This window comes from Xenopus tropicalis, chromosome 1 (genome assembly GCF_000004195.4).
Source record: "Xenopus tropicalis strain Nigerian chromosome 1, UCB_Xtro_10.0, whole genome shotgun sequence".
Classification (NCBI taxonomy): Eukaryota; Metazoa; Chordata; class Amphibia; order Anura; family Pipidae; genus Xenopus; species Xenopus tropicalis.
In genome coordinates this window covers 51,612,249-51,684,337 of record NC_030677.2, presented here as the reverse complement: position 1 = coordinate 51,684,337, position 72,089 = coordinate 51,612,249, and the positions used below count along the sequence as shown (strand labels likewise).

Below are 72,089 nucleotides of genomic sequence, written 5' to 3'. Positions count from 1 at the left end.
CACCATTTGGATTGATATATATATATATATATAGATCATTAGCTAGATGTTTTGGTATATTGCAGCTGTATGTTTTGAAATACTACTAACTTTATATTGGATATATATTCCAATACATACTATACACATAGGTTTTTGACAAAGGCTTGAGTTAATTAGCCAAATCGTTATTGCACCTTTATTTAATCTATTCACCTTAGCCAAAAGTGGACTAGCTGAAACACTGGCCCCCATGTTGAATGTATTGTTACTTCCCCTTAGCCAAAGGCTAGTGAGTGGATTAGCCAAAATATTTTATCACCTGTCCCACCACACTATGTTGAAGGTATTGTATTCTGACCCTAGCCAAAGGCTAGTAAGTGGATTAGCCAAAAATCTTTAGTATCTGTCCCACCACACTATGTTGAGTGAATTGTATCTTGCCTTTTGACAAAGACTAGTAAATGGTAATCCATTTAAAAAAATGTTAGTGTGCGTCGAATAAATACCCTAATATTTTTGGTCAAATGCACATAAATGTTTATGTAATTATACTGTATGTTTACAACTACAGGATAAAGTAACAAATCACAAAAAACTTTTATCAAAAACAATTAAAAAATACAACAGTGCACAAAACATGTATGAAGTGCAACTAGAGCGAACTCGAGGTTGGGTTTGTTTTCTCTGGAAAAGAAGCGCTTGCGAGGGGACATGATTACTCTGTACAAGTATATTAGAGGGGATTATAGGCAGATAGGGGGTGTTCTTTTTTTCCCATAAAAACAATCAGTGCACCAGAGGTCACCCCTTTAGATTAGAGGAACAGATCTTCCATGAAGCTGCGTAGGTGGTTTTTCACGGTGAGGGCAGTGAGGTTGTGGAATGCCCTTCCTAGAGATGTGGTAATGGCAGATTCTGTTAATGCCTTTAAGAGGGGCCTGGATGAGTTCTTGAACAAGCAGAATATCCAAGGCTATTGTGATACTAATATCTACAGTTAGTATTACTGGTTGTATATATATAGTTTATGTATGTGAGTCTATAGATTGGTAGGTATAGGTTGTGTGTGCTGGGTTTACTTGGAAGGGTTGAACTTGATGGATTCTGGTTTTTTTCAACCCTATGTAACTCACAAATTACAATATCCAAAAAGTGCATCAAGTCCAGCATGTTTGAGAAACCACTTACAGTTCTGTAAATGACAAAATCAGAGAATGTTCCCACCCACGTGAAGTGGAAGGCATGGGTGGATGGTATGGATCCCAGGACTGAGGTGGTGTTATGGGAAATGCAGATACATCTGGCTGTTGTACCTGAGTACGTGACCAGTATTTTATTACCACCTGCATCAATTCTAGTTGCAGGGCAGGCCTCTGATCTGGCGGGATCATCATTAAACTGGGGACAAGTCCTGCACAGAAATAAAATTCTGGAGTATTTTCATTTGGCAGCTTAATGGCTTGGGTTGTATTTGGGGCTGAAACTGTATGGAGCAGAGAATGAAACATTTCTTTCAAGGCCCCTGAAGAATTCTCTGAATCCTTTCTTTTTTTTCTTGGGGGGGGTGGCAGAGGATGAACTGCTTTGCTCTGAACTTGGCGTGCTTGAGTTTGGTGATGGAGTATTGGAAAAGGGTGATGAATGTTGATCCAGTTCCCTTGATCCAGTTTTATCTCCCTGGATGGTGTCCTCTCCAGAGCTTTCTTGTAAATTCCCAGATATTCTTTAAAGGAAAAATATGTTAATTTAAATGTCAATGGCACAGTTACACATTTTACAGTCTGTCACTGTCAGTGACTACCCCACTGGGTCCCACTAACCCCCTCTATAATTAGGGCCCTAGGTGTGTTTAAATACTGAAATAAAAGAACAAGTACTGTTATAAAAAAAAAAATAATACTTACGGTCATTTTGAAAAGCAGGGTTTGAGGAAGGATAGCCTGTTTGGTTAAGCACCACTTCGGTTTTCATTTTTCTGAGCTGCCCTCTACCTTCGGAAGCAGTCTTTAATGTGCTTCCATCGTACCTGTAGTTCTTTAATTGAATGACATAGAGAATATAAAAAAATATATTAATAATAATGTTCACACATTGGCAAATTGTCAATTAGAGGCACACAGGAACAGGGCATGAATGCCTGGTTCATATGCAAAAGAAATTGTTAAACAATATAAAACAATGAATAACAACATATACTGTAGGAGTTTGCCTTCCATTCCTACAAATTATACGTTTTTTGTTTTTTTTAGATACAAGGAAACCTCATTAATGTACAAAATGTCCCACAAACACATAATACAGTATTGATCATACAGTATTTGATCTTACCTCTTTTATTATTTTCTTCTTCATGTTGTGAAAAGATTCATAGCCACTTCTTCCCAATTTTGCCTTCTGCTATTTTTATTATGGTATGATGATAAGTCTGTCAAGTATAATCCTGGGTGCTTTTGTACAAGGTCAATGAACACATCTGTTGTAAAGTCTTGTTTAGTAGGAGACATTTTCACAGAACAGGAAGGATGATGTTCGAATTGTCGCCAGCGCCTTTTATAAATGTGAAGGTCTACATATAGTTACATTTCTCTCCGCCCACTGTTCCCGCCAGAGTTGGACTTGTCGCGGTGACAAGTCGCCGCAAATGGTTTAGTCATAGCGATTCCAATGTTATCCTATTGCTATAGATATTTAAGCTACCAAATACAATAGAAATAATTGTGATCAGTGTGGCAGCATCTCCACAATAGCATTGTGTATTTTATAGATAGCGATTTGTAAATTTGTGAAGGGAAAGGGAATTGTTGCGATTAGTTGCCGCGACTAAGAAGTTGCAGCGAACAATCACCCCGTGTGTCTTCGCCCTTAGTAGCCGTGACAAGTAGCTGCTACTAAGTAGCTCTGTGTGTCTTCACCCTTAAACAGTATCGAGGTCAGAATCAAACCAGGTCCAGGGGCCACATAAGGGAAATCAGAATGGCCCATGCCAGATTGGTAGCCATACTAAAGCCCCATGTTTTGTTTTGTTTTAAATTTGCCTTTGTCTGTCTACTTAGGTGCTTTTTTTTTATTACTATATATATCAATTTATATACTGTTTCAGAACCGTTTTACACTGTGGGCATAAACATAATATAAAGTACTGAGCCCTCCTCACAAACCCTGAAACATAATGGGCTACCACTATTGTGTATTTGTGTTATCTTAAAGGGACTAAATACCAGTGAAACAGATTTTTATACCTGGGCTCCAATAAGAAAATATTGTTTGATGGATGGGCTACCTATTTCCATATTAACAACTATTCCCTTTTCTCAGATGGGTGACCCATGTCTCCACTGTTTCATATAGGAAAGTACGGATGGGAATGGGGAAGTATGGGTCAAGGGTATATTAGTATGGAATCCCTTATCCAGAAAGCTTCGAATTACGGAAAGCCCGTCTCCCATAGACTGCATTTTAATCAAATAATTCAGAATTTTAAAAATGATTACCTTTTTATCTGTAGTAATAAAACAGTACCTTATAATTGATTCCAACTAAGATATAAATAATCCTTATTGGATGCAAAACAATCCTATTGGGTTTAATTAATGTTTTATTGATTTTTTAGTAGACTTAAGGTATGGAGATCCAAGTTACGCAAAGACCGCTTATCCGGAATACCCTTGGTCCCAAGCATTCTGGATAACAGGTTCTACCCTGTACAGGTGTGAAAGTCTATATTTCTGTGTTTCTCTTGGTGCGTCTAAAGCAAAGAAGGCTAGGGGTTTCCCTCTCTTCGTTATTCTCCAGGGTATTTGCATTACATCAGTATTTTTGGCTTGCATTTTAATTTCATACATTACTGTGTTGAAAAAAACCTTTTATAACATCTTGCTACACCAGAAAAGAACAAATGTATTTCTTTTCAGCATACCGAATAAATGACAAAGATGCTTTTAAAGGAACAGTAAAACCAAAAAATTAAAGTGTCTATAGCCCTTCTGTAAAATGTACACCTTGCTTATTGGCTCTTTTTGTGCCTGTCACCACTTTATGTGACACATACTGAGTATATATGTCAGTGCTAACTGCATAGTTTGCTTTTCTGTGTCTTAACTCTATTTACCTATACGAATATGTGTTATAATTTGCATTTTAACTACCTGTGTCTACATAAAAGGACTTGTGATATCCACATGTAATTTAATTCCTTCTGCTTCAGTTTTCATAGTCTTTCGATTCACAGTTCTGCGGATTTCTCTGTAATAAAGTACAAAATTTCAGTTGAACATTGTTGACAATTACTGATCCAATTTAAATCAAACTGATAGTGTTAATCCCAGGTGGCATATGTGTATAAGAAACCCTGTCAAAACATATTGAATTTGCTGCATAGTTACAGTTCCTAAATCACTAAATATGTTCCTTAATTAGAATAGGCATTTTTCTCCTAATTGTAATGCAAGGTATGCATTTTCTAACAAAGACAAATGGGATGAAAAGCAAAACCACTTATAAGCATATTTAAAACTGATACTCCGCATTAGCAATTTATGATATTGTAAAAAAAACACTTGCACAGAAGGAAATCTAAACTACAATTTAAAGATACACAAACATTAAAACATCTTTTGTTTTCTTTAATTCAGAATGTTCCAGTGCATTATTATGAAGTGTTTTTTAGTTATGCTATATGTCTCCTTTAGAGAAATGGTGGTGCTATGCTGGCAGGACTATATGCCAGGCCAGTACATTTAGTATTAATCGGTCCTACTACCATTTAGAAAATGAAAGCAAAGATCTGAGTAAGGGAGCTCCAGTGGACTAATGGTATTGTAGAGCCCTGTCCTTACTGCCTGCCTATGGCAATTTAGTTCTTTAGCACTTGCAACAGGGGGTTTTAAAAATGATGCCTTATGTGTTACCACTGATAAATTATATCTGAAAGTGTAAAGGTGGGCTTAAAGGAACAGTAACATCAAAAAATGAAAGTGTATAAAAGTAACTAAAATATAATGTGCTGCTGCCCTGCACTGGTAAAAGTTGTGTGTTTATTTCAGAAAGTCTACTATAATTTATATAAATAAGCTGCTATGTAGCCATGGAGGCAGCCATTCAAAGAAGAAAAGGCACAGGCACATAGCAGATAAAACACTATTGTATTCTACAGAGCTTATCTGTTATCTGCTATGTAACCTGTGCCTTTTCTCCTTTTTTCCAGCTTGAATGGCTGCCCCCATGGCTACACAGCAGCTTATTGTATAAATTATAGTAGTGTTACTGTAGCAAACACACCAGTTTTACCAGTGCAGGGCAACAGTGAATAATATTTTTATTACTTTAAAGCTCTTTCATTTTTTAGTGTTACTGTTCCTTTAAAGCTATTGTTTGTGGAGGTAATTGCAGTCTCTGTGAATAACCTGTCAAAGGTCAAATTACTACATTTATAATAAATGTATTCATAAGATTGTGTCAATTGAATCATGTAATTGGCCGTTTTACTAAGAATCCAACTGTATAAATAAAGGGCAGCTTTTAGAAGAGGTCACAGCAGGACAGAGCAGGATAAAAAGGTGCAATGTTGTGGGGACTTGAACCCATTCTCTAGCATACAGCCCCCATCTAGCACAGTGATTTAAAAGTTCATTAGTTCTCAATATCCCACAGATTTAAACCATGCCTTAGCTATTCATTGAAAACACTTTTAACAATACATGCAAAAAAACTGTTGGAAAGCAGTGATCTTTTGAGCAATATTTCATCACAAATGTGTTTAATCCCCTCTAATGTACTTGTACAGAGTAATCATGTCCCCTCGCAAGCGCCTCTTTTCTAGAGAAAACAACCCCAACCTTGACAGTCTCACCTCATAGTTTTAATCTTCCATCCCCTTTACCAGTTTAGTTGCAGTCTCTGCACTCTCTCCAGCTCATTAATATCCTTCTTAAGGACTGGAGCCTAAAAAACTCTAATGTTTTAATAACTTGAAAAATAAATAAAAAAAGTTCTTAGAGACAATTCTCATTGACTTCTATTGAACTTCACCAGCTTTTGCTTGCCAAGTTTTTCTGCCAAATTTTCAAGGATTTTTTTCTTTAATAAATACTGACTATTTGTGGTTTTTAAGAATATTCTAAAGCAGTCCAACTTCTGCGGTGCCGAGGGCCGGAATTTCTCTCACATACATGGTGGAGGGCCGCTAATGGAAGCCAGTTTGCCCACTCCCCCATTTTAATTCACACCCACTTCAAACCACACCCATTTTATCACAATGGTCGCCGCAGGGATATCCCCCTTCATTCAAATGTTAAAGAATAATATTATGTCATATTAAGACACACCCTTAAATCCATATGCCTCCACCTCCCTTGTGGATAGCACAGCAACCCCCAGCATATAATTACACACCTTAGGGACCATTTAATGGCTATTTCCAACTGCTAACAAACTCCCAGAACAAACCCCTGCCACGTTCACCTTCCACAAGCAGCATGTGGCACACACAGGCAGCATAGGACAGGCAGAGTATGGCACACACAGGCAGCATAGGACAGGCAGAGTATGGCACACACAGGCAGCATAGGGTAGGCAGAGTATGGCACACACAGGCAGCACTCTGCCTATGCTGCCTGTGTGCCATAATATGCCTACCCTATGCTGCCTGTGGGTGCCATACCCTCCCTGCCCTATGCTACCTGTGGGTGCCATACCCTCCCTGCCCTATGCTGCCTATGTGCCATACTCTGCCTACCCTATGCTGCCTATACACAGGCAGCATAAGCCAGGCAGTACATAAAATGTCTGAGGTGTGAAGAGGTGAACAATGTGGGTGATTACAGCCTGAGCCTGAGGTGTGAACACTGCAGGGGGTGAACAATGCAGATATTAAAAGGTGTGAACAACACAGGGGATTACATTTTTAAACAATACAGAAGGATTAAAGCCTGAATCTGACGTAAGAACCATGCAGGGGGCCAGTTAATCTCAGTACTGATACCATTTAAAATTTACACAAAATTAAGCCATCAAAGCAGCCAGACAGGTGGGGGGCCACACAGAGGGGGGTCGAGGGCCGCATGCAGCCCGCGGGCTGCCAGTTGGACAGCACTGTTCTAAAGTATAGTCACGTTTGGATTTTTTTGCTGTGTTTTTTCTCGAATCGTAAAAAAAAAAACTGAATCTGGTCCATTATATACAAATAAAAGGAGGGAGGGCACGTAGGTGGAAACTGTCATACATCTTATATCTAGGGTTGCCACCTTTTTCTGGAATTGCCATCAAGCATCATTTACTGGCCAGGCTGGTAAAATACCATTCAGGTGCTAACCCTACTAAAATGTTTTTATGTAAACATGGACACTATAGCCATATTACAAATTGAATGGCTGCCCCCTGGCAATACAACAGCATATTTTAGCCCCGCCATAGTTTATTAAAACAATGGAGCATGGGAGCACCTACATCACACCTGATGCCTACACACACAAAGCCTGTGAGAGCAGTAGCAGAGCAGGATATTTTCTTAGATAATAGAGTAACAGACATTAATGGCCCTTACAAAAGATGTAAAATTAAAGAGTGAACCGTGGCTCTCATTTTCAGCTGGATAAATTAATTATTTTGAAGCACAAAGTCAAATACACTGTATACAAATTGCTTGAAGTAACATATTAAAAGATAATATAGAAATCCATGAGCACTATACAGTAATACCCACCAGACACAATCAGGGTCATGAAATATGTCACAGGAAATTATAACATGGAAGACATGATATCAAAGCACATGTGTTTTTATAAATGTGTGTTTATACATATGTGTTTTTAAAATGTTTGATTAACTTTAAAAAAGGAAAGGCTTATAATTACAAAAAACATGCAAATACAATATTTGCTTTTGACACACTCAGCTTATTTTTTTTAGATACACAAAAAGGCTTGTGTGTGGGAGCCCTTAGACCTATGGGAGCCCACAGAAACCACCTTTTACCTATGTTTTCTGACAACACAATACCAAAAATCACGCACCTTCTAATACAAGGGAGAATAGGAGAATTGAGACAGGGAAACTGATCCAACCCCAATATTAAACCATCAACCCTCTCCAATATTTACTGCAGACCATGGCATGTTGAAATGTAAAATGAACACCTAGAGATGCCATCACACATGCTGGTAAGGTGTTTCACGGTGAGGGCAGTGAAGTTGGGGAATGCCCTTCCTAGTGATGATGTAATGGCAGATTCTGTTAATGCCTATAAGAGGGGCCTGGATGAGTTCTTGAACAAGCATAGCATCCAAGGCTATTGTGATACTAAAATCTACAGTTAATATTATTGGTTGTATATATAGTTTGTATATGTGATAGTATAGATTGGTAAGTATATAGGTTGTGTGTGCTAGGTTTACTTGGAAAGGTTGAACTTGATGGAATCTGGTCTTTTTTCAACTCTATGTAACTATGCTGTGTGACTTAAGGTGGCCATACACGTGGCGATCTGACGATGTTTCGTACGACCATCGGTCGCACGAAACATCGTAAGATCCGCCACACACCATTCAGGGCTGAATCGGCAGGTAAGGAGGTAGAAACAATAGGATTTCTACCTCCTTCTGCAGATTCAGATCTGAAGGGAGAATTTTGGTCAGGCTCCTTCTATGGCGCCCGATCAAAATTTTCCAACTGGTCCGATCGGCGAGTCATCCGATATCAGCAGGTTCCTGCGATATTGGTCGACTCGCCGACATACCATACACGCACCGATTATCGTACGAAACGAGGTTTCGTACGATAATATCGATGCGTGTATGGCCACCTTTAGAAATCTACAGTGCAGCCTGAGGGTTACATTGCTGCTGATTATCTATTACCAATATATTTATTCTAAACAAATGCACTCTGGAATGGCACTTGTAATGTATTTGAGTGTTATTTCACATACGTGCCACTAGGTGGCAATACCGTGGTGTGATGTATGTCTCATGCGCCCCGGAAGTAATAAACCAGAAGGGAAATACCCTGTTCACTCTCCATGCTCTGACTGTTTTCATGCTAGTTATTGTGCACCTAAAAACAAGTATATAGTAACATAACTGTGCATATTGATGCCGACATAACAGCACTAGCTAACTTTATGAATTAAGTTGAATTGTCTAGCTGTCCCTCAGTCATATACTACACACACTCCCATCTGCACACCATCATACACAGAACAGTTTATTCTATGTGTATAATGAATTACACATAAGTTATCCATGAAAATAGTACATAGTAATAATGAATATATTATAATAACCCAACCTTACACTTATATGGTAAACAAATAATGCATATTCATTATATGGATCTCATAATCATCATGCCACCAATCTACTAATATACAAATAAACTAGGATGTGACTAAACTGAAACAATATTATCTGATGGGAGGTCTCCTGGAACTGTTAACTATACTGAACTAGTTCTTTCAGTACTCCTTATTAGATTTATTTATTCTAAACTGTTTATGACAGATAGAACAATTCTCATCATGGCCAAAATGTCAATATGTACATACCTACCTACAGATTCCAGGCCATTTTACTTCTGATAACGTAAAGTGCCTGAAATAAAAATGGACTCATCACTAAATGGAACCATTATAGGCATATTAAAATTAATGTTAAGGCATTCTGAAACCGTTAACAGCCCAATATCAGCTGGGATAATTACCTATTTGTAGCAAATTTTTTTTATCAACAAATGTTTTGCTGCTGCTGAACATATACATAGTTTTTAAGTTTCTGGAAAATGATCATCTTCTGTACTCCTTGTTAATCATAGAAATCACAGAATTGTTTGAACATAGCAAGAAAACTATCTACTCCCCTAGTTCTTATCTGTATGAAAAAACTCAGTTATTGCTTGTTCGTGTTGTTTTATAGAACGCACTTTGGTTATCTTGAACATATTTACTTTCCATTTTAGCCTCTAATATTTCTGCTGGAATTGAGGTCTGGATAATCACTATTCTTTCATAAAGTAGTCCTTCCTGATACTTAAGAGCTTCAGGGTATGGCCTCTTGTTCTGTTTTTCTGCTTTCTCTGAAATAGACATTCTAAACTTTGTTAAGCCCTTTGATGCATTTACTGGATTTACTTTAATCTTACCTCTTTCTTCTTTCTTTCATGTGGTACATATTAACATTTATTATGATCACTTACCATTTAGGTAGCTCCCAAACAAACATGAAAACCTGCTGAATATTTTTCCAAAAAGAAGGATGGGCTTAAATACTAATACATATCTCTGCACTTAATTTCTGTTGTTTGTTATTCTTCCTTGCTAAATAAAAATACTACAGGGGTCATTACTAGATGTTGGGGCACTGCACCTTGCACCAGATTATTAATCCGGTCCAATCTGCAGAGTTTACCGAACACAGGCATACATATTTATACATAATTATTGTATTTCCCCAAGTGTCTCTTCTCCAGTGTAAATTATAATTTTTTTTAATTCCTGTTATTTATATAGCACATAAATCATCTTTATATGAATATTCTCCTCCATACGGAAGAGTGCACATACAGTTTCTATGGTGTGCATTCCATGTGTCTAAATGCTCACTGCTATCTTTTTTATATAATTAGAAATTGTACAGCTAGAGAAGCACACAGTGGGAATATACAATCATTTCTTTACACATATACACTGACATTAAATTGTTCCCAATTAAATCTGATCCGCACCCACACCCATAACACAACATTGCTGTACAACAGAAGAATGTACGCCAAAACACAAAATGGCATACAGTACAGAAGATAAAGAGGACCCTGCTCAAAACAGCTTACAATCTAGCAACAATAGAGAAACAGTAATAGTTAAAAAAATAAAATATGTAGTTCTACAAATGTGTATATACAGCTTCTAGAACATGTTTCCCACAAATCAAAGCATGAACAAAATAATATGCTTTCAGAGATTTGGCAGTTTATTTTTAGCACTGCACTTATTTGCCTGCATTTATGGGTCAATACTTTTTCTTGTTTCTCTTTGTTTTTGTCTCTAAAGTTATTATTTTCTCTTGAGCAACTTTATTCAGACCACTACTGGTAGCGGAATAATATTAATAAAACATTTTTACTTTCATGTAGATCATGGGAAACTTTTAGCAGCTATAAAGAAAACCTCTAGAAATGATTTCTTATTTTGTATTACACGCTTGTTTCAGTTTTCTGGTTTAATAAGTCAAATAAAAATGCATGAAGTACAAAGTGTGATCATTAAGTGCATTATCCTAGGCAGCTACAATCACAATACATAACCATAAGATTATAGTAGCAAGTTGCATTTCTTACATGCCGCAACACTCTGAACATATATTTCTTGTCTTTACTCTGAATCGAATAACCTTCTGCATTAATAGCACATAAATCAATGCAATGTATAATACTGGTACAATAGCCAAGTGGTAAACAGAATACAAATAGAGCTATACATTAGTAAGGCTGTGTTTAAAGTATCACAATCTTTTAGCTTAATGTACTTTATAGTTTACAACCTATAAAGTAAAGGGCCCCTATGATTATGCCAGGTTCTTACCAACACATTATTTGTTGCAAATGGAATTAGATATGAATCATTATAGGAGCATTGTCTGTTAAAAGAGCAAACTGAAAGAGAAAATTTGAATTTAGAGCTACATCTGAAGCATTGCATGAACAGGCCACTAGGCAAAATACAATTTAATTGGCAAAATGATTTACAAGGTGACCTTTTTTAGTACTGAAACAAGCCACAGAAATATATGTTGCTGCTCCATGCAATAACAATAAAATTGATGGCCAATAAGCAAGATTTCACACTCCCCACCACCCAAAGTGATACTCCATTCAGATTTTCAAATGCAAACCCTATGCCACCCTATGTCATAATCACACAATTTTGTCATAATTAACATTATAGTTTCTATGCTGTGCATCCAACTTTTAAAAAACAGCTTGTAACATGTGCACAGGAGGTTGAGTTATCACTAAGTTACTAAATAAAGCATATGCAGTTCCAGGCAGCACACAAAGGCTTCCTGGTGGACCCCAAGCCAGAAGACATAGCGGAGCTACAGCACAGCAGAGACACATGCAAGCGAAAAGCAACCTGTTGGTGACACTGCACTATACAAGGTCACATCACAGCCCAGACACTGCTGCATTTTTATTATTTTCCCCTTTAAATCCAATCTAAAATGTAATGTAGTAATAATAATAATAATACTCACTAATTATGAGGCTATATCTTTGATATTATTATAATTGGTTTTATATCTTTCACTCTTTTTTTTATAAAGTCAATCAACTTACACATTTTACAAAGACAATCACCTTACACATTTCATGTTCAAAGGCACTTTATCATTAGAAACTTAGCGACCACAATACCAGGTGAGTGGCCAAACTTGGATCTGTAGCTACAGAAAGGGATGTGTCGAGGCACACTTTTTGAGTTTGGTGTACAGTGAAAAAAACTAGATCCTCCCAACAAATCTCTAAAACTGTAATTGACAAATTCTTGGAAAACAGTCAGGGCACTAAATAGAGCCCACCTCATATTAAAGGTTGTCTTTTATGACCCGGAAGTCAGGATTTCCATGAAGAAACTGACTTTTGAGCCAGCTTCAGCTTCAGTCAGAAAATGTCCAAAGTCCAGTGGCAAAGTATACAAGGGGTTAAACAAGCCCATCAGAATTCAAGAAAGCAATATAGCTTATCATGCTAAAGGAGCAACTTTACAGATAAAGACCTGTAAGTTGGCATTGAACCCATGTCCAGGAATAGCTTTTATTTTTAATATGGCACAGAAGCACCACGCCATTCTGACAGCACAAAATGGAGGGGCACATGGAACAAAAACATCATGTGGTCAAAACTTTTAAGGGTTTATTTTTGTTTTTTCTAAAATAACTTTATGAACCTCTTATTAGAAATAATGTAATTTCAGGGAGTTAGCACTCAAATTCTCAGTTATTATTCTTATTTCTTTACAAAAGTACTTTATTACAAAGGTTGTTAGGCAGTTTCTGACAAAGTAAGATGTTGCAGCAATAAAGGAAATGGAGCCATTTCAACAACTTTCACAAAAATTATCATTAGTCAGTACAATATTGATGACTTTTTCATTTGGTCCAAAAGAAGTTCTTTATCCTTGCACACAAAATTGTTAGAAAACATATGTAGGGACCAATAGGGTTAATGTTCCCCTATGACTTTAAACCCTACCTTTCCTTTCTCCTTGTCACTGGTCAAGGATTGCTGTAACTATTTGGTATTAACATATATCTTGTTATTGGCCCAAGGCTAGACCACATCCTACCACACTTTACTATAGTGTTAGGGAAGGGGTGGTTCTTCCTTCATGGCCTGCAGCATCTGACCCAATTGGATGTCTCCAGGAAGCCTGGGATCCACAAGGCACAGAAGGTTATGTCCTAAGAGGACAAATACCCTTAGAGAAGTCGGGGAGCAGGGACCCTGTGAATGAGGGAATAGCAAGGATAGAATATCTCTTGTCATAGCACATGTAGCCATGTGAGATAGACAGCTTATGTAGTAACAGCAATTTCTGGCTCCATCTAGGAGAGTAGAACTAATGTTCTCCTTTACAGGCTCTGCTACCTTATCGTAGGGACCACAGTTAAGACACAGGTTGTAGGATAGTGTTCATCCCTGAACCACCGTTGGACATGAGGGATCCAATCCAATAAGGTTGATAACCTAAGGATACAGAACAACATCCCAATGCCCTCCACAATCTGCTTTGCTCTAATACCTCATGGTTAGTGAGTATATTGCTAAACCCTGCCTCATTGAGTTTGTATGCACAAATAAATCAGTTGTTAATTGGTTCATCAAGAGCTTCTGGTGTCCATTTGCTTAATTACAGCATTTTTACACTTACACGTTGCAGTGGGAGGTGTAAGTATACAACATACTTCATTGAGAAACTTCCCCTTAGCGAAGGCCCATCCTGTGGAAGAGAAGTCCAATGTACCCGATGCTCTACCCATAGCTGGAATTTGTCTATTTTAGCCAAAAAGGGGTTACACATACATATGGCCAGCAATGCAAAACCAATATGTACCATTTAAGATGGAGTTAAACAGATACTGATGCCAGCAATGAAACCTTTTTACACCTGTCATAACATTGTCTTTGCATGCTATTTATAATTCTGCCTTAGAAATATTTGCCTGTTGCTGTTATATAACCTGTCTAATCCCCTATGTTCCTCTATGAGGGGGCTGCCATATTTGTGCAGCAGGAGTCCATTACCAGTAGAAGCTATAACTGACAAGCTGAGAAGGCACAGTCAGGTTGGCAAAACTTCAAGTAACAATTACTTTACTTACAAAATCAGCCCTATTAGAGAAAAACAATTAACATGACCTAATGGAAAATGTTAACGTATATTCATATTTTAAAGAGTATACTTATTGTCAGTATCACTTTAATGTCATTCCCTGTAATAATACAGCAAGAAGTGCACTTATTATCAGTTCTGTTTGATTATTTCAGTGTATGTATTGTTTTTTTTTGAATAGCACAATATGCAACATGCAGTAGATATAGATAGGAGAAGTCATAACATAAGACAGGGGTCTAGGCGCACATGCCCCAGACCTTCAGCTTAAGCGAGTTGCGGATACTTCACTTTATAATTTAACAGGCTGGCACAAAACTAGAACATCATAGACACAAATGATGCAGTTAAAAATATGTTTTATTTATGAAAAAAACATCTCAAGAAGGTCAAGCCTTGCACATTTAATGCCTAAGAGGGCACTTTTTTTCAGGAAATTGTATAATGTTATTACATTCAATATAGCTATCAAAGTTACTGTCCATTTTGTCTAAATTTATGATTTGTTTTCTATCTCTGTACTTATAAAAATTTCCCCACAAACAAAAAAAGACACTAAGTTTGCCCAGGAGCAGTAACCAAAGTACAAAGGTAACCAGTAAGTGCTACAGTACCTGCTGACTGGTTTCAATGGGTTACTGCTCCTGGAGAAACTTAGCACCATATATAACATAACCACATGAATTTTATCTTATCAGTATACAAGATCAAAAGTCTGAGAACATTGCCATAATCAATATATCTGATTTCTCAGGCAAACTGTAAACATCGTTGAAGAATAAATATATACATTTCTATCAGCAGATAGCTTACCTACAACAATAAATAAAGTAGCAATACTTTACTTACATTTTTAGTCTAATATTCTTACCCCCATATGTAATAAGGAGCATTAAGTGTGCCCAGAATCAGTAACCAAAAACAACCAATGAGATGTTTGATTTTATACAGGTGGCCAGTAATGATGAAGACACACAGAGCTACTTAGTAGCAGCTACTTGTCACGGCTACTAAAAGCGAAAAAATACACTGCCATAGACAATACTGAGAATTGCCTCTGCTAAAAAACATGTAGAGACAATTATCAGTAAAAGATCAGCACTGTCTATTTTAGTAGCCGTGAAAAGTGTTACTAGTAGCTCCATGTCTTCACCCTTAATTGTACCTGCTGATTGGTTGCTGTGGGTTACTGATCCTGGGCAAACATAGTGCCTTTTATTACATGTCAACCCCAAAAATAATTAGTTGCCTAATAAAATAAAACATGATACTAAGCAACTTTCCAATATGTATTTGCTGAAAATTCAGGGCACATTTACTAATCCATGAACAGACCGAAAGCGTCCGAATGCGTTTTTTTCGTAATGATCGGTATTTTTGCGACTTTTTCGTTGCCGTCGTGATTTTTCGTATCTTGCGCGACTTTTTCGTCGCCGTTATGAATTTATCGTATATTTTCCGCAACTTTTCCGTCACCGTCGCGAAAAAATCAGATTGGTTTTTCCGCCGTTTTCAATTGCTCAATACAAAAAATTTGTGACGGCGACGAAAAAATCGCACAAAATACGAAACAAACGCGACGGCGATGAAAAAGTCGCAAAATTTTTGTTTCCAATCTGATTTTTTCCCATTCGGGATTCGGATTAGTGGATTAGTAAATGTGCCCCTAAGGGTGATGGCCTTCCCATAATACAGAGCTTTCTGGATATCGGGTTTCCGGATAACGGATCCACCTGAATAAGACTGTATGATATTTAACAAATATCAACTACGGTTTAACAGATTTTTTCCAGTTCCCCATTAATTGAATAAATATTGTCATTGATCAATATTTAACAGCTTTACATTTTTCTGGTACAGGTATAGGACCTGTTATGCAGAATGCTCGGGACCGAGGGTATTCCGGATAAGGGTTCTTTCCATAATTTGGATCTTCATACCTTAAGTCTACTAAAAAAATCAATAAAACATTAATTAAACCAATAGGGTTATTTTGTATCCAGTAAGGATTAATTATATCTAAGTTGGGATCAAGTACAGGTACTGTTTTATTTTTACAGAGAAAAAGGAAATCAATTTTAAAAATCTGAATTATTTGATTAAAATTAAGTCTATGGGAGACTGGCTTTCCGTAATTCGGAGCTTTCTGGATATCAGGTTTCCGGATAAGGAATCCCATACCTGTACTCAGATCAGAATTAGAACATTTACCAACAAATTGTTCTGAGGCAGTTTAATGCAGTCCAATTCATTATTTGGGATTAGTACCAAAATTGTTCTCAAATGATCCATAACGATTTTTGATAATTCAGCGCCTTAAAAGGGAACTGTTCTTTAGATGTGCCAGAATGCACAACAAATAAATATTGTTATTGTTTAAAATTACAGTGAGGATGTATTTCCAACACAAACCCTATGCTGCAAGCAAGAGTATACTTTAACCCTATTTTACACATTATGTAATTGGCATTTTTCATGACGCATTTTTTTCCCTATTAAATAACTCTCATGAAAAACCCAGCACATACCCATTTGTTACTCTTTACCAGTAAGATCTAGCAACTTTTACTTTAAATGTAATTGGACCATTTTCTAGAAAAATACAGTATGGAAGAACCTTGAGAGAACATTTATTTTCACCTTGATAAATTTACCATAAAAAAATGTCATTGATTTGAAATATGTTGTATTGCTTACCCAAAGATTCTCTGCATACATCGTTTGACAGTGTTGCCAAGCAACATTAAGCTAAGTGCTGCAACTAAAGCATATAAATATAGTTAAAAAATGGAATAAAAGCGATATTGACAAAAATGGATTTCCAGGCATATGCTTAAAGTAAATAGTTTTAGAGGCACGTTTATCAACGTGTGAAATTAGAGCTCACCACAGAAAGATTCACCCACTCTCTTTGCATTCCTATGGGATTTTTAGAGGCATAATGATCAGAAGTCTGGGTCAAGGAGAATTGGATGTTCAATACACAGTATTTGACGCCAGGTGCAACATGATGACATCACAAATAAGTGTGCCGAAGTCCAAAGTACCTCAACTAACGAGTTTTTTTTTCCCGGAAAGCCCACGTGAGTTCCCTGAAAGCTTGAAGGCCCACGTGAGTTCCTCACTTATGATTGTTTGAGCCAAAAGGCTTGAGGAATCATAAATCTGCTCTTAAATTTTGCAGAGCAACATTAGAAGACATTCCTCTTCTTTTTAGAAAATATTCTTCGACTGTTAAGCTGTTTGAAAGAACTTAACATTTATTGATACAGTTCAACCCAGGAACTCCCTGGACACAGGCCAAGATAAATCACATTACAGTATCTCACCTCAAAATCATTACTAAAGGGTCATGTGACCTCTATTGTCCTATCTGCAATTTAAAATACACTTTGGAGCCGATTCACTAAAGGTCGATAAAACGAGCGATATTTATAGCATGCGTTAAAAATGTTAGCACATATTTTGTGCGACTTAACACTGGATTCACTAAAAGCACACTTGTCATAATTAAGCAACGATGTTCTTTGCGTTATCTCACAATGACATATTTTCAAGCGTTATATAACACAGCGAGCAATATATTACGCACGTAACCATTACTTTCTGAAAACTACCGTTCTGAAAATCATAATTTCCCTGAAAACTGGAGGATGCATCACTCTAGGGCCAAAAATACGACTGGAAACTCCATGTTGTGTTGCCAAAAGCTCTGCAATGTTCTTTAAGTACCGCCTACCCCAAGAAGTGTTAATATTCGCACAGATTAACGTGATATTTTGTGTGTTTAATGCTTCATATGTGTTTGTGAATCATGTGTTAGCACTATTTCTATTTGCTAATTAACGCAATGCGTTAGAAAAAAACGCTTTGCAATGATGCGTTTTTTTGCGCATGCGATATGCGGATTAACGCATGCAAAATGACTTTGATGAATCGTTACTTATTTATCGCATGCTTTTTAATGCAAAAAAGCATGCAATAAGCGTTATCGACCTTTAGACCTTTAGCAAAACTATAAGTTCCATGCAGGATGCTGCCGCTTTGCAGAGCGATTTGACAAAATTGGAAAACTGGGCAGCAAACTGGAAAATGAGGTTCAATGTTGATAAGTGCAAAGTTATGCACTTTGGTAGAAATAATATAAACGCAAACTATCTACTGAATGGTAGTGTGTTGGGGGCATCCTTAATGGAGAAGGATCTAGGGGTTTTTGTTGATAACAAGTTGTCTAATTCCAGGCAGTGTCATTCTGTGGCTACTAAAGCAAATAAAGTGCTGTCTTGTATAAAAAAGGGCATTGACTCAAGGGATGAGAACATAATTTTGCCCCTTTATTGGTCCCTGGTAAGGCCTCACCTTGAGTATGCAGTGCAGTTTTGGGCTCCAGTCCTTAAGAGGGATATTAATGAGCTGGAGAAAGTGCAGCGACGTGCAACTAAACTGGTTAAGGGGATGGAAGATTTAAACTATGAGGTGAGACCCCTTTAGATTAGAGGAACGGAGCTTCCATTTGAAGCAGCGTAGGTGGTTTTTCACGGTGAGGGCAGTGAGGTTGTGGAATGCCCTTCCTAGAGATGTGGTAATGGCAGATTCTGTTAATGCCTTTAAGAGGGGCCTGGATGAGTTCTAGATCAATCAGAATATCCAAGGCTATTGTGATACTAATATCTACAGTTAGTACTAGTGGTTGTATTTATAGTTTATGTATGTGAGTGTATAGATTGGTAGGTGTGGGTTAGGTGTGCTGGGTTTACTTGGATGGGTTGAACTTGATGGACACTGGTCTTTTTTCAACCCTATGTAACTATGTAACTATGTGAATTGGCCCCTTTGTTTCTAAATAGCCAAATCCACGGAGGCCAAAGAAATAAGGGTTGCTATTCTATCAGTCCAAACGAAGCCTACCTACATCATTCTCATCAGTCAAACTCACCTAGATCAGATAAAGCTCTTAATTTGGGACTTATATTACCAAATCAGACAAAACATCCCATTCACTATCAAAATCAAGTAGAAACAAAAGATTCCGACCTTCTGGATACATTCAAATCTCTGTTACTTTCAGGGTTGAAAATCACCTGGTTTTTAACAATTTAACAATAGAGCTTAAAAATTGAGCCAGAGGACTCACACTCTTGAAAATAAAATGCATGATTCAACAACAGAACTACATTGTCATGAATAAAAAAACAACAGGTCTCTGAACTTGAGGATAAATTATGAATAGGTTCCGCAGGTCCAACATTTATATTCGTTGACTTCTGGAGCCATATAAAACCTGTGAGATACATGGATAAGTCCAGTGGCAGTTAAATGATGTGAAAAATGATAGATTGTAAAGCCAAAAGGAATACTTTATAAGTATTACATGGAGAATGAAGATATGTCCCAAGAAAGATTTCTGGTACTGGAATAATTTATTTTGAACACTCAGACCAGTAACTTTGTCCTGTTTCTCAGAATGAAAACCCATAAATTGCATTTCATGCTTTTTATATATAGAAAATTGGCTATGATCCTTCAATATACATACCGGTAAGTGTTTATCAAGCTGTAAGATCAAACTAACATTGCCTTGCCACCAGACATGACAGTAGCTACTACGCCCACTACACAGTAGTACTGTGACATCAATGAAAATATTAATATGATACATTTTGCACAGTCTGCCAGTTTACACAGAGATAAGGATCAGTGCTGAAAAGTTTTCAAGTTTACTCAAAAAGTGGGTGGATTGATTCAAGGAAAATAATGATTTGGCAGCAACTGATTCTTGATTGGAATATCATTTTTTTTTCTAATGGCTTTCAAGCACACCTCAAATCAACCATTTCTGTGTGCACCTGAAAAAAAATGTTGGTTGAATTTACTAACCTGAATAGGGTCACTGCTCATCCCTTTTGTATAATTTTGCCTAGAAAAGATTTACCACAGAATAAAATCCCTTTATAAACTCCTAAGCACACAAGAACCTGCAGAAAGCTCTAGACAGTGCAGATCTAGTTTAAATATTCACCCTTAAAAATTCTTGATAACAATGTCAATAGTTTACAAAACCTCAGAAAGTGGAAAATAAGCAGCATGTGGAACCAGATCTCATGCTTCATCAAAGAAAATATGTCTCAGAGGAAATGCCAGAATTAGAGGCATACTGGAGTCAACCAGACACACAAAACAAAAAGGAACCTTACTTCAAGTTTTCTACAGGATACGACAAAGAGAAGCCGAGCACAGCTAAAGCTTCATAGAGTTGCTACACTAAATAATGCTGATGTACTGTACTACTCCATTGCACAAATGCTTACATATAATAGTAACTTAGGGTGGCCACACACGTGGCGATTTGCGGTGGTCGCACGAAAGATCGTTAAATCCACCACTAACTTTTAGGGGTGAAACGGCAGATAAGGAGGTAGAAACAATAGGAATTTCTACCTCCTTCTGCCAATTTAGCAAAAAAAGATTTTGCTCAGGCGCCTTCTATGGTGCCCGATCAAAATCTTTTAACCTGCCCGATCGGCGAGTCGACCGATATCAGCAGCCTCCTGCGATATCGGTTGACTCGCCGACTTTCCATACACGCACCAAATATTGTACGAAACGAGGTTTCGTACAATATTAGCGATGCGTGTATGGCAGCTTTACACTCTTTTACCAGAAGATAAATTCAATATTTGCAGTTGTATGGCTATCATTCAGGCTATATTAATGCAACACTATTACAAGGGGTGTCCCACTCTATCTCCCAGTAACCATAAAGAGGTACTGACACCATAAATAAACCTTTTTTCATATCTATCAGAACATTGTGTTTGCATGAGCTTTATAGTTTTGCCATAAAAGTATTTACTTGATATTTTACATTACCTATCTGATCCCCCATGTTCCTCTATGATGGGGCTGCCATATTTCTGCAGCAGGAGTCAGTTACAGGGTCGGACTGGGCTGCCGGGACACCGGGAAAAATCCTGGTGGGCTCCAGCTGCCCAGACCCGACCCTTGCTGGCGCTCCCCCTGCCCAACTGTTCCTCCCCTGACGCGTTAAATTTATGTGCGCTCAGCGGGGACATCGGGTGGGGGACCCTGCGGAGGGTTAGGGGATGTGGCCGGCAGGGGCACCTGCAGGGCCCCTGGGGCAGGAGCCACGGTGGGCCCTGCACCCCCCAGTCCGACCCTGGTCAGTTTACAATATATGCTATAACTGACAGGTTAAGTAGGGACAGTCAAATTGGCAAAACAATCAGGTTCAAGAACTGCAAGTAACAATTACTTACAAAAGCAGCCCTATTAGCAAGAAATGATTACAATGCCTTATATGGAACTTTGATTGTACATTAATATTTTGAAGAGTAGATTTTTAGTGACAGTATCACCCCCAAGTGACTTTGCCTTTCCATGTCCTTTAAACCATTAAGCAAAAAATAGCTGAGTGGCTTAGTTTTCACCCATTCAGAGTTTTGCAATATTGCTTAGGGTGACATTTTATTCAATATACAAAAGTAGATAGAGTTCCCTTTACCGTAATTGATGTGAACTACAGAAATCAGTAGGTAAGTGCAAAAACTGTGTTTTGCCATGATATCACTAAAGCAAATAAAACAGGCAATAAAAAAATACATAGTTAATTGTGGTTAGTGACCGTTTCTATAGGTCATTAATTTTCTTGATAAAAACTATTCTCTTTCAGTGTTTAAAAGAAGCCAAAGATGAGCATTCAACTATATTTGTGACCACTTCCACAAACAGCAAATATCACTGATTTAAAATGATCCCGACACAGGAGAGAGAAAACTTCTATGTAAAACTTGGTCTTTTCATAGTCTGGTTTTACTTCTATCCCTTTTACATACCCTAGTCCATACTTGGTCCACATGATTGATCAAGTTTATTATGCATTACATTTTATATAACCATATAAATATGTCTCCATGTTGCAGGATCTTGTTAATTGTCATTTGGGTAAATGTGTGGATAATTTTTGAACTGCCTAAAAATTATATGCTTATTTGCAGTGGGCACAATTACACTGGGAAAAGATGTGGCACAGTGAGGAAAAATCATGACAATTTTTTTACCTAGTCTTGTAAATAAACAAAATACTGTGTATCATATCTTTAAAAACAAGCTTTTCCAAATGAACGAGGGAATTTGGTTTATAATACAGCTATTACACATTTATTTTAATGGTCACTGTTTACTAAAATATGCAATGTTATTTTTAAAAAATAACATTGTTAAGTTTTCAGTTATACAAGAGAAGAGTTCCAGTAAGTGCTTTTTGTGTTTTTTTTTAATCTTTCTGCATACAAACCGATTCATATTTCCCATTCATCTTCCAGACCTATTTTAGGAGCTGAGCTGAAGCACACAAAAATGTTCAGAGCTTTAGGAACCATTTTAACTTCAAAAGTTATATTTTGTGACAGTTTTGATGTGTATTTATGTCTACAGGCGAAAATTGTAATACAGCAGTATAATTTCAAATTGAAGTATATAGAACACTGCTACAAATATTTTATTGATGGTTTTGCTTTTCTCCCTCCTCTTCATGCACAATTTTTCAAAAATAGTCCAAGCTAATATGTTATTTCAACAGAAAATGGTATAATATAGTACCATTTGAAGCAGCACAACAGGTTGCAGCTGTAGGCAGGTTTACTTGTCAGCTATTTGAATACACACATCTGATTGGATGTTATGGGTTACTGAGCCTGGGTAAACTTTTTGCCTTTTGTTACATTAATTTAGTGATATTGTTTACATAGATCTATGTTGGCATAGCTGTCTTCTTGTATTAAGTATTACAGTACGTATGTACAGTATTAACACTGCTGGTCACATCTCCTCCACCCAAATCGCATCATTTGTTCCCTCCATTTGCCAGCACCATCACATCTTCATAAAACAAATAGCAGCTTTCATCTGGTGCCCATTTTTCCTCTGAGACATCATCAGTGACAATTACATCTGCAAACAGTGTAAAGTTCATCAAGAATGCAAGGTTACACAGGCAGAACTTACTTTGATAAATAAAAGTCCTGCTTGGACTGAGACTATAATGGTTAAGCTGAGCTCAGGAGAGGAGGTTAGGAAAAATAAACAGGAGGAGACAGCTAGAGCAGAGTTTCTATGGAAACCAGCAATGCCATCCCCTTATTGGCTGCTAGACTGGAGGGCATGTTTAGTAATCTGCATTCAAAAGAACTGAGCATGCTCATTAGCCAACATATAAATCAAATTTGTGAGGGAGGGGGCTGAGTGGGTTAGAGGAGGAGAAGAAACCCCAATTAATTCAGGGGATGCTGCAGCCTTACTAGTAACCTTTGAACAACCAGAGTGGCAGGTATTTAGAGATTCAAAGAGGCTGTGCAGTGATTACATTTTTTTGTGGTGGATTTACATGTCCTTTAAGTCTTTTCAATTTTATTATGTTTTATGGTTTTCAAGTAGTAGATTTTTACAGAATATACCATTTGTTAAAAAAATATAATAAAATATACTGTAAATAACTTTTTTGTTTTTGAACTTAACAAGTAACATGAATTGGACTTATATAAATGGAAATATGTAGTAAATAGTTATATCCAGCTATACACGTATATAAAAGCAATACTAAGCTGTGTGTGCGAGTGGGGGAAGGGGATTGGTATAACAGCAAGGATTTGATTAAAAACTCTTTTTTTAACCTTAACTACCACCTGTCACCAAACAACTAAGATTATCCTAATAGTGACATTTGCAAAACCTTGTTTGTAGCAAAAGATTTAATTAGCAACTCTCAGGTCACGGATATCCTGGATTTACATTCATACATTTTCCCTTTAGCAGTAACATATGGATTTTTCCCTTTCCAATTAAGGGGATAACATCAAATGAAATAATGATTTACAAGGAGTAACCCATAAAACTGTCATGGATATATTAGAATGCCGGCCTGCCACACTCAATGCCTATACATTATGTGGCTTGAATGATTTAAAGCACTAATGTTTAACCAGACAAAATAAATCAGCCTCATTTTAGTATCAGCATCATTAGTAATAGCAGCAGTAAACTTTGTGCAGATTAACATGTCACAAGTTTGCACATTTAACATCAGGGTGAACTAACAACTTGCAAACTGCATACTTACACAACATGGGAATGGCTATGGAAAGAATGCCTCAATATGCAAAGTTATGTTCAAATGCTGTACTAGGTCTTTGACCTAATTCTGGTACATTGATGACATTATATACTGTATATATATATATAGCAATAAAAAAGACTCGCGAGGCTTTTTCGGCGATTTCCCGAAATCGCCCCGCCGCGTCTGCCATCCCGCCGGCGACTTACATGTTCGCGGTAGGATGGCAGGGGGAAGGCAACTCGGGGAGATTAGTCGCCCGCGAGCAGGGAGTTTTGCCGCGGGCGACTAATCTCCCCGTGTACCAGAGCCCTAAATGTTTCAATCTGTTCAATTACTGTTACACTGACATTAAACTATTGTACTATTGTTTTAGATTAATTTCTTGGGAAACAGATGTAAGGAAAAAGCAATACAAATATTCTCATACCAGAAGGCAAAATACCACTGAATATATGCCACATTGGACAGTTTTTATTGGAAACATATCAGAAATGAAATTTTCTACATTCAGTCCATACAATATATATACCCGAATAAGAGAGCCAAAGATCCAAAAAACAAAATCTTTACCAAAAGAGTTACCTTAGATACTAGAAAGACTAAGCAAAGGACCTGCAGCCATTGTTACATATAGACAATCTAATGTTGGCTACAAGCTGCTACATTACAAGCTGTTAATGTATATTGAGTGCTATTGTAAAAATGCACTGAAGTGCAAATAATTCCTAGTATAAATATGGTTCCACAGTGCAAATGTAAAGATTAATTCTGCACTAATTCTGCAATAAAAAAATAATTACAAAAATCTTTATTATAGCATAATTTAAAACATACAAATCTCACAGGCCTTACATTTTAAGAAAATATTTTTGCCTCAATGGCACGTAGTTATAGGCAGTAAGGAACTTCCAATATAAACCATTTTTAAAAGCACAATCCCCTCCCAACAATTACAATGCTTGAAATATGGCAAGCGATATGTTGGCTGTACAATGAGAACACTAGAGAGTGAGAGACATCTTAGTCAGATCAGAAGCCCAAAATACAATTGTAATATAACTAGACAATTTAGTAAATGTAAGAATATGGATATAAACCAATTCTTAGTACAGGGTATAGAGAATGTTAGATTTGTCCAGTTTATTGTTCATCAGAGGTGTTTTTGAGATTTTATTTGCATACATGTATAGCACCTGGTGTAAATTGTGTTTCGATGTAACTTGCTTTTAGGTTATTTAATATGTTAATCCAGAAGTTTTATTATACCGGTAGTTAGCCACATTGGGATATATAATAGTGGATACTTTTTGCACCTAACCATGAACCATTTAAAAACAAGTTAAGATAATATTTTTGTATTTATGTACTGGTTAAGAAAGAGTTAAGAGAAATAACCTTGCAATATCATTACTGATGTAATAAGCACTGACAGGTTGATTTTCAATTATTGAAAGGGGATTTTGCTATTGAAGAAATATATGTGGCGTTCTTTATGGCCTACAAATCTTTCATGCCATTCAGGCATGAAACATGTAAGGCCATAGACTGTGGGGTTTGTATGCTTTAAGTTATGCCACAATAAAGATTTTTGTATTTTTTCTTAATTTTGAAGTAAAAAATGATTCCTTTCATTTACATGGTACGGTGGACTAAATGTCCTGCAGGTAAACTCTAATTAGGGGAAACGACACAAAACTGAGGAAATTATGAATCTATACTGACACACAAGAAAACACAGTCTGCAATGTTATTAAGAATTACCATAGCTAAATACCAACCATAATCCAAGCAGCTTTTTTTTTTTTCAACTAGCTTAATCCTCAAACATGTACACGCAGAGAAAAATTGAAAACACTCAGTCTAATCCAAGATTGGCAAACTGCTATATTATTAATGCTTGGACTAAGCTACAGTACATATTGAAGTTGATCAAATGCTATAAAAGATAAAATGCCATTATTTGCACACACAGAGAAAACATTGCTTGTGTAAATTCCTATAAATACATAGTGTAGTAAATCTCCAGGTGCATTTAAATTCATAAATCCCACCCCCTTGCATTAATGTATAATTTAGCAGTAAGACCATGTTAATTTACCCTTTACTCAGAAGTTCAGGTGAGACCAGCAAGGAACCTGATTAACATAAACCTGTAAGAGAATACTTACACTAGGGGGCACATTTACAAAAGCACGAACGCTCGATCGGTCATGCGAATGCTCCGAGTGTATTTTCGCCGATTTTTTCGGGCGTCCGCACGACTTTTTCGTACGCCGCACGACTTTTTCGGACGTTTGCACGAAATAATCGGAAAGGTTTTACCGCTGTTTACAATTGTTTGGTACAAAAATTTAGTGACTTTCGGATCGCCAATACGATATTATCGTGACTAATACGATTTTTTTCGTTAGGATTTTCGTGATATTTGCGATCTTACGAAATTTTCGTTCCCAATACGATTTTTTCCCATTCGTGATTCGGATTCGTGGATTAGTAAATGTGCCCCTATGGGTTGAATGACTACGAAAGGCAATATTATGCTGGAATATCCTTTAATGTGGTTGGGAGAAGAAGAGCGTAACAGGTCATGAAATTAATAGAAATGATGCTACTTTTTGCAACGTTTTGCCCTTTCTAAATATTTGCTTACATTTGTTATTTAAATTTTTGAAACTATGCAAAGTATTGAAACATTAGGAGAACTAAATTTTAAACAAAAATTGGGGGTAACTAACATTTTTCACCCCCCCCCAGTGATTATAACTACTTACCTGATACTACAAGCCAGTGCCCTCTTTAGTAGAAAACTGCACCTGACCAGAGTATATCTGTAGAAGATCATCTATCTCTATCTTCTTACTGTTCTGTCTTCTTTTCACCGAGCCTGGGCAGACACATGCACAGCAGAGTGAAAAGGCTGTCTTTTTGCTAAGTTTAGCTTTAACTCTACAGGTATAGGACCCCTTATCCAGAATTCTCAGGACCAAGAGTATTCCGGATAAGGGGTCTTCCCATAATTTAGATCTCCATACCTAAAGTCTACTAAAAAATCAATAAAACATTAATTAAACCCAAGAGGATTGTTTTGCCTCCAATAAGGATTAATTATATTTTTGGGATCAATCGCAAGGTACTGTTTCATTATTACAGAGAAAAAAAGAAAATCAGGTTAAAAATTCTGAATTATTCAATTAAAATGGAATCTATGGGAGATGGGCTTTCCGAAATTCGGAGCTTTCTGGATAATGGGTTTCCGGATAAGGGATCCCATACCTGTACTACGCATGCTCCTGCCTGGTTTGGAATGAAGGGGAAAAAGATGAAGAAGAGAGCGACAATGGACTTCTACAGAAATACCTAACACAAGTGGTGTAAGCCATTAATGGCTTAAGTGGTGTAAACTAATGTGTAAAATATGTCAATCAAACAGAATAAATGCACACCCTTATAAGCATGTCATTTATTTTAAATCACCTTTCCACTGTTTTATTCCAGTGTAAATTCATTTATATAGGCTCGAGAGAGTGAACTTTTATATCTGTAAATCTCAAACGATTAAGGTTCTCTTTGCAGAACTAGTTTGTCATCCCTGTATAATACATTTTGCCGAAAATGCATTAATTAGAGATTATCTGAGAAAGGAAAAACAATTACTTAAGTGTCAGTTTACCGAAAAATCAAACAGACAACAACAAAAGAAGCACTATACGTCAGGTTATTCAATACAAATGTCACACTGGAAAACAAACAGCATTTTCTTCATGTATTTTAATAAAGAGTAACAGTGCAGGTGTTACTTTGCATGTCTCATTATGACACATTTATACTGACGTAGTAAGGGAAATTGTTTCAATTCTGCATAAACACCAAATGTATATTCTTAGTGACTACATTTGTAGATAATGCAAGATTACATATCATAAATAATAATTCTATACATTTGCACACATTTGCTAGGAGCCATGACTGACTGGGCCGAAAAGTTAAAAAGGCCATGTCTTGCTGAAGGGCCTTCTATGTGCTGGAGTATGTGCCCTGAAAGCACTAAATATGTGACATCACTTTGCTTGCTCATGTGGAAGTTTAATAAGTACTGTATGCCTCAAAACAGACCAGGACTGATATGTTTTCTTTTAGAAGATTAAATGCACACTGGTGTTCCTATTGAAGCTGAACAAATTGATTTGTACAGATTATGCTCTTTAACTGGGAATGGGGGGGGGGGGCAATTATTTTACCTAAGAAATCTATACATAGTTTTTTTTAGACAACCAATTAAAGTGAGGAGAGTGATGCCCAGCTACTATTACAAATGGAAGAGACTTCACAACTGGGTCAAGTTCTTCAATTATTTAGAGATTGACTGGAGTAATGGGGCGGCAAAGTCAGTTACAGCTAGCTGGATTGTAAATATGACAAATGGCAACTTTTATTTCAGGTAGTTCAAGAACCTACTATGAAAGACAGTATTTAGTAGAATTAAGTCTAAAACAACTGGATTTTTCTGAGCTTTTCTTGAAAACGTTTCACCACTCATCCGAGTTGCTTCTTCAGGTCAAATGACTGGTAGAGAATTCCCAGTCATTTAAACCCTTGAGGGTAGTATAGTCACAGACATCCAATCACAATGGTTCCATTGAACTATTTCAGTTAGGTGTTGGCTGAAACTGACAGGTGTAAGAAGGTATGATCCAGTCACAATGGTACCATGATTCTCATTGATGCAGTTGTTAATCAAAGTACATGACCGGGAGTGTTAACTGTTGTGAAACCGTCGGAGTAAGGATGTCAAAGCAGCATTGTATGTTGACGACAAGTGGTGTCGCAGACCCCCTCCTCTGTTCAGGGATGGTTTTTCCGGGCTGGCATAAATGTCCTTTTTCACACCTCTTTCAAACCATCTTTCCTCTCAGTCCAAAATATGCATGTTACTGTCCCCAAAAGTGTGTCCTTTTTCCTTGAGGTGTAGATAGATTGCCGAGTCTTGTCCTGAGGGCCATTCCCTTACAGAGAGATTGTTTTGTCTCCCCAAAGTCTAAGTCAGAGCACTCTTCACTACACTGGACAGCATATACCACATTACTTTTCATGTGCTTTGGTGTAGGGTCTTTAGGGTGCACCAGTTTTTGTCTCAGAGTGTTGCTGGGTTTAAAAAACACAGGAATGTGGTGTTTGTTGAAAATTCTCCTAAGTTTTTCTGATGTTCCAGCAACATATGGGATGACTATGTTGCTTCACCTGCTGTGTTCCTTACTTCTGTTTGTTGGTCTGGTCTTTTTGCTTGTCTTTGATTTAGTTTTGATAAAGGCCCAGTCTGGGTACCTACAAGTTTTCAGAGCTCCTTTTAGATGTTTGTATTCCTTTTCTTTAGCCTCTGCATCGGATATCACAGTTTCAGCCCAATGATGTAGAGTCCTAAAGACACCCAGTTTATGTTCCAAAGGGTGATGGGAATCAAACAGCAAGAACTGATCTGTGTGGGTGGGTTTCCTGTATACTTCAATATCCAGGTCCCCCCCCACTCTTTGATAACTATTGTACAGTCCAAAAAAAACAGTTTGCTGTCTTTCACTGGCTTTTTTGGACTGTGCAATAGTTATTAAAGTGGTGGGGGACTGTCAATGTTGGGGTTGTTTTCTCTGGTGAAAAGGTGCTTGCAAGGCGAAATACTACTCTTAGCAAGTACATTAGTGGACAGAGCATTTTATGTGGGTTAAAGCCAAACACAAAAAAAGTATTTTCCCCCCAAAAGCATATAAGGGATCTTTTCCGAAAAAAGATGCAGTGGGCAACTTGTGCTTTTCTTTGTAACGAGTTGCGCGTAACACCACTTGCATCAAAATGTAATCTTTGCACTTACGTATTTTTGTGATCGATGCTGCTCAGTCTTTCCTACCTTCTGTTCCAAATCAAAAACTGCTGGAACTATTGATGCAGAGGAACCCTGGCCTACTGCCATCTCCTGACCAGGTGGTATTTCCAGAGTTACCTTTGCATCCTGTGTCAATAGGTGCAGCACACTTGCGCTCTGACCACCAGAAATGACTCCAGATTGACTTTCATACAATTGCATCCAATATGCGGCGATATGCACAAGCAGTTGTGTTAATTTTGCCAGATTGGATGGAATTGAGCCAGATGCAGCACAACTGCATCAGCTGCAATGCTCACTTGCGGCTGCAATGACATTTGCATTCTGGGAAAAAACACAGCATTGTGGGAAAAAAAACATGGCAATTGCACTCAAAATTGCACTTTGCTCACTGCCTCTGCAGATGTAAATGAGCCCTATAGTTTTGCATAATACACATTCAGCCAAATCCAAAATGGGTAAACATAATTTTCTAGAAATACTCGTCGCAACTGTTTTTGATGAAATATCTAAAAATTGCCTCATAGCTTGCATTGCAAAACTTTGTCAAGCCAACAAATCATCAGATAAAACATATATTTCTACTGCTGCAAAAATATTCTGATTTGTGTGTGTTAAAAGCTGCAAAATAGTAAGTAGATCCCAGAGGTTCAGTAAACATAATATGAATTTGAGTGAAATTACCATGTTTTTTTTTCCTACAATGCAATTTCATGCAGAATTCTAGTGTCATTGTAAATGCAAGGAGCATTTCATTTGCACAATGTAGCAAAATGAATGCAAATTCACACGCACTTCATTGGAAATCGGACACAACTGCACTGATTTTCAGTTGGTTGGTAAGGCTACAATTTATTTGTAATTGTTGCTTTTTACTGCTTATCTTTCTGTTCAGGCCCTAGCAATCAGATAGCTGCTGACATACTAAACTAAAAAATGCAGAACAAAAAGCTAAATAACTGAAAAACAAAAAAATTAAGACCATTTGAAAATTGTACCAGAATATCACTGACGTAATACAAAAAGTTAATTGAAAGAGCAACTTATGGCATTCTGCTAAATCCAAAATAGTTAAATATGTCTTTCTACTCCAAAATACAATAAACTTTTCAGAAAATCTTTTTTTTTTTTTTCGCCGAGGTTTTACATAAATGGAAAGTTCACATTTGGCCACATGCAAAATATATCTTTCTATCCCTAAGTACTCCGCTACAAAGCTTTGCCAAACAACATCGAATCAGCATCGTAAACAGCATCGTATCTTACGCTGGCCATACACGGGCACCTACGGGTGGCGATATCGGGGAGGCATGTAGGCAAATTCGATCGTTTGGCCCTGGGGCCAAACGATCGAATTCTGCACACGGCAATGGGGAAGTCGGTTCGGGGACCGCATCAACGAGCCAATGTGGTCCCCGATCCGACTGGATTTTCTAACCTGGCCGATCGATATCTGGCCAATTTCAGGCCAGATATCGGTCGGCCAGGCCCCTCGTTTCTGCCCCTACACAGGCCGATAAGCTGCCGAGTCGGTCCAAGGGACCGATATCGGCAGCTTCTATCGGCCCGTGTATAGGGGCCTTAAGACATATTTTTTTTTTTTCCTTCACAGACATACATGATTCCTAAGTTTAAGAGGAAACCATGCTAGTCCACCCACATGGTGTAGCAGTGATTTAACCCTTACCACTTCTTTTTCCATGTTTAAGTGATGGATTCTGGGACAGAAAGTGAGGGAGGGCTTGAAATATCATGATTTATTCCATGTATGTCGGAATCACATAAGAATCATGTATATCAGTGTAAAAGTAAATAAACACATTATTTTAGGCAGAACATGGTGTTTTTGCACCTTTTTTCACATAAATCCTACTGAAAGAGTTTATTGGGGTCACATACCGTAAGCATTGCATTACTATATGTATGCACGCTGTATTCTCTTTGCACACATTTATATGCTTAAACACTGCAATAGTGTTCTTTGCTCTTTTCGCAAATTATTTGTAAATATATAATTGCCTTCCTGCCATCTGTGAAAAAAAATTATACGCTGAACAGGGGATAATCAAGCAAACCTACTTTAATGCTCTGACATCATTCTATTGACCTTACACCACAGTGCTACCAGAACTCATTTATGAAGGAAATCAGATACAGATATCCTGTGGTCAGCTGGTGTATTCTTTATAGCAGCTAACTGCCTTCTTGTAAAAGGATATGGATTTGAATCATGCTAATCAAGCTTTTTTTTTAAAATAGCAAAGAATAATCTTAACTAATTTCCATACTTAAAGGCTTTACTGCCTGAACTAATACTTGAACAGCAGGTTATCTTGCATGGATTATAACAGTATTTTATGTAAAATGTTAATATATAAGGTAGTGTAATGATTTTTTTAACTATAAATTAGAATTAAAGGAACAGTATACCAATAGATAAACTTTTTTCAAAACATATATTTTGCCTATAGTTTAAAGGGCACCTGTCACCCTGAAATTGTTTGCCCCACCAGAGAAGGGGCTAACAGAGCCTGCACTTCGGTTCGGGGAACAATAGTTTTTTTGTGTTTTATTTTAAAATTTCTCCATTTGCTGCTTAGCTTAAGAAGTTATTGAAAAAAAACAGAGATTTTTCTCATAACTATAACAACAAGCTAAACAGCAAAAGCCCTATACACTGAAGTCATGTTGAACAAGTGGGTATAGTGCCCATTTGAAGAGTAATGGCATTTAAAGAGTAAGCATTTCTTCTTAATGCCCTTTATTAAAAGCCTTCGTTTTTATGGCACTAACACTACAGTATCTTATAATAGGACATTAGGACATGTAATCAACTAATATGTTTCTGGTATTTTTTTATAAAAAGATGTAAAGGATTTATTATCCAAAATACTCTGGACCTTGGGTTTTCAGTATAAGGGATCTTTCTGTAGTTCGGAGCACCATACAAATTGTTTTTGTTTTCCACAAGCAAATTTTTGACTAAAACTTAAGAGCCTGCCACCTAAAACCTGTTGAAGTCTGTATTGAAAGACATGCATACTTTCCAAAACTAAATGGTTTTCAGGGTCCCTTTACTGTTTGGGGACCTTTTTAAAACAGGCAGTATGTTGTGTTTGTAAGGGCTGAAATGTCAGCTATTAAATTTTATATGAATCATTTGCAATGCATAACTGGGTCATGAATATGATGTTTGATAAATATGCTAATTTGTGAGAAAAGAAGACTCATTTCCTTACCACTCCACCTCATGTACACCTAAAGTATTATAAATGCTTTTCAGTGTAACAAATGGAAGAAGCAGAAAAGGAATAAAGAAAGAACAGGTTGATAACCATGGCACTGCAGAAACCAAGAAAATAACATACTCAAATATAGCACCACTCAAGCCTCGGGTTATGTGCAAGGGGCAAAGTAGCCTTGCAGGTAGTATAGCAAATCTTTTCTGATATGCCCACCATATTGCTGCCCAATTGGCACCTTGCCCATGGATATTCCCACCAGATTGACATCTGGCCAATTTTTTGCCACATATATGATGGGGATGCCTGTCAGAGGGCCCCATACACAGGCAGTAAAGCTGCTGCCATTGATCTGAAGGACTGGAATCAGCAGCTTAAAATCTGCCCGTGTATGGCCGTCTTAACAGCAATGGCCCACGGGGAAATAAGTCACCCATGGTTCATTTCAGCTACCGCGGGTGACTAGTCTCACTGAAAAGTCTTTCTACCTGTAATAAAGTGAATCACAGGTGGAAAGGCATATGTGTTGCTTTGTTTTCCAAAGTTGTGCAAAGTTCGGTTCTGTATTTGGCTGAATCCCTTACCATGGATTCGGCCGAATCTGAAAAACTGGGTTTGGTGCCTCCCTAGTTTGTATGTTTCACCTGTTTATCCCCTCTTATCCCTGGCACAATTAGAACCTGTAAGCACAAATCCGTGACTAAGGAAATAATAGGAGCAAGGTTTCTACTTGCAGCTACTGCCAGCAACAGGAAAAAACAGCGGTCTTGCTTTTTAGCACTAGTATAGTCACCAGGAAAACATTAGTCCTTCAAATAATTGGGAACTGAGGCTCTTGTCTCTGTAGGTATAGCTAGAAACCACCATGAAAATCCATGTGTTTGTTTTTGTTGATGCCTGTAAAGCAAAAGAATATTAGCGAACACCGCAACCTATTGTGCCCATCACAGACTAACACGTCCTGTCCTATCCGCAGCTTATATTTCTTTTTATTCCTCTTTGCTTTGCTTTTTTTAACACCGTAATTCAAACCTTCCGCTCACCTAACCCTGCAAAGTTAGGCAGCTCCGCGTCTGTTGCCCTGCCCTTATATAGGCGTGGTTGTGACGCCACAGTCTCGCGAGATGAGACTTGTGCCGCCGGGATTAGCAGTCTGTATTTAGCCCACATTTACAGAGTTGCTGGACGTTCAAGCAGTGGGGTTGTTTTAACTGCAGTGGAACAGAAAACGCCACAATGGTTGGTGCATTTATATAATAGTGTGTGCTCTTTGGAAATATTATGTTTAGTGGATAAGCGGCTGGGGAGATGCGAGTGTGAGTGCGCTGTTGCAGTGAGTGCATGCCACACGTGTATGGGAGAGTTAGCACTTGCTACAGAGTATTAGGGGAGGCGCTGGTGTGGGGATGAGCCCATGGACCTTTGCTTACAGCAATAAACATATTCATTGGCATTTCAGCCCTTTATCCCTTCCAGAAATAGTCATGCTGTAGGCAGCTGCTTCATCTTTCTTCCCTCCTCATGACCATGTTTAAGATTTTTCACGTTTCCCTAAAGTTATGTGGTTTCCTAGTATTGTAAAATTCTGAAGATCAGGCAAAGTTTGAACTTACAGTCTATACGTACTACTCCTAGGGATATACAGCTCCTAACCCTCACCCAGCCCACCGCGCTGCCTTATATACCCATGGCTGTCCCGCCCCTGCTCTGACATCGGAGGGGGCGGGGTGAGTATGTATGTATGTATATCTTTATTTATAAAGCGCTACTTATGTACGCAGCGCTGTACAGTAGAATGCATTAATACAAACAGGGTGTTAATAAGATAATAGATAAATACAAAGTATAACAATAAATACAATTAAATACAAGACAATAAGTTAAGAGTCAAAGGCATAAGAGGATGGAGGTCCCTGCCCCGTAGAGCTTACACTCTATATGGGAGGGTAACTAACAGACACAAATAGGCAAATATAAGTGCTGTAGGTCACAGTGAGTGACAGTATATAAACAAACACAGCACAGTTATTAGCGGGGCATGGAGCAGCATAACTTGGGCAATGGAAGTTCCATGACTGACAGCTATATGCTTAGAAAAATAAAGATGCTAGTGCACACTATTATTCTGGGGTTTGTTTAGAGTCATTTTAGAGATTTCAAAAAAAAAAAAAAAAAAAAAAAAAAAAAGGTTTACTTATTCCTTAACAACTTTATTTCTTTATTAGAACACAGTTTCTTAGCCTTATTGAAAGTGAATGGAACAGTGCCATTCTCACCAGCTAGTGACTTTTTTTCTGAGGCAAAACATGTGGGAATATTCTGTTATGTATATTTATCGTTTATTGAATAAGTTATTGTTCAAGAAGAAAAGTCGCAAAAATTTTGTCAAATGAGTAATCTGCCCCTTAGCGTGACATAGACATTCATATTCTGAGACAGTTTGCAGTTGGTTTTCTTTTTCTATTTTTTGTGTGTTTTGCTTGTTCAACAGTTCTCCAGTTTGGAATTTCAACTGCTTTCTGGTTGCTATGGTCTTGTTTACCTTAGCAACCGGGCAGAGGTTTCAGTGAAAGTCAGGAATATGAATAGAGGAGAAACTGAATGTAAAGATAAAATGTTACAGTTGTAACAAAGTAACATTGTAAGCTCACAAAGCAAAAGTTTTCTGGCTGCTGGGGTCAGTGACCCCCATTTGAAAGCTGGAAACATGTACAGACGGGCTTTTCGTAATTCGGAGCTTTCTGGATAACGGGTTTCCGGATAAGGGGTCCGATACCTGTACAAAAAAAGGCAAATCTTTCAAAAACTAAAAAACAATAAGACCAATTGCAAAGTTGTTAGAAATAACATACTAAAAGTTAAGTTAAACTTTACATTTTTTTTTAAAGTTCTCAAAGATTATAAGGACAGGAGTCAGTTTTTCTTTGATGAATATGGCAAGCAATTAAACATAAGTGTTACACTATGGGGCCCATTTATCAAAGTCCGAATTTAGGACATTTAAAAGTACGATAGAAAAAATTCAGATTAAATCCAAACGAAATTCGTATGAAAATATTGTGGTATGATCCGAAAGTTCCATAATTTTCATATCCAAACGATAGTAAATGACGCGAAAAACTTTCTGACTTTGATCCTTCAGTGCATGATTTTGGAAGCCTCCCATAGGACTCAATGGCACTCTGCAGCTCCACCCTGGCCCAAGGAAAGTCACGATAACGAAGCTTGAATGAATTCCGAAACATCCGTACTCATTGCAACAAATACGATTTTGTCGCACAAATTGTGGCAAAGTACAAAAAAGTTGCGGAAATTAATGAAAAAATCGCAGAAAATATGCAGGTCTAAAACTAAATGTGCCTTAATGAGACAGCATTTGCTAAAAGCCAAATATAGAGCCTATCACAATAAATGATTTGTGGATGGTATTTTAATTATTTATTCAAGATGTACATATAGATAGTATTTTAAACAACTGGAAATAACATTAACAGAGGACAACAGGCATTTTTAGGAAACCTGTTAGTGGATGCTGCTCTCACAGGACTTACATATTTCACAGTTATTTTATAGAGGAGGGACTAATGTTCTAGATTCACAGCCTTTATATTTATGTGCTATGCTGCTAATATCATGCTTTCATCAGTACAGCTCTGCGCAGGTGAGATACCAGATGGGTACAGGGCCGGATTTCTGTTTTGGGCGCCCCGAGGCCACCCCTGTCGGTCCCGACTGCTCCGTATGGGAGCCAAATTTAATTTTTTTTTTTGCGGCGGGGCGGCATGCCGCCCCTAAACTTCTGCCGCCCTAGGCAGAAGGTAAATTACTATGCAAGCAGCATCTGCAATAGACACCAGTTCTGTCCCTGCTCTATACTAATCTGTTAAGGAATGTCATACATATTATCTATAAAGAGACCCCTTATACTCTTTCTTTTTTTTGTAACACTACAAAAAGTTATGATCATTGGACAAAAACTAAATCCTTATTAAAGAAAATCTTAAAGTTGTCATCTTGGGTAATGTGAAGAGCAGTTTTGATGTTGTCTGTAGTTAAAACATACAGGTTTAGAATCTGTTATTTGGAATGCTTGGGACTTTTGGGTTTTCCAGATAAGAGATTTGTCTTAAATTTGGATTACCATACCTTAGGTCTGCTAAATAAATAATAAACCCAGTAGGATTGTTTGGTCGCTTGTGATAAAACAACTTTCTAAGCAGGAAATATTGTAAAACTGATTCTGTATTATTTATTTTTTATTACAATATTACACTGTTCACATTGCAAATAATTGATTCTACCATTTAAAAAATTTTTAAAAATTTTATTCTTGAACCAATTAATGTATTTTTTTAGTTGTAATATTGGTGTGCAGGCAGCCATCTTAGGAGCCAAAGCTACACAATAGAACTGCTTTCAAATAACCTATTGTTTCTTCTACTGAGTGTAACTGAAAGGAGGCATGAGTCAGACTTATATTTTTTTAAGGGGGGGGAGGGAATTAGTGATATCACTCCAATTTACAGTGCAGCAGTAAAGTGTATTTAAAGTTTATCAAAGCACAAGTCACATGACTAAAGGCACCTGGGAAATTAAGAATATGTCTAGCCCCACGTCAGATTTCAAAATTAAGTATAAAAAAATATGTTTGCTATTTTGAATAACTGATTTCAATGCAAGATGCTGTTGGAGAAGCTCTATTAACTGATGTGTTTCGTAAAAAACATGTTTCTTCATGACAGTATTCATTTAAATGTACCCCCTGCCCCCCAGAACTGTTGTACTAAATGGTATGTTAGTAATAACGTTTGCTCATTGGGTTTAATGTTGTGTAACCAGCCTGAATTCCTATTCACCCCAGATAGGCGTTATTGACCCCTACTGTAAGGGCAAACACAAGCCACATAATTGGCCCTAAGTCCCCGCGTAAGAGCTGTGCACTTCTTGATTCTGCAAGCAGACTAGACGAGGTATGCTTACCAAAAGAGCTTCATTCTTTAAAGGAATTGTGTGTGAGATCTATCTTATGCCCACTTTATCATTTGGCAATATAATTTCATGCAGTTTAGTTAGGATCAAGTACAAAGTACTGTTTTATTATTACAGAGAAATCATTTTTAAAAGTTTGAATTATTTGCTTAAAATGGACTCTGTGAACTCTGACCTTCTTGTCGACTCGCTCCCAGCCCTAACACGCCCCTCCTCCTCTGGAACCAGCCCACAGCTTTGCGTCTATTTATAGACCCGAACCCTGCTCCGCCTATGACATCACAGATGGGGTGGAGCAGGGCAGGCACACGCCTATAAATCGAAGCCGCCAGACCCGGAACCGGGGCTCAGTTAGGTCACACCCCTTCATCGCTACTACACTGTTGATGTTATATGTTATCAGCCCTGACCCCAGGCTTGTGGGCCGGCTCACACATCACTAGTTTTCATACCTGTATTGAGTAAATGTAGATATGTTTTAATTTCAAAGGAGAAGAAAAGGTATTTTGACATTTTATTACAAACAGATTAGTCACAATAAGTGACAAGCTAAGTGCAAGCTAGAACACTACATTTAATCTGTAGAAAGCTTAGCATACTTGAGTAAACAGCCCCAGAAGCTCCCTCTGTTTGTTTAACATAGCAGCTGCCATTTTGGTCTCAGTAGCTTCCCTGCTGCAGCTCTAGCTGCTGGTAGCTCAGATTACACAGCACAGTTGGGAGGGGAAGTGAGAGATGATGGAAGGGGGAGACAGAGAGAGGAGCAAACTGAGCAGACTCGTGCTGTGCCCTGAAGGATTTTTCTGAGAGTAGGAAGTCTGACACAGAAAAACATGTGTACACAAAAAAAGACAAGAAATCCTGTGTTTCTTTTCTGTTTCTGATAAAACTTACTTAGTTTTTACCTTTCCTTCTCCTTTAAATATAAGATTTGCTATCATACAGTGTTGCTGTGTGTGTCTTTGTTAAATTGGCCGCTGTCACTTGTCTATGAATTTGCATAATTAAAGAGAAGAAATGTAAATATATGCTTCTGTGGCAACATTTGTTTCTTCTGTATTAAAACTAGTTTAGCATTATCTTCATTGCGTGAAAACAAATTGGGTTTAGTAGGATTTCTGCTTAACAACATATTATCATTTGTTTCCAGAGTGCAACGATAATCCAACAGACATGCAGGCTTATTCATGTAAATCTTTCTTACGACTTTAGTTATTTAGAAAGTATATAGATGAACATTATTTAAGGCATGCTTTCAATTACACAAACATTGTTAATAGTCTTATATGAAAACAAATGAAAGCATGCTTTCATGCTACAGGGTCTAGTTGTCAAAAATAATATTAATCTGCCTAATTTCCTTTGGCGTTTCCTCAAGGCAAAACTGTTACAAAAAGACTGACAGCCGTATTGTAATTTTACTTTTGGTTATCCTTAATCTGCTAGCTAATTTTTAACTTAATCTTTGTATCTAGTTGACCTCCCTATTAGTTCCATGTGTGTTTTGTCCATATTTTGTGGTTTAAGCCCAACATTTGGTCATGGTCCCTGCTTAACACATAACAAAGTAACAGGTGATGTACATTGTATGATGCTAATTAAGTCTTAACACCAAAGCTCACTGTTATTGAATTAAGATGGGCCTCCAGCAGTATCTAGGATATCAATTATGAATTTATCTCAAATTTGCACAAACTATGCACATATGATGGGCTTAGTGCTCCCTTAGAGATCACCTGACCGGAAATAATGCAGCTCTAACTGTAACAGGAAGTAGTGTGGGAGCAAAAGGCAGAACTCTGCCCATTAATTGGCTGATATGGCCTAGCATGTATGTATGCTTTCATTTGTTTGTATGCACCGTAATTTGTATGATCCCAGGGGGCAGCTCTATTTAGGATTACTAAATGTCACATTCTGCTTTTTATGAAAAATGGTTTATTTAGATGAAGCAGGGTTTTAGATATCAGCTAATTTATGCAATATATCTTTATAGAGACCTACATTGTTCAGGGGGTATCATTTTCCTTTAAAGGAGAAAGAAAGGTAAAACGTAAGTAAGCTTTATCAGAGAGGTCTATGTAAATACAACTGTAAACACTCACAGAAACTCTGCACTGACTTCTCTTTCAAAAGAAACAGGATTTGTTGTCTCTTTGTTTTCCTGTTCCACAGACACGCAGCTTTCTCCCCTCTCCTGCTCCCCCCTCCCTCAAGAATGCTAAGAACTCACTCCCCCCTTAGGAACGTGGATCTGAGCCAATCGGCAGGAAGCTGACTCATAGTCTAACTAACTGAGCATGTACACGGTCTTGGTCTCGGTGCAGGAGTGAGGCGTTATGGGAACTTTCTTTACACAGCTCAGCATTTTTTCTTCCTGTTTGTGTTCTGATCATCAGAACGGGAGAAATATGGGAAGACTTAAGGGCACTATTGAGAGAACTGATGGTATGCCTGCAGCTTGAGATTAATTAGCCTTTCCTTTAAAACCCTCCCCCCACCCCCATAGCCTATTTTAATCTGGGATTTGACTTGGCCATTCTAAAATTCAAGCCATTCCTTGTTTTGTTTACTGGAATGTTTAGGGTCAAAATCATGTTGCAGTGTCCACTATCGGCACTATTTTTAATACAATTTCAAATTTAAATGTTTTGCAAATCATTGCGTTCTATTTTAATGTGTCTTTAACGCAGTGTCCCAACTTTTTCAGATACATGGTTGTGTGTATATATGTATAATTCTATTAGATATTTTATGTGGACAAGCATTCTGGTTACTTCAGTCATTGTAATTTATTGCATAATATGCTCTATCCAAATTTTTGGTCCCCCTTGGGCTTTTAATTTGGGATGTTTTTGATGATGATGAATAGGTCCATGTGTGGGGAGGATCTGTTTCAAACAAAAAGGCACTATTTAATGTACCATACTTGTATCTACTTGTGAACTGGTAAATTGTACATATATATATATATGTGTGTGTGTGTGCATTATGTAAAAGTGTAAATGGTATCTCGCAAAGACTATTCATAAGTACAATTTAAGGGTTTATTACAGTAATATTTGTCACAAGAAGCAAGTGCTGCTACCATGGAAACAAATGTAATAAGAACAAATGGGTGAAATAAATATATAATTGTATTATTACATTAAATTTGATCTTTATAGCTAAGAACATATTTTTATCTCCGCAGTAAATTTAAGATTTGTTTGTTAGTGATTATATTTTAGCAGAGGGGTATGGAGCAAATAACTTGCCCTCCTGTTGAATAATATCTCTGTGGTAGGGGAAGCTATAAGTTCAAAAAGCAGCTAAAAGCCTGCAATGTGGACATTGAACTTTTAATACATTTAAATATGTTGTTTTTTTGCATAAGTATACAGCCCCTCTTCAGTCATGGCTTCTATAGAAGTGAAATTTGGGTTCTGAGTATAGAACCAAATGGGTTTTGCACCAAATCATAGTCCACTGTTGCAGCAGCCACCTAGATATGTCAGGGAACGCCCATACAAGCTGCCAACTTGGTCTAAAGGGGTCATATTGGTATTTTAAATCTGCCCTTCTATGGCCAACTTTAGCTTTAGTTAAAGTAGGGCCAAGAAGAGTATATGATCATCAAAGAATTGTGAGTTATTTTTGGATTATACATTGCACAGGGGGGGTAGACCTTACATGTATCTAGGGTAAGTAAACCAGTCATTGGTACTGAAATGGCAAATATATGTGTGTACATTTTGATTTCTGAGGAAGAAATGTTTTTTAATTCGGTAGTAATTCCTTTTTTTAAGGCAGCAAAGCCATATCAGCTTTTTTTGCGTAGCTTATCATTTCTTGCATTAATAAATGTCTGTACCATTATGAGGAGAGAATTGAAATTACACGTTTATCTAGATACAAAATAGTCCATAGGGTGCACACCATTTGCAGCAACAAAACCTGGGTGCTAGTACAAACAAAAGCACTGGAACAAGGACAGCACTCCTAGGATTTAAAGAATTGGGAGTTTTCACTCCAGATGACGGTTTCTGTATGAGACCGAAACGTTGAGTAATAAACCTTTTTATTTTTGCATTTACTGTACATTTTGCTCACAATTCTTTAAATCCTAGGAGTGCTGTCCTTGTTCCAGTTTATCTAGATACAGAAAAGTACTGTTCATTAAAGTGTTCATTGTTGGAGTACATAGGTTTTCCAGTGTTACACATACTTATTAATGTATAGCTATAATACTCAGACATATTCTTTCCCAATTTTTTTTTTTTGCCAAAGCTGTATTTTTTTTAATTAGCCACGCAATATGAACTTTTTTTTATAATAGAACTGAGACCTGTGTGTTTTCAGATAAAGAATTGCACTGATAAATGCGTGGCCAAATGTTCTTTTAAATAGTCAAAATAAAAACAGGCAGTTGTATTAAAGGAGAGAAGGAAAGGTAAAAAAAAAAACTAAGTAAGCTTTATCAGAGTCCTCTATCAAAAGAAATACAGGATTTCTTGTCTCCTTTTTTGCAAACATGTTCTGCCTCATAAGGTTTAATAACTTATATAAATACAGCATGCAGAGTATAAAAACAGCCACCAATTACCATGACTTTTAAACAAATGTTGTTGTTTTTTCCCCCAAATTGTAGTGTAAGTGTCTGCTAAATGTTGTGCACTACAACTAATGTTCACTTTAATAATATGTAAACTATATTTGTATCTTGGGAAATTTCTAATATGTTGCTGGTATCAGTGTGGGTGGAAAATGTTTTCTTCTGTTACAATATATGTCAAAAATAGTAATTTTTATAATATAGGTATATAAACACATTTTCAAGGTTTTTTTTTTTTAATTTTGAAAGCAAACAGACAAACAAATCTTCTTTTCTTTATATCAAAGATAATAAGTGAATATAGTGTAGAACTGTGTGTGTGTATCTGCACATGTGTCTAGATAGATAGATATACAGACAGACCCCAAGAGTGGTGGGATTTTTATTTTTTTTTGCCTGCTTTTGGTCTTTTGCAGACTCTGTTGTCTCTTACAGATGTGTAGGTTCCACCAGGATCTCTTTTTCAAAGTAGGTATAAGGAGGCAGGTGATAATGAACATAAGTCTTCCATTACAATTTCACTGCAGAGAAAGATGAATATTCTTCTAATTGGTTTAAAAAATATAACAATAGTATTTGATGTTCAGACAAAATATATTCTGCTTGAATTCTTTAGAATAGGAGCAGCTCAAGCTTTATACAATGAAAAGTAAACCTATGATGTAAAGGTAAGATTAAAAAAAACGCAGATAAAAATATTTTTGGCTGCATACTGGTAGTGAGCTATACAAAACCTAATTAAAAATTGCTGAAATGTCCTTTTTTCCATCTCAGTTTATATAGATTTCAGTTTCCGTGTCCATTGATGATCATATCTGTACATTAGAAAGTCTTTTTAAGTCGTTTTAATTTAACATTTGATAAAGGATATAGAATATGAAACTTGGCTTTTACCTTTTTTTTTCTCATCCCTAAACAAGAAAAATTTCTTTTTTTTATTGCATAAAAACGGTTCTTTTTTACTTGTCACGCCTTTAGCTCTGGACAAAGGTTCTGATTCAGTGATGTTGCTGTGAGTGGTGTTTGACAGCTTATTCTTAGAAGATTAATTCTTCCTTTGTTTCTCTAGCGAACCTTATGCCCTGACTGATACCCTTTATATTTATTATTATTGAAGCACATCACATATTATTCAGATCAGCTAGCATCGTAATAATGTAATAAAAAATATAATAACAAGACTTGTTGCTACTTAGGAATACTAAGTCAGATGAGCCTGTGAGCTCTTTAGGGCAGTTCTTCATGTGCAGTAATTGCAATTTAAATTATTAATAAACAGCAGGAAAATTATACTTCTAAAATGCTGTATTTATTTGTTTTTTATGTATCTTCAATTTTATAAATGATAGAATTTTCCTATAATTGTATCTTGCAATGGTAGTTTCGGGTATGGATATTCTAATGTAAAGCTAAAGTAGACTGCTGTCTGCCTCAGTGCAGCACATCGACTCCATGGAAACTAGAGTTATGTATATGTAATGTACTGATAAAAATGAAATGTCTATACAAAGTATATAATTTTTGCTGCAGAAGGTGAACAGTAAAATAACACCTTTCACAAGATTTGTAGATAATCTCACACCTGTTGAATACCCCTCATTGTCTTTTGTGTGGTTGTGGTGGTTCACATTTAAAGGAGAAGGAAAGGTAAAAAATAAGTAAGCTTTATCAGAAAGGTCTATGTAAATACAGCCATAAGCACTTACAGTAATGCTGCATTGAGTCCTCTATCAAAAGAAAAACAGGATTTCTTGTCTCTTTTTTGTAAACATGATTTTCCAGTGTCTGGCTTCCTCTTTTAGAAGCATTCTTAATTCCTGTGGCCAGAGTCTGCACAGTTCTCTCCTCTCTGCCCTCTCCTGCTCCCCCCCTCCCATAAGAATGGTAAGGACTCCCTCCCTGCTCCCAGGAATGTGTGATCAGAGCTATAAGGCAGGAAGCTACTTAAAATGGCAGCTGCTATCTTGAGCAAGCAGAGAGATTCTACAGCAGGTATGGTAATGATTTCTGCAGAATAGATATATTGTTCTAGGTGGCACTAAAGTGGAAAATCTATTGTCAGTAAAATGCCAAAATGACTTTCCTTCTTCTTTAACTTTTAAAATGTTATAGAATTAACAATCCTAAGCCACTTTTCAGTTGGTCTTTATTATTTATATCTTATAGTTTTTGAATTATTTGCCTTCTCTTGCAGAAGTCTTTGTAGCTTATACATATAATAGGGGTGCACCAAATCCAGGATTTGGTTTTGTATTCTGCCTTTTTCAGCATGACCAAAAGTCATGTCATTTTAAGGATTCAGATTCTGTTCTGCCAGGCGCTTGGATTTGCTGAATCCAAATCCTTAAGTTCACATGACTTTTAGTCACATGAACATGGAAGTAAAACAATTTTAAGCGTGCAGTTTTATTTAACCCTTCTGTAGCCAAATCTTTTATGGAGGATTCAGTGTGGTGCATCCCTTATATATATTCTTTATAGAGTAGGTTAGCACAGTATCAGTGTTTTTAGTCCCTCTGGAGATCGAAACACTGGAACAAGGGCTGCTGTTGGGTGACATTAATAGTCACTTTTATTGGCCCTGTGGGGGCTGTTGGGACCTTTGTACTTAATTTGCCAGGGCCTATTTGCAATCTCAGCCTAGACCTGGTGACTCTGCTCCTGTAGCCCTCCATCATAACCTGTCTGCCTGTGCTTGTGTCCTAGAAAGTGTGTTATTGCCCAGTGTGCAAATCATGCATTTTAATGCTGAATTGCAAAGATATTGTAAAAACTACAAATATAAAGTTTGTTTGAAATAGGCATACAGTAAAAAAATTAATTAGAATGTTTATTTTCCAAAACTATGGTTTTATTGGGTAAACATCACATTACTCTGACAACAAGCAAATCATAGACAGTCTGTTTTCAGCAACTAGTGTGTCATCTGTGAAAAATACCATGCACAATTTTTATCTCTACTTGTCAAATAATTCGGTAATCCCAACCATATCGGGCATCAAACTGATCAGAAGGATGCTGACATTCATCTTTTAGTTGTTTTATATTTATACCTAAAGAACATATGGGATATTAGATGTAAAGTGGAAGTATTGCATAGAAGTTTTTAGAAATGTCAGAAATGCTACATTTAGCTAGCTTGGTAACAGATTGACCTATCAGCCTTTATCACAATGAGTACCATTCAAAAATATATAATTTCCTGGTAGTAATGGCATTGCAGTCTTAAAGTATATTGATTTCTGGTGCAGTGCTGTGAAGATTCAGTGGTGTTTTGCTGTGGGTTTTTAATCTATACAAGTCAGGAATCTCCGTAAAGCTGTGTGCATGTATTTTTTATTTTATTTCTTCTTTAAAGCAGGCATACCTCAAAGGCCACTTAGTATAACCCCCAAATCTCATTTTTTTAAAATGTTGCAGTGCAAGATATATGTGCTTGAAATCTCCCACCTTCCTGCTTTCATTTAGGTTCATACTTTTTGCTTCGCCTTAATCACACACATTGTTGCTGAAGTTAGTTACATAGTTATCTTGGGTTAAAAACAGACAAAGTCTATCAAGTTTAGCTACTTCCAAAGAACCCCCGGTGCCTTATATTTGGCACCCCCAGTGATTGAGACTTTACTTCTTTTTTAATTTAATGTTTCAGCCCTGTTGAGTTCTAACAAGATAACTGCTAATGCACACAGAAGAAACATGAATTCAAGCATGTGTAAATAAAGAAACCTGAAAGAAATATGCTAATGATTTAGTTTGTTTACTTTAAACCAACATGCTTCGGATTTAATTTCAAATATATATAGCAGCACAAAATAGGCATGTAATTATAGTGTTTCAGGGGAGTTTATAAATTGTGTGTTCACAGAATCCAGTTTTGGGCCTCACCCAAGAGCCAATTTGAAGGCTCCATGTGGTATAAAAAGGTTGCCCATTAGGATGTCTAATAATGTGTTTCTATGGAAACAAAACCAAGTTCAAGAATGCAGTATTCTAAATTTAGATGTCAACAAGCAAGGCAGATCAAAGAAACACACAATTCCACATATAAATTACATAAACTCTTGTTGCATGAAAGGTTTATTACCCCTTCTAAACCAAATGGTTAGATGCAATATCCTCTGTAATTCATAATATGTGAAATAAAGTCTCATTTAAATATCTAATCTAATTAAACTAATTATGGTACTTGAGGTTTCTCTCCTTTATTGCTTGATGCTTCTCACCCCACCATTAACAACAAAACGAAACTTATTTTGTGTATGCTAGCTGAACAGATAAAAATGGATTTAATCACTTTATCCTTAAACAGGTGCAACTTGGGGTGTGTGTTGATTAAGAAGAACCAAGGTTAATAAAGTGTAGCAAATGTTTTCCTAGAAGTAATAGTAATACTGGAACTAGTTACATACACTGGAAGATCTGCTCGTTTGGTGAGGTCGCCAAATGAGCGGATCTTCTCCCGATATGCCCACCTAATGGTGTGCGATATCAGGCTAATTCGATGGAATTACAACAGTGGGCATAGGTGTCATCCGTTTGGGTACCACATCAATGAGCCAGTGCAGTCTCCGATCCAATGGAAAATCAAACCTGCCTGATCAAGATCTAGCCAATTTTAAGTCTAAAGGACCCAAATCGACAGCTAAAAATCTGTCCGTGTATGGCCACCTTAAATGTGGTGTCTCTTGTCATTTGTTTATTTCTCTAGGAAAAAAGAGTCCTTCAAAAATGCCTCTTTTACAAAGAAAACAAACCAACTTTGATAGCCTTTTCTATTAACTTAATTGTTCCTATCTTTTTACCAGTTGAGTGGCTCTCTTATGCAAATTTCTATTAATATCCATCCAATGAACTGAGCACACTTGTATGTATGTATGTATGTATATCTTTATTTATAAAGCGCTACTTATGTACGCAGCGCTGTACAGTAGAATACATTAATACAAACAGGGTTATTAAGATAAATACAAAGTATAACAATAAATACAAATAAATACAAGATACAGTTGCAATAAGTTAAGAGTCAAAGACACAAGAACATGGAGGTCCCTGCCCCGTAGAGCTTACAATCTATATGCATACAGAATATGAGGTCCTACCAGAGATCTGTAAAGGTGCAATTGTATGCTTTTATCCGTTGAGTCAGTGTCCTTTTTCCATTCCCTCAGTTATACCGTCTACAATCTGCATCCTTCCGAAATACCTGAACAGGTAACTCAGAACCACTTTCCCTCTTTCCCACCCCCTGCATGTATTTTGCCAACTAGATTCAACTGAAGCTTTATTAGTCAGTAACGTAGTCAGATTTAAAGGATGTTTCTACATCCTTGGATCATCATTCTCTGAGACATCCTTGCTCTCTTTGTGTAGTATACACAATGATACCTCTGCTGTTGCTGCTGGACACTGCTCATATCTCATTCTCATATCTCAAATATATTTTGTTGATGGCATTTAAGATGCTTTTTTTTTCCTGACTTTGCAAAGATGTTTTTTTTCCCCTCTGACTTTAGATTTTGCTGTTACCACAGATTCTTTAAGGGAAATGGTGACACTGCTTAGGTTTTACCAGAATTGTATTTCTAATGAAAATGTGCCTATATGTCTTTACAGCATTTTCCTCAATTTGACCTTTCTATGTAAATTAGACATAGGTTGCTTCTTCTTTAATAGTGTGCCAGTCTCTGACATTCTTTTATAGTTCCTTGGGGCTTGTCAGTCAGGGCTTGTAAAGCAGAACTTACATACTTGACTAACTGGAAGAATCTGGCAAGTCCAGTTAAATGGTGATGTTAGCTTATACTAGGCATCCTCAATCTATGCCCCCCAAGGTAATTTACCTGGTTCCCACTATGATCTGACCAGAGGAGGGAGCTGGAGGAAGCACGGGGGAGCCGCAGGGAGGAGCTGGAGGACAAAGGGGGACGCAGGGAGGAGCCGGAGGAGGGAGCAGGTGGAAGCAGCGTGGAGCAAGAGGAAGGAGCGAGGGGGGAACAGGAAGCAGCGAGGGACCATGAACTGGCCCACTGCTTAAAAAGTTTGAGGCCCCTGGCTTATACCATGGTGACCACACAGCTTGCTTATCACAGTGCTGCCACTTCCTTTCAAGTTCAGGTATGTGTTTACACAATAACTATCCTCCACCGCACTACAAAACTTTTTTAAATGTGTCATGAATTAAAAGCACCATTAAAATATGTGCAGAGAGAAGGTTTTTTTTTTTTTTTGCAAAAGAGGGTGTGAGGAAATGTAACTAATAAGCATCAAAATTAGTACATTTGTCCATTTCTCTGACGTATTACATGTAAGAATAAGTTATTATGATATTTTGAAAAAAATGCAACAATAAAGTAACAATAAGTGTACACATTTGCATAACAGAAGAATATAATTCTATTTCGTAGCCTAAAGCCCCACCAAATAAGAACAAGCAAGAGAAAAAGGTTATTCATCCGTACAGCAGGAAAGCTGCTCAGCTAACAAGAGAAGCCCACAAGCAAGACAGGAAGGATAGGTATGATCAGGCTATTTTTGCTAGTAACTGTTATTATTCTGCTTATATATATATATATAAAATATATTTATATATATTATATACACAAAGGATGGCACACCGCTACATAACATACCACGGGTGCTCGGTAAAGGATTCCAATAGTATAAAAAAGACCAGCAACTCCGGGATTTCTTGTGAAAAATCAAAACATATTGTAAACTAGCGGGATCCAGGACAGACACTTTCTTGGCTTTAAGGCAATTTATTTACACAGGGGTGCCCATTTCAGCATACAAAACAAATCATAAAAATAGATCCTGCCCTCTGGGTGCTACCTTCACACATTAGATTAGTTCCCTCACTAACCTGGGTCCCTTGTGGACTACCAGTAAGAAAACATAAATGTTAGGGTCACCCCTGTACTCACCACACTGGGGGGAATTAGCTCAGCCTCCTGGCTTTTCTTTCAGCTCCTTAGATCCTCAGTCTCTTGGCAGCTTTCTCAAGTCTGGGCTCCCTCTGCTTCTGGCAGTGGCAGGCAGCCCCCCCAGCCCCTCTGGGAGTCCCAACACAAAGAGGTATCCTTCCTGCTATGTGCCCTGCTCTGAGAGACTCTCTCACACCTGCCTATACCATTAAATACATTTTCCACAGGACAGCCTTCCTGTGAAAAGTAAGCTCCAATAGGTGAGCTGGACTACAGGAATGGATCGCCTGATCCGTTTGTTCCTTCCAGAACCCTATAGCTTTCAGGGCCAGACAGCACAACCCTTTAAACAGAGCAAACCTTCTTGGTTTATCATCTCCCACTATGGGGAACTTGAAGGGAAAACTCACCTTTTCTCTCATTTGTTGGGTCACTCTACCACAATATATTCAAAGCAGCATAAACAGCCGACGTAACGTTTCGGTCCCCATCCACCCTGAGAAAGGTCCCGATGGGGACCGAAACGTTACGTCGGCTGTTTATGCTACTTTGAATATATGTTTTGATTTTTCACAAGAAATCTCGGAGTTGCTGGTCTTTTTTATACTATATATAATATATATATATATATATAGTGTGTGTATGTGTTATTTTTTTTTTACATTTAATACCAGGGTTTTGTTTTGTAGAGTGCCATAAATAGAATTTAACAAGTTTGATCAGAAACAAGTGAATGCTGGGATTAGACCTGTAGTTTCAAGAAAGGGCTGCACTGTGGGAACATCGAATTGTGGGTCACATAAGTCACATTGACCAGAGTGCTGGCTGAGGTTGAGATGCTGCACTATAAAAGACAAAGTTTTAAATGTTGCAACTTGCACTGTGTGGAACAGAAACTGCCTTTAAACTTCACCAGTAATCTGTTCATATGATATTTCTCATGTTAAGTAACCCCACTACCACAAGAGCAACCTTTTGGAAAATGTGGCAGAGGGTAGACTACTTATTGACTATAACTGGAAAGAGTTTATTGATAAAAGTAACATTTTACATTTATTGATTTGTAGGCATTTATGCATTTTTAATTTGTGCATAGTGTTTTCACGTCAGTTAAAACATATCGAACATATTTTGTAAAAATGTATGATTTTTTTTGTTTCTTTAACCACACTATCATAAACAGCTTTTTTCTTTTTAAGGTTAAAAAATGAAAAAGCTCTGCGCCTAAGCATTATTGGTAAGTCCAACCATTTTGTTATGTCAACTAACAATTTTCTTGTTGAAACACCATTAAATGTGTGTTTATTTCACAACTATAGCTTTCTATTTTGTGCTCCATGCTTTATCTTTTTTACATTAGCATCTCTGCATTTTTTACTTTTTGCAGCACTAGTTGTGTAATGTACTTAGCTATTTTTCTTCTGAGGCATTGCCCTTCATTGTTTGTGTATGCAGTTGGCATCCAGTTTTACGTTTCATTTGAGAAAAGTTAATTTTATCAAAGTTATTTTATCAATAAATTTATATCTTGTATAATATATGCTCATCATAAAGAGTGGTTAAAGGTGTAATTATATAAAGCAATGTATTTTGTATTCTGTGTTATAAATTATAATGTTCCCTATATATATTAAAATTTGAGGATATAAGAAATCATGTCAGAACTCCATAACCCCTACAGAAGCATTTAAATCATTCATTCATTTATGAATGATTCATTATAGAAATCGTACTATTCTGTCTGAGTGACCACAGAAACTTTTCTTCAGCAAGGCAGCATACAGAAAGATTGGTACTTTGCGAAATGATGTCCACTATTGTAAGTTGTTCGTTAATGTTGCATTTTTATAAGGTCGCTTCTCCCTATAATGGTTAAGTTAGTGATTTGGGATATATTTTATGGAACAGGTAAAAATGTCTTGAGCTTGCTTTTCATTTTTCACAGGCATCTGTTAGTTCCCAGTGAACACAATAATTTTACATATAGACAGTACATGAGAACGTGTTGCCTTTGACTTTTAGGGGCAGATTTTTCAAAGTCCGAATTTCGCATTTTTAAAAGTACGATTGCCAAAAATTCAGAGTAAGTACAATAACTTCTGATGTGCATTAATTGCGCAAAAATTTGTATCGTGGTCGTACGAAAATTTTGTGGTGCGATCCAAAAGTTACGAAATTTTCGTATCCGAACGATCATAAACAGCACAAAACCCTTTCTGACCTTGAAACTTCAATGCATGATTTTGGAAGCTTCCCATAGAACTCAATAGCACTCTGCAGCTCCAACCTGGCCAAAAGACAGTCACGATAGTCATACTTTTTTAACAATATTATCATTTACAGTCAAACAGTTCTAAACATCAGAAAAAATTAAAAAAAATGTTGTAATTGTAGCCGTAGATAAATTTGCTACTACCTTAGTGTAGGCTTATCTGAGTTTTTTTCAGTTACATTAATACTACAACTGGCATGCAATTACAAAGAAAAGAAAAGGAGGTGTGGATCTAGACCGCAGGAGGGAACAGCTGCTCTGCTATAGGGTTTACATCCTCATAAATCATTTATTGGTTATGAGGAGATCACATGCTCCTAATAATACCAAACAGGGCCAGCCTTTACCCGCCAATTAGGAGGAATAATTTCTGGGGGGCTGGAACAGGATACACCCTTCATGTTTGGTATCATCCTGATCGTCCAGGTATGGATGGATCACAACATCGGCAGCTATAATCGGCCCGTGTATGGGGACCTTTAGTCTTGGTGCAGTAGCGATGCATTATGGGAATCTTCTTTACCCAGCTCAGCGTTTTTTCTTCCTGTTTGGCATCTGATCTACTGAACGTTTGAAATATGGGGAGACTTAAGGGCACTATTGAGACAACTGAAGGTATGCCTGCAGCTTGAGATTAACTCTTTATTAGCCTTTCCTTCTCCTTTAAAGGACATGTAAATCCCCCCCAAAAATTGGGGGAACAACTTCTTTGAAATCTTTAAAGGCCTGCCACTTCTGTTGTTCAGAGGTTAATAGTAAGGCTGTAACATCCCCAGCCACTATTTGTATGAATGTATAAAATACATTAGCATATTAAAAACAGAGGAGTTGGAGTCGTGGAGTCGGAGTCAGAAGTATCAGAAACTGAGGAGTCGGAGTTGGATAATTTATCTACCGACTCCACAGCTCTGTCACAAACAGGCCTTCCTTAAAACCGCAGCATCTGCTCGAGAGCAGGAGCAAATTCTGACTACTTTAAGGCCTTGAAGAAGCATATACTAAAGATCTTTCAACAGGTTGCAATGAGGGTTGCTTTGAGCACTGAGTTGTATTCTGTGGTTTCCTTTATCCTAAAAGCTTTCTTAGCAGTTAGCAGGTAATCGATTTCAAGTTTTAATAAGAGATGCTACAAGCAATAGAAAGTTTTCTGTACTTTTCCTTGTCCTGAAGCCCTAACTTGACTGACTCTTTATTACTGGGTTATCTTACTTTTACCCTAAGGGCTCTGGCACACGAGGAGATTTGTCACCGGCGATTTTTAAAAGAGCGATTTGGCGACAAGACGCCAATGCTAAATCAATGGAAATCGCCAGCGTCAAAACATACGAGGCTACTTCAAATCGCCTGCTGTTTCAAATCGCACACAGACCCTTTTCTGAGCGACTTGAGTAAACATGAGGGGGGTTAACTGTTGAGTGTACCATGGGTAGCAGATCACCTGGAGCTCAACTCGCATGAAATCTCTTCGTGGGTATTGTCGTGGCGACTTGTCGCCAAAGCGCCAGGGGGAAAAAAACGCAGGCGACAAAACTTCTCGTGTGCCAGAGCCCTAAAAAGAACTGGGCTGCTTTGTCAATTTGAATAATTCCAAATAAATCCTAGCATAGCAACAGTAAGAAAAACAATGTGATTCCTAGGCCTGATCAAGGAAACACCAGAGGTAATTTAATTCCCACATTGAGCCCTTTAAGGTCTGGATTACCAGAAACCAGGTAGTCGCTGGTTTGTTAAATAAAGGTTGTCCAGCAGCTGGAAGGTCCTAGGTACCAATATAATGGGTGGTGTTCACAACCAATGTTAGTGTTTGTGCACCAGAAGACTGCAGGATTTCCTTTTTAAAGGAGTATGTCAAAAATATAAATTTGCATTCAGTTAGAATCATTAAAAAAAGGTTTAATTTAGATAACTAGACATTGTGCTTTTTTTAATGCAAAAGTTAATTTCCCAGAGTGCCCCCTGTTATGCTTATTAATGTACAGATGGCCTCCGGCTGTTACGAAAGTGTTAAACTTTAAGTTTTATTCTAGAATAATTACTTGGTTTCTCTTAATGTTATTTGGTTGTGTTTTTTGTTAAATGTATCTTTTCCTCATTATAAATCTGCAGATTGTTGAATGCTTTGTTCTTGTAGGTGAAAAACTTCAATGGTTTCAAAGCCATTTAAACCCTGAAAAGGAAGAATACACAAAGAAGGAAGCCTGTGAATTAATTGAAAGGTAGGAGGCATTAATAAATGTTTCATTGCCAGTACAAAATGATTACACTAGATTTTCTGGTATTCAGTGTATTCATCCTACCATGTATATAAGTTGGGCACATCTCCCCTGCCCAAATAGAATAATTTTTACTACATATATCCCCTACGTTTGCAAGTGCCATCACATTTTCCTAAAACAAAAAGCAGCTTTCTCCCTGTGGTCATTTTACCTCTGACATCATCAGTGACATTTACACCTGCAAACAGCACATGTGTGCTATAAAGTACATGCTATGAAAAATGCTGGCTTACACAGGCAGAACTTACTTTGATAAAAAGTGTTGCTTGGATTGAGCACTGTAATGGTTAAGTTGAGCTCAGGAGAATAAGATAGGAGAATAAACATGTTTCTCTACCATAGTGCACAGCTACAGCAACATTTCTTTGGGAACCAGCATTGCCATCTCTTTAATGTTGTGGTTGGCAAACTGAGTTGAGAAGATCTGTGTATGCTCAGTTAGCCAAGAGCCAAAGTCAGTTCCTAAGGGAGGGGGGGGGTTAGAGGAGGAGAAGGAATCCTGAGTGATTAAGGGGAAGCTGCCGCCTTACTTTTAATCTTTGAAAAACAGTAGCAGGTATTTAAAGATTGCAAAGATTATATTTTTGTGTTGGGGAGAAAGCACTTTCTTTATTTAAACAAACATTTGACATGTATAATATAATTGAGACATTTTACAGTAATTTAAACTAGATAAGAGAGAAACAAAGTGGAAGATAAAAGGATAAGAAGGCATATGTATATACAGTTCCGTGCCAGTTTTATTTATTTATATAGTACAAACAAGTTATAGTCTTAAAATCTTAGATTTTATAGAATAAATTATTTTACTTTTTGACAGGGACTTTACTCATTTTTGACAGGGACTTTCATCGCTTACCTTTTACCCCGGGCTGGTGCTCCTGTGAGAAGAAATCAGTACCAGCCTGGGGTAGCTGCGAGCGAGTGTCTCCTCTTTTGTCTCCTGTTTTTGCGCGCTCACGCAGTAGAGTGAAAAGCCGAACTTTAACAAAAAAATTGTCTTTTTCACTCTACTGCGCATGCGCCAGCCCTGGGATTCAGAAGACAGAAGAGGAGACACTTGCTCTCAGGTAGCCCGGGCTGGTGCGGTTTTCTTCTAAAAGGAGCACCAGCCCAGGGTAAAAGGTAAGCGATTAAAGTCACCCCCCCCCAGTTATTTTTACCTTTCCTTCTTCTTTAAGTGTAATGCAACCACTCCCACACCTTACTCCTTTGTGAAGTTATGAATTCTGGAATTTGAATTCCCTCTGCTGTCTATAGTGGGTAGTGCACAGACTCTCTGAACAGTAGAGGGACTTCAAATTCCAGAATTCATAACTTCACAAAGGAGTGAGGTGTGGGAGGGGTTGCATTACATTTTGAGCCTATGGTCCCTACCACAACAGACAAATTATCATGATTTCCTTTTAATCAGTGGAATCAGGCAGGTCTGTGTAAAAATATATATATGTTTTTGTGCTAAGCCCAACTAAATAAACTCATGCTAAAAGGGGCGTGCTGGGTGTGTATAATTTCAATTTAAACCTGTTTCTAACGAAATTCCTGTTTTCAAGAAATCATTTTAATCTCCTTTTACTTTGATGTGTGCAGCATTATCTTTCATAGAAATATTGTTTTTAGTTGTCTTTCCTTTTACAAGATACAAGGAGAATGAATAATGAGCAGTGTACAGCTAGCTGTAGATCTGTATTTATAGCTCAGTGATATGAGTGCATTTAGAATAATCTTTACTTTTAATTTCTTTTCTTCAGCATTCATCTTCTTATTAAAACATCAAACTTTTACATTCGGTTCCTTCTTGTTAGAAATAATAAGCGTTGTATAATTAGGTTGTTCAGCTGAAAACAATTAATTCTGGCAGTTGTTATTTCTTATGCAAAATCTTCTAATTCTGACATCCAGTAAAGCCAAAACACCCTTTTGATTTGATTTCCACTTGAAATATAATGTACTAGTGTGCATATGTTTTGCCTCTTCCTGTTTTCTAGGTTGCTGGCCAGTGTCACAGTTCTATCTAACATTATTATATACTGTTCTTATTAGGTCAGAACCTGAGTGAACATACACAGAGTAATTTGGATCAGATTTAATGGTTTAATTCTGGTTGTGGTATAGAGAGACAGGGGAGGTGTGAGCAGTTAAACTAATAAAGTATTTCACAAAGCAAGATTTACATGGTGAGATGATGTTTGTAGTACACGTTACAGTTATTAAAGGACTTGTACTAAACATTTGTTTTTGTATTTTTAATTATTGTTAATAAAAGGGCGAGGATATTGCCATCATTTCCTAATTGTCTGTTTCCTATGAGGAACTAAGTAAGGAGAGTCTGGCATGAGGAAGATTTTGTAATAATAAAAAATTAATTCTGTGTACTTTCAGTTACTTACATCGGTTTGATAGTGAATTAGAGCAAATTGAATTGCATAACAACATCAAAGGAAGGCAAACAAGACGGCATGGTTCCCGTGAGACAGTTATCAAACAAACCATAGAACGTGAAAGGCAACTTTACAGCGGATATGGAATAGGTATAATTTTTACAGTTTTAATTGGATATGTTGATGTTTAAACGTGCTGCAAAAATGACCACCCCCCCCACCCACCCATGTTTTTTTATGCTATGCCTGAATTAATACATTGTTTTACACTGAATATAGCAGTACAGGTTGTGTCACAACTTCTTCTTAAAGGAAAAGTAACATTAAAATTTTTCAAGTAAAAAATCTATTGTACCGTGCTCCAATAATTGCCCTATCCTTCCCAGCATTTATTATTTTAAATGCTTTATTAGAAAATACCTTGTAAAGCGTTGCATTCGGGCACTTCAAATATGGCGATCCAGAAGAAGTAGAATCCATTATGCGATGATCGATTGATCGATCCTAGCCTGACTTTCCTGTACAGAAGAAAGGCTAGGATCGATCAATCAATCATCTCATTGTGGATTCTGCTTCTTCTGGATCGCCGTATTTGAAGTGACCGGATGCAACTTTTTACAAGGTATTTTTTAAGAAAGCATTTAAAATAATAAACTCTGGAAAGGTGGGAAGGATAGGGCAATCATTGAAGCAGGGTAGAATAGATTTTTTACTTGAAAAATTTTAGTGTTACTTTTCCTTAACACAATTACAACGAGGGCTGTGGAGCCGGTATATAAATCCTTTAACTCTGACTCCCAACTTCTCTATTTTTAATACTAATGTATTTTCTGTGATGATTAAAGGAACACATAACAATAAGGTTAGAATTGCTCAGCTAGACTTCACACTGGTGAAACGGCTACACACTGGGTGGTGACTTGAAATAGAAGATTGTTATATATTGTATTTTTCTTCATTACTATTTAAATGTCGGAGTCAGTACATTTTTGCCAACTCAAGGTACCCAAAATCTCCAATAGCCAAGGCTTTTGCCAATATCGGTCACCTCATCTCCCACCATACACACACTGCATGTTGTACAGTACCTTGTTTCGTAGGATATGGGTAAATGTGTGGCCACCTTAACCCAGTTTATTTCTTTATAGTAAACAACATTATCGGTGCCCTTATTATGATCATTTCAAAACTAATTTTCCTAAAAGGTTCTCTTAAAAAGGCTTCAGAGGTAGTAATTCTGCTTTAATCACCTGTCTGGTTAGTGTGGTGTAGATGGCAGCCTTTAATGGGTTTGTAGAGCATGCTAGTATAGAGAAACATAAATGTTTTAAGTGTTTTAGACATCCAGTACACATTACCTTAACTCAAAATAGTAGTACTGTCCCCTATTGAGAGGATGCCGCACATGGATTTTTGACCCTTCCACTCCCCTTTTTCTGCACAAGATGTATATGCATAGGTGCAAGGTGGGAAATCATGGGTTGTGGTCATTTGTAAATCTTATGTAAATCAGTCCTACACTCTGAAACAGAGTGACTTAGTTAATATACCTGAGCAATGTGGAATCATAGCACAGGAGGAAGAAGTATAGGAAGTGGAATGCAGTGTGAAGAGCCACCAGAAGCTCCTTGCATATTTATCTCCAAATAAAGCAGTTGCATTGCTAATGTAGAATTTTGTAAATTGTAACAAAATAAATTGATACCTTTCTCATACTTAATAATTTACTAACTGGAGTTCTGTCTGTTAAATTTTTACTTTTTTATGTCTCATATACAGTGAATATGTTATCGAGTGTGGTATAATTTGGTATGTTCATCTTACATTTTAAGAAATAAATAGAACTTTGGTTTTAGCCAGCAAACCAAAACATTTAACAAAAATATTACAACGGAAAAAGGCCATCACCTTGATTTATCTGACTCCCTATCCATTTGCTACATTCAGATATGCTGAATGTATTACTATACTATAAATAGTAGTGTAATTTGTGTCTTATATTGACTACACTTACATTTATTGTATTCTGTAATTGCAACTGTATTGCTTGACATTACCAATTGACAATTGCTTGACATTGACTAAATATCACAATCCTCTGCATTCTGTTTGTTGCTCAGTCTTTAAAATAAATAACCTGCATTTCCTTAGGTCTGTGCTAGAGAGAATGTTAGGGATGCACTGAATCCAGGATTTGGTTCTGGATTCTACCAAGATTCGCTTTTTCAACAGGATTTGGAATCCATGGCCTTGGCCACATAACTTGTTCTGCTTTCCAGTTATGATTTGTTTAATTTCTTTTTCCCATACTTTTCCTTCATTTCCCTACATTTCCCACATGTATTCACTTACAAGAAATTAACAAGTTGTAATGTCTAGTGACATAGGTGCACTCCACAGATACCACTAGGGGGTCATGAGCAGTTAAAAGTGACTAGTCATGGCAATACCCAAGTATCCAGCAACAGCTTACTAATTTAGCTTGTACATAATATATGTGCACAGAGTAGGGAAACATTTTTAATAACCAACTTTTCATTTAAACATGTTGAGCTTGGAAGCATTTCTTATAATATTAAACTTCATGGTCCCTTTTCACATGTGAAGTTTCTGCTCTGTATTATCTCAACACTTTCAGTTAACAGACCCCTTGGTTTTACCAATCATGAAAATGATAGCGAAGTCCTGAACATAGAGAATATTAAATAACAAAACAAATGTAGTTATTAATCCTGACTGATGTAATTCACAAAATAAATACACACATGCACAAACATTTTTTTTTTAAATTGACCAATTAATGTGTATTTTAAATTAGCCCTTTCTAATAAATCAGTGTGCATGTACAAGTGATCCCAAGCCAACAGTGCCAGCCTATGCCAAGGCTAGTGTATTTTCCATTTATCTTAAATGGGAGGTTCCCCTTTAAATTAACTTTTAGTATGACATAGACAGTAATATTCTGAGACAATTTGCAGTTGGGTTTCATTTTTTTGTGGTTTCTTAGTTATTTAGCTTTTTTGTAAACAGAGCTTCTGTTTGGAATATTAACAACTGGTTGCAATCAGGCAGTGGTTTGAATGAGAGACTGTAATATGGATAGGTTTTATGTCCTTACTATGTGTTATCCTGAGGTAGTGTGTAGCTTGACATGCAGCTAAACCTTCCCACACTCCAATTAAAGAGACCAAGAGTGAAATCTGTTGATTTTTATTGGGTGCTTGTGGAAAAAGGTGAAACTGTAACGTAACTGAAATAAAACACAGTGAGCATATGGCAAAATATAGTAACGCAGAAAAACAGCTGCAACATAAACACAGCAATGCTGGCACAAATTATATGCCACAGTGTCTGAGTTGCTGGCAATTTTAGTGGTGGCTCAGTGCAGGTTTTATGTCCAAAATGCTTACCAGCGATGCTACCATGGGGGGAAAGATGGATGTGGTGTGCTTGTTCCACAGCATGGGCTACAAAATGGAGTCTAGGCTCCCACAATGCATTGTAATAGATCACTTGTTAGAAGTATGGTGGTTCCATAGGGTCAGAGGCTATGCAGAAAATGGTTCCCTGCATATACAGCAAACATCCAGCAGAGGGAGTTCGCTGCTAATTATCAACAAAAAATGATGGGATGATGGAAGCTTATGCTGGAGACATGACAATAGGAGAGGGACTGAATAGAATAAAGTGAAAAATCTGTCACTTACTGGGAGCTGCTAAAAATGTAGGCACCCCCCCTTCAGTGATTCTAATCACTTACCTGATACCCCAAGCCGATGCTCCTGTTAGCAAAAAAACTGCACCGGCCCCGGGTACATGCGAGCAAGTCATTCTCTTCCCCTGTCTGTCTCTGCGACGCTTGCACATCTGTGTACTCACTTTACTGCACGTGCATTGGCCCCTGGGATTTTGAAGAAAGAAAATGGAAGGAAGAGGATCAAGTACCCTGGGCCGGTTCAGTTTTCTGCTAACAGGAACACAGGCCGGGGGTATTAGAAAGGTGATTACAATCATTTGGGTATGCCTAACATTTGGCATCACCAAGTTATTGTACCTTTCCTTCTCCTTTAAACAATAAAGAATGTTAAGCTACCAACAAAAGTTAGAAAGTGCACATCGGTGAAGAGGTATTAACAGTTATTCACTTATTGCGATTTTACTAGCCTGTGTTAAAAAAATAAAAAAAAAGGATTTTATGGTAGAGATGAAGCATGTTCTCTTTCACATCCAAAAGTACACAAAAAGGGGGGTTGTGGAAGTACTCCAAGGAAAATAAACAAGTACTATGGAAGTGCAACTGATCATGCTAAATAAGCTAAAAATGTACAGAAGAGAGGGGATTGATCAATGCACATTTCATGGTCCCCTGTTTCACTAGTAATTTAGTATTGGGTGCAAGTGCGTATATTTTCCAAATGGGTTATGATCATAGTATTGTCAGGCCACCATACCGCTTAAAGTTAAGCCCATATAAAACTGGCCATGGAAATGTGCATTGACCAGTTACCTTTTTTATGTATCACATTTTTCCATTAAAATAAATGTTTCCAGTTATTACATATTTTGCCTCGCTCTTCAAATGTTTTCTTAACATAAATAGCTTAAAATTGCTTACAAAATGTTCCAAGCAAATTTGAGATTCATGTGCTGTATAAATGAATTAACATTTGGTAGCAGTTCTTGTTTCAGTAATAAAGTGTAAATGTTTGTTTTGAAAGGAAAAAATGTGCCTCATTTCTAAAATTGTCATGTTGACTAAAGTTATTTGATATGAATAGAATGTTTTGAATTTATTCCTGCCAACATCTCCGTATTAAAGCAGATATATTATCTTAGAAAAACATAGTTTCACAGATAAACCTATTTCATATCTTGCTTTGTTGTTCTTGCTTGAACAAGTTATGGTAATTGCTTACTCTGGCTCTGGGGCATAACTGCTCTCTTCATGGTCAGGCTCCTCATGCTGCAGTCTGCTTGCCTAGACCATGGTTTTTAAGGGTTTACACTGTTGGTTGTGATGAAATGGAATCCACTTTGATTCTGTGCTCTATGACAAAGGGGGGTGGGGAGTGGGCAATGAATTCTTTTTGTAAGTACTATAGACAGAAAAAATCTAATACACCATGGTGATACAAAATGTAACTTTCATATTACTACTCTTTTGCTGCTGAATTCTCTTTTTAAAGGGGTTGTTCACCTTTGAATTAACTTTTAATGTGTTATTTATTGTCAGTTCTAAACAACTTTTCAATTGGACTTCATTAATTATTTGACGACTTCTTACTCTTTCAAGCTTTCAAATGGGAGTCACTGACCCCAGCAGCCAAAAAACTATTGCTCTGTGAGGCTACAGTTTTATTAATTATCTTACTATTCGGGTCCTCTTCTATTCATATTTCTGTCTCTTGTTCGAACCACTCCTGGTTGATAAGGTAACTGGAACCCTATCAACCTGATACATGCTAATATTATTCTCTACATCATACTAAAAGTTGTTCACCTTTGAGTTAAACCCTTTAAGTTAAACCCTTTAAGTGGAAGTAAATACCTGAAGAGCATAATTATGAAGACACTGGAGCGAGAATATGTGGCTTTCCATTGACATACAATAACTTAGATTGTAAATTCTTGAGGATTACCATCTTTTGTAGAACAGTTGTTACCCCTGCATGTGATATAATTAAATTAGTTGTGACAATTGTATTTCTGCAGATTATGGTTCGTTTTTACAGAATTAACATGTATTTGGAATTAATGTTTATTTTCCTCCATAATTTTCAGCAATCTTCTTTAACACACTGCTGGAAATTGTTGAAGTAGAAAATAAGAGGCAATTTGCTAGTGCAGACAAAGATCACACATTGACTGTGACCTATTTAAATGAGCAATATAATTGCCCTGTTGAAAGGCGATAGTATTGAAGTGGAGAATGTGATCTGGAACAACTTTAATATTCTCAAAGCAAGTAATATATTTTTATTGCACAAATAGTTTTAGGTTACATAACATTATCCTTTGGGACAGAAGCAAGTTAAAACAAATTATTGAATATAAATACTTGTTCATTTGTGCTGACATTCTTTAATATATCCGTGAGGCAAATAAAAAGGGGAAAATGATTGTTAGTAATAAGAAGGGTTAGTTGGGACTTCTACATTAAGGGTAGATTTATTAGAGTGTGAAATTAGATAAGTTGACCAGATCACTTAAATTTAGGGGCATGTCAGTTGCAGTCGGTCCTGCCCTGTAACATGTATTTATTTGACGTTCACCCTAAAATTAGAGTTCACAACAGTAAATTTCCCCACTCTCTATTCATTCCTATGATTATTATAAAAACTCCCATAGGAATGAGTTGGGGAATTTTATTGTGATGAGCTAATTTCACACTTTAATAAATCTGCCTCTAAGGGTTAGTTTGTAAGCAGGAGTTTTTATACCATTTAAAACAGTTAGTAGTCACTGCAAGATTCTCGATGCTGACTGATCTCTTGAGGAATTATTGTCACTTGTTGGATCTAACCCAAAAAGCCAATTAACAGTTTTCCCCATCTCAGCTGCTGCCAAGTACAGGGTACGACTGGGAAGTTGCCAAATTCAGCAGCTAGTGGCTCTCATATCAGTTTATTTTCCCCAGTTAACGGTTTCATATCAATTAAATAGTATATTGCTGTAATCAGTCTAGTACAAGTCGACTAAGGAAAGCAAATCTTTTGTTGGTATGAATTACTACAATGCAGCCTATTTGCTTAATAAGTTAGTAAATGTAAGCTGTAGATATAAGCTGTAGTGTCCTTCTCACAGTAGAGTACAAAAAAGCAAACTTGCACAAAAATATGTTGTAGAACTACTAAAGGACTTATTTTCATTTCGCAAAGTAATTTTTTTTATCATAGTTTAAGATGGATAACCAGCTCTAAACTTCTACTGAAGACAGTACTTAACAGACATCTGGTCTCCCTTATGAATCAGCCAAAGATGCCCATTTGGTGACCTAGACAACTCCTTCCATTTATATTTACAGCAAACTCTTCTTGTAGTTTGAGTTAACATTTTCATTTTATTTATTTTTTTAATTAAAAAAACCTGCTTTTATATTTGCATTTTAAAGCACTAAGCCCTAAATTGCAAAGACGCAAATCTTTTTTGTCAAAGCCAAATAAACAAGGTTAAAACCCCCAAATGGTTGACCTTTTATTGGCTCCACTGGAATTACATGACTAGTTGGGAAGGGTGGGAGCTACAACATGGAGCTGGTCACTGCTCCTATATAAACTATAGTAAAAAAGGGAAAGTTGTGCTCAACCACTACATTTTAAACCATTAGGCGGAAGTGCAATGAGGTTGTGACCACAAAATATATATAGACAACAACAAGAGATCCTCTGCACTCACCCATTATCAGTATATATAATGGTTTAAAATGTAGTGGTTGAGCACAACTTTCCCTTTTTTGCTATAGTTTATATAGGAGCAGTGGCCAGCTCCATGTTTTGGCTCCAACCCTTCCCAGCTACAGTCAGGTGATCCCAGTGGAGCCAATAAAAGGGCAACCATTTGGGGGTTTTAAATTTGTAAAAAGTAAGTTGCAGGTAGAACTTAGTCCCTTAGCTAAATGTATATTGAAGCAGTAGAATTCTTAATGAATCGCATTACAAGTCAGTGTAGGACTGGCCAGAAGGGATGACTAGTTTAAGCCTAATGGTTTAAAATGTAGTGGTTGAGCACAACTTTCCCTTTTTTTGCTGTTCTGATATCTATCTATTTTGTTAACTTCCCATTGTTCTGTTGACTGGCTGCTGTAGGGGGGGGGGGTTATATCACTTAAACTTCCAGTGCAGCAGCAAAGTGTGACTGAAGTTTATCAGAGCACAAGTCACATGGCTGTGGTACCTGTGAAAAACATGTGAAATTAAATATTGAAAAATCTGTTGAAGGAGGTTTTCCCTATTGAAATCTCAGACATTTAGTTTGGTGTGAAAGTGTATGCCTCTACAATCAGAAAGAGATTGCACCACTTAAACTTTCATGGGAGGTGTGCAAGGAGAAAACCTTTGCTTTCTGAGACATTAAGGCCAGACTGAAGTTTGCCAGAGAGAACAAACACCAGGACTTCTGGGATAATGTTCTTTGGACAGATGAGTCTAAAATTGAATTATTTGGACACCAGAACAGAGGACATGTTTGGTTTAAACCAAATACAGCATTCCAGGAAAAGAATCTCATACCAACTGTGAAACATGGAGGTGTAATGGTTCGGGGATGCTTTGCTGCTGCAGGACCTGGCCAACTCACTATCATAGAATCCACCATGAATTCTACTGTGTATCAGAGGGGGCTTGAGGAAGATGTGAGACCACCTGTAAGAAAATTAAAGCTAAAGCAGAAGTGGACCTTGCAACACAACAGTGACACAACATACCAGTAAATCCACCAAGGACTGGCTGAAAACTAAGAAATGGAAAGTCCTGGCGTGGCCCAGTCAGAGCCCAGATCTTAATCCCATTGATATGCTGTGGGGTGACTTGAAATGGGCTGTACATGCAATAAACCCCTCAAACATCTCACAGCTGAAATAATTCTGCATTAAGGAGTGTGGCAAACTTTCCTCAGACCGATGTCAAAGACTGGTAGATGGCTACAAGAAGCATCTCACTGCAGTTATTTCAGCCAAAGGGAGTAACACAAGCTATTAGGGGGTAGGGTGTCCTACCTTTTTCCTCATTTAGAATACACATTTTTGTTGATATCTTTTGTTTAATCAAAGGATCTTTTGAGTAAATCAAGGTTAATTTTTGTTGTTTATCTGCAATTAAATCCAGAGATAAATAAAAACAAGATTAGAAATTGATATGTGAACATTTCTTAATAAAGAATTGAATATTTAATGGGTTGTGGAAATGTTTTCACATGACTGTATAAAAAAATTAAAAAAAATGTATAAAATATAAAGAAAAATTTAAAACTATATAAAACACTTACACACTTACCTATTTACACACTTGTTAGATATGCTGCATGATTCTATAACGAGCACAAGTTTTATATAATACTTTGTTTTGATTACTGTTAAAATAACAAAAATAGATATGCAAGAAAAGGAAGAAATTAGGCTTAAAATCAGGGGGCATAGTAAATCACAGTTGCCCAGGGTTATATGCTTCTCAGAAAATAGTGCTCATCACTTTGATATTGAATTGCCTAATACCACTTATGTAATTGAAAGAAAGTGCTTGACAATCGGCATGATCAAAATCATTGCTATGACAAGTGGAATTTAAATCAAATGCTATATTTTAGATACTACTGTCAACTTCATTTTCCAGTCAATTCCACCCGCAAACCATTAACTACTGTTCTTTCTGTGAGCTATGTCTAGTCAAGTTCTCATGCTTATTACAGCAATGTGCCAACTGATGTAAGTTGTTGTTCTGCGATCCTTTTTTATTTTTTCCTTTACATTATTCGCTCATAATAATTGTATATTATAAATGTAAAGACAACACAGTAAATATAGATCATAATATTAAAAACCTATATTATTTTGCTTGCCCTTTTTAGAAATTCCAGATATTGTGAATTCCAAAAATCTGAAAGTGTTCAGGTAAGTGTATGTAACAGCTTTCATTTTTGCTGCTTAAATATATTGTTTTTCTGCACATCTATTATGCTGCCATGATAAATTGGTTTAAAGACGATGACTTAAGGGCAAACAGTGACCAAAAGATAGTTGCAGGAACTACACTGTGTAAACAATGGTTCAGGAGCAGCATTGTGCAGAGGATAGAGGAAAAATCCATGCATGTGGGAAATTGCCCTTAACTGCCCTTAACCATTATGTGTTTTGACTGTAAGAGGAAACCACAGAGGAAACCACAGAAACCAGAAGAAATATAAATATTTTCATAGCATTGTCTTGCATTCTGTCCCTAGAAATTTAAATTTTTTCATATATACAACAGAAATGATGAATTACTACTCTTCACTGTCTGGGTTTGACATATACCAGGCATACTCTACCTGCCTGATGGCACAATGCTGACTGTAAAGTTTGGTCGGCGAGGAATAATGTTCTTTGCCGTTTTCCATATTGTAAGCTACAGCCCCTGGTTCCAGTGAAAGCAAACTTTAGCAATAATTTACAGAGAAATTGTTAGCAAATTCATGATTCCAATTCTATAGCAACTGTGCAAAGGTCCTTTACGGTTTCAACATTATGATGCTCTCGTTTACAAAGCAAGATCCATAGAGAATGGGTTTGGTGATATAGGGGTGTAAAAACTTGGCTGGCCTACTAGCGCCCTGACCTCAACCCAAGTGAATGGTTGTGGAGTGGGATAAATTACACAAGCAATGCTTTTCACATCTAGTTGGACAGTGTTTCCAATATTTCCTGTATTCCTCTTCTTAGAAACAACCATTCTTGTATCTTATCACTCCATCTTGTTTGCTTCCTTAAGCTAATGTCCCACAGGGAGATTAGTCACCTTCAATAAATCTCTGATACCGTATTCGGCTAATCTCCCCCAAACACCTTCCCAATGGCAATAATGTGAACCACCGCTGGGAATGTATATACATAAAGGAGCCCCAAGTTTTTCTTGCAAGGATGTCCTTCCCTATATCTTGTCAAAATACATTCCCCACAACCTAAGCTGATTTTGACCTTTACCTCTATTCTCATCACTTTGTCCCATTTCCAACTGCAAGACTTCCCTTGAGCTTCCCTCTGTCTCTTGAGCTGGCCGCCACTCTCTGTCCTTCCAAACCTTTGAATTCTTTCTAAAGACCCACCTGTTTAGAGAAGCATAGTCAGTGTATCTTGTTTGATTAGAAGGCAACTTATTATATTACCAATTTTTTTTAGCATCATTATATTTCAAATATTCCCTACCCTTGTACATTGTAAGCTTCTTGTTAAAACATAATAAGCACTGCATAAACCTGCTAGCACTATATAAATGAAGGATTGCATAGCATAAAGCTGAAGAGCGTTCCTGCAAATCTATATATCATACAAGGAATCACTTTGCCTTTTTTCATGCTTGTGTCATTTAGAGTGATATGATATACATCTACCATGTTTAAAGATCCATTTCAAGATAGTCTACACTGCCTGGAGATCCAAAGGCCTTTTAAACTAAAAGCCTCTTCAGATTTTAGTTAATAGTGAATGAATAGTGTTCAATTTCTAAGGAGTTTCAAAAGCATTTTACATGGATATTGGCATTTAGAAACCTTAAAATAACTGTAAATAGGGGCAGTAATGTTTTTCCCTCAGTAGCGTTATATTTGTGTTCTTGAAGATTCCATAGCATTCTGTTTTCCTTTGCAGTATATTGACTAGAAATGGCATATAAAGTAAGGAATTCAATATTTTATATGAAAGTGATGTTTCCTGCATGCCCGTGGTTATTTTATTCTTTTTGGATAAAAAAGGATATATGTAATATGTATCTTATTTACAGTCTACTAAAGGCCCCTGATGTTTGAACTTAATGCATAAAAACTCACCCACTTTTCTAATCATACCTATGGGTTTTTAGAAGCGTATTTATCATGGGCTTAAAAAAAAAAAAAAAATACATCTATTGGTTTAAGAGTAACATTTTAATTAATAGAATGAATTATTTTAAATGCACACAATGCCTTTAGTAAAAATGACATCATAAAAATCATGACAGAATCCCAAAAGTTGTTGCTGTTTTATTTTGAGTTTTCAGGGGTATGGAAAATGATTTTGGGCATTCACATAATAATAGTGATTTGCCAGTAGTTGTAAGGGCAGTGGCACGTGTAGAGATTAGTCGCCAGCGATAAATCTTCATTACCGCGGGGGACTAATCTCCCTGCAATGCCATCCCACTGGCAAGAATGTAAATCGCCGGTTGGTTGGCATACATGTCACTTCGGTTCCCCGAAGTTGCCTCTCAAGGAAACTTTGGGCAACTTCAGGAAACCAAAGCGACGTGTATGCCATCCCAACGGTGATTTCCATTCTTGACAGTGGGATGGCATTGCAGGGAGAATTAGTCAGCCGCGATAACAAAGATTTGTCACGGGGCGGCTAATCTTCCCCTGTGCCATTGCCCTAACATCTGAAACTGAAAATTTTATGTTTTGATTTGTTTAATCAGAAAGAAAATCCCTCTTCAGCAAATAGATACAAAATCCAGATTCTGATCATCTACTGCGTGATGTTTAAATCCCTGGAACAATGTAATCAAAACTTGCTTTGTCTTTTTTACTTATTTGTTTCCATTTATTGTTCCTTTTTTAAGGGACTGGGATCTAGACATGAAGAAACTGCCAAATATCAAAATGCGTAAAATTTCAATCAGTGATTTACTTTCCAAAAGTGGCAAAGAGGTTCAAGGCGGAAATGAAGAAACAGAAGACAAACTAGAATCTAATGATGAATCCTTGTCTGATGTTCAAGAAAGTTGAAATTAAAGCAGAGTCGTGAAGCTTGTGCTGAATTTCCAAAAATGAACTTTCTGGCTGTGTGAAATGTAAAATTATTGCAAAACATAATGCAGACTATGTGGGGTCTGTATACCTGCAATTGAAAAAATAAACCAGTTTTACCTTTTGCCTTGTATGAAAATGTATTATGTGAGAAAATTAACTTTTTGCAAAATTGATCCAGGGACTGATCCTGTGAGGCAGATTGGAGAGGCTTCAGATGGGTGTTTTTGCACCCTTTAGACAGGAAAAAGGTATTTTAATCATTTGAATAGCAGATTTCTCTTTATAGAATTCCCAGCTAGAGATATGGTGAGTATTTATTTTTTTGCTTTATTTAACAACAGGCGGAATGCACTGCGGTAAGAGAAGGCTTAAAATGTGCAAATTTTCATTCATTATTGTTTTAAAAATATGAATCCACTTTACCAGGCATGTATTATCTTATGCACATCATACCCTTTAAACAATCCTAAAATATGTGCATGTAGTATAGGCAGTACCTTTATACTCTCTTGACAGTGACTTTAACAATTATTCTCCTCATATTCTACAAGTTGGGTCTTTGCAAAATGTTTATATTGTCCTTTCCAGGGATATGTGTCCTTATGGTTCTTTTTACATGCAGATTAAACACTGATACGCATCATTACATATCAAGGACAGGCCCTGTTGAGAATTATTAACAAATCTGGTATTTATAACTCTAGATTGAATATATGTTATCTTTATCCAGAATGCTTGGGACCTGTGTTTTTTTGGATAAGGGATCTCCATACCTTCAGTCTACTAAAAAATAATTTAAACATTAAATAAACCCAATAGGAGTATTCTGCCTCCAATAAGGGTTAATTGTATCTTTGATGACAAGTAGAAGGTGCTATTTTATAATTACAGAGATAAAAGGAAATCATTTTTAAAAAGTAAAATTATTTGCTAGTAATGGAGTCTATGAGCGATGGCCTTTCCGTAATTCAGAACATTCTGGATGATGGGATTCCCCATACCTGTAGTCTATTTAGTACTGGTTAAATTAAAATAACACACAATACTACAATCTGATGTGATTTCTGAAATCATTAGTGCAATACACTACGAGTTTTTCATGAAGTGTAATATCCAAATAATTAGTGCTTACATGTAATATTATTGTTTAAAACTTGTATGATTTATCATGATAAAGCTATTCAAATTCACCTGCTTGAATCCATCTAAAGGCTAATTTTGGGAAAAAAAAGGTATAAAATAAACAATCATTGCAGAACAGGGCCTTGTACACTGACAGTGGGTAGTTATTCTAATGAACTATGTATGTGACACAATGCAAGACAGAGCTTACTACATTTCATGTTTTGATTTAATACTGTATATTGTACTATTTTTGCTCCTTTGATGACACATTTTATAAATGAGATAACAAATCCTTTATTTGAGAATACTGCTTCCTGTTTGACACACTGTACAATATGTGGAGAAAAAGATTATTAGAATCTGTACAGAACATTAAGTTGCTAAGTGGATCCTTAGGAAGGGGAAACATATCTCTCTAATCACAATGAAGGTCAAGCATTCATGTAAAGAACAAATGCATAAATGAATACACATATGTACCTTTATTTAAAATAGAGTGGTTCTAGAATGTACATGTTCGGGGGTATGATTAAATCCTAAACTAAGTACAAAAAAAGGCCTGTTAGAGGCTTATCATTCCTGGATGGGGTAATTGCTGCATGACAACTTTACAAGCATGCTGTTTTAACCTCAAGAACAATTTTAGCATAGTTGCTACTAAGTACTCTAATCCTGAAAGCTTACAGACTTACCTCCAGGGTAATTTACCTGGCCCCCGCTGCCTTCTCAGCCCTGGCAGCGGAAAGAGAGGACTGAGTGCGGGGGGGAGCTGGAAGAGGAGGAAGGACAGAGTGGGAGGGAAGCTGGAAGAGGGAGGACTCAGCAGGAAGTGGGAGGGAGGAGCTGGGAGAGGGAGGACAGACAGAGCGGGGGGGGCAGAGCTAGAAGAGAGAGTTAATATAGAAGTACATATTCTGTAAAATTCAAAATAGGCAAATGTTTTTTCTATTCCAAATGAAAATCTTAAAATTAAATGAGATTAGTGAGACAAAAATCAACTAAAAAAAAATGCACTTCAAGTTATCTCCCACATGTATCTCCTAAAAATGCACCAACACAATAAAAAGCTTGTGCGTTGTGCAAACACAACACATTGGGGCAGGTTTATCAAAATTTGAATTCATGAAAGAAAAAACACGGACGTGAAAAAAATAACCGTAACAAAACTCGTGTGACTTCAAGAAAGTTGAAAGACCTGATAATGACACAGGTGCAACTTGCTCAAAATTTAGAAACCGGTGTAAGTGTTAAACCTGCATTCTAGTACTGCTAGCAGCGAGATAAACTCCCCCCCCCCCCCCCCCCCCCCCACCACCACCACGAAAGAAAGGTCCGTGCTCCCAGGTCTTACATAGAAACACTTAGGTCATTTATTTTGTGCAGACTGACGTTTCAGGTACAACAATAACCTTTCTTAAAGTGAACAAACACAAAACAACCTGTGTCTAAT

At 37.0% G+C, this 72,089-nt stretch overlaps 1 protein-coding gene across 2 annotated transcripts; it reads left to right on the top strand.

Annotated features, from left to right (window-relative positions):
* The first annotated feature begins 34,738 nt into the window (after positions 1–34,738).
* On the top strand, positions 34,739–69,642 carry tma16 (translation machinery associated 16 homolog). 2 transcript variants are annotated; one of them, XM_012962584.3, is made up of 8 exons: positions 34,791–34,847; positions 49,023–49,305; positions 49,596–49,705; positions 51,314–51,351; positions 54,518–54,602; positions 57,045–57,193; positions 66,605–66,647; positions 69,325–69,642. In XM_012962584.3, the coding sequence occupies exons 2-8, from the start codon at positions 49,252–49,254 to the stop codon at positions 69,488–69,490; spliced, it is 645 nt and encodes a 214-aa protein (XP_012818038.1). In that variant the 5' UTR covers positions 34,791–34,847; positions 49,023–49,251; the 3' UTR covers positions 69,491–69,642. The 2 variants fall into 2 exon arrangements, with proteins under 2 accessions (NP_001016631.1, XP_012818038.1); NM_001016631.3 differs by lacking the exon at positions 49,023–49,305 and having other exon boundaries at positions 34,739–34,847; positions 69,325–69,636.
* Positions 69,643–72,089: the final 2,447 nt, after the last annotated feature.

Excerpts from the sequence above, each read along its gene's own strand:
- tma16 (XM_012962584.3), top strand. The coding sequence starts at position 49,252 with ATGGTGACCACACAGCTTGCTTATCACAGTGCTGCCACTTCCTTTCAA. Across the intron at positions 51,352-54,517 it reads TCTGCGCCTAAGCATTATTG|GTGAAAAACTTCAATGGTTT; the intron begins GTAAGTCCAACC and ends TTGTTCTTGTAG. Across the intron at positions 57,194-66,604 it reads TTACAGCGGATATGGAATAG|AAATTCCAGATATTGTGAAT; the intron begins GTATAATTTTTA and ends TGCCCTTTTTAG.